Source organism: Camellia sinensis, chromosome 3 (genome assembly GCF_055761805.1).
Source record: "Camellia sinensis isolate YWXY chromosome 3, ASM5576180v1, whole genome shotgun sequence".
NCBI lineage: Eukaryota > Viridiplantae > Streptophyta > Magnoliopsida > Ericales > Theaceae > Camellia > Camellia sinensis.
In genome coordinates this window covers 26,016,868-26,088,956 of record NC_138963.1, presented here as the reverse complement: position 1 = coordinate 26,088,956, position 72,089 = coordinate 26,016,868, and the positions used below count along the sequence as shown (strand labels likewise).

At 36.4% G+C, this 72,089-nt stretch overlaps 3 protein-coding genes across 8 annotated transcripts; 2 read left to right on the top strand and 1 right to left on the bottom strand.

Annotated features, from left to right (window-relative positions):
• Nucleotides 1-6,475: 6,475 nt before the first annotated feature.
• LOC114287409 (putative E3 ubiquitin-protein ligase LUL2) lies at nucleotides 6,476-12,122 on the top strand. Its single transcript, XM_028230743.2, has 4 exons — nucleotides 6,476-6,873; nucleotides 7,138-7,610; nucleotides 10,280-10,778; nucleotides 11,679-12,122. The coding sequence occupies exons 2-4, from the start codon at nucleotides 7,159-7,161 to the stop codon at nucleotides 11,793-11,795; spliced, it is 1,068 nt and encodes a 355-aa protein (XP_028086544.1). The 5' UTR covers nucleotides 6,476-6,873; nucleotides 7,138-7,158; the 3' UTR covers nucleotides 11,796-12,122.
• Nucleotides 12,123-45,131: 33,009 nt separating this feature from the next.
• Nucleotides 45,132-50,359, top strand: LOC114287411 (uncharacterized). Of its 6 annotated transcripts, none has more exons than XM_028230747.2 (9): nucleotides 45,132-45,303; nucleotides 45,431-45,520; nucleotides 46,069-46,557; nucleotides 47,064-47,238; nucleotides 47,830-48,127; nucleotides 48,745-48,817; nucleotides 48,891-48,981; nucleotides 49,084-49,163; nucleotides 49,745-50,359. In XM_028230747.2, the coding sequence occupies exons 2-9, from the start codon at nucleotides 45,440-45,442 to the stop codon at nucleotides 49,982-49,984; spliced, it is 1,527 nt and encodes a 508-aa protein (XP_028086548.2). In that variant the 5' UTR covers nucleotides 45,132-45,303; nucleotides 45,431-45,439; the 3' UTR covers nucleotides 49,985-50,359. The 6 variants fall into 6 exon arrangements, with proteins under 6 accessions (XP_028086548.2, XP_028086547.2, XP_082775468.1 ...); XM_028230746.2 differs by having other exon boundaries at nucleotides 45,134-45,307; XM_082919342.1 differs by lacking the exon at nucleotides 49,084-49,163 and having other exon boundaries at nucleotides 45,136-45,307.
• Nucleotides 50,360-50,950: 591 nt separating this feature from the next.
• On the bottom strand, nucleotides 50,951-59,134 carry LOC114287410 (putative catabolite repression protein creC). Its single transcript, XM_082919341.1, has 11 exons — nucleotides 58,483-59,134; nucleotides 57,667-57,978; nucleotides 57,465-57,573; nucleotides 57,278-57,371; nucleotides 55,605-55,692; nucleotides 55,388-55,471; nucleotides 53,854-53,947; nucleotides 53,645-53,732; nucleotides 53,370-53,475; nucleotides 53,190-53,282; nucleotides 50,951-51,827 (listed from the first exon to the last, which is right to left on the bottom strand). Exons 1-11 carry the CDS (start codon nucleotides 58,660-58,662, stop codon nucleotides 51,432-51,434), a joined length of 1,644 nt encoding a protein of 547 aa, XP_082775467.1. The 5' UTR covers nucleotides 58,663-59,134; the 3' UTR covers nucleotides 50,951-51,431.
• Nucleotides 59,135-72,089: the final 12,955 nt, after the last annotated feature.

The window sequence follows — 72,089 nt, the reverse complement described above, 5'->3', positions numbered from 1 at the left end:
CGGACTTGGAACCTTGAAGTAAGGCACAATGGTTGGCTTGACAAAACAAGAGGTCAACTTGACGCTCCTAGCTCCGGTCCGGTGCCTGGACACCTACATACATATATAAACAATGAGCTAAAACCCAGTGAATAACGAATGCGTAAAGGGGTTAAGAATGAATGTCCTTTCATTAATTAAAACAGTCATTTGCATCAGTAAATTAGTTATTCAATCAGCGGCTCACATTTCATGCCATATCAGTCATTTAGAATTCATAACAGTCGTACGTAGTACGTTCAATAGCAAAACAGTACAGTAGATTTAATAGACCGAACAATCGGTTGATAGCCATCAAAACAGTAAGCAGTAGTAGTTCCAAACATTGGAACTGACAGAGATCTTTGTAACAGTAGCAGTAACAGTAACAGTAACAGTAAGTTGCTATGGATGCCACGAGTACAGTTTACAAATAGGACAAACATTCATTCCGTAAACAATATCATTTCAGAAAGCAGTACAGTCAATTGTTCAAAAATAATTATAATTGAACGTATCTTTACAACATTGTTACTCATAGAGTACTGGGCTACAGACATGCTAGTCAGCATCCTCGGGTGCCAACCCTACACAGTTGCAGAACGAACACACTAAGTTACACACTTGGGATTAACGACTTAGCCCCTAATTGGCTTCGTGTGGTTCTACAATAATATCCTCATTAAGATGCCTTAAACATAGCTTAGAAATACCTAGGATGGAATAAGGATGCAAATATGCACTTTAAAACACTTTTCAAATTTTGCTGAAAATAGGGGTCTCGCTCGAGCGTGGCTTTCTACGCTCGAGCGGACATGCAGACAAAGAAGCTCCGCTCGAGCGTGACTTCCCTCGCTTGAGCGGACTGCAAACTAATGAAAAGTACTGGTTGCACATTTTTCACGCTCAATGGACGCTCGACCTACGATCGAGCGTGAGACTCAGACCCTCGCTCGAGCGCAGATTACCTCACTCGAGCGGACTGCAAATCACATGAACTTCTGGGCATATGTATTTCACGCACGAGCGTGACTATCTACGCTCGAGCGGAAGTGCATGTACTCAGAGTGTACGTTCGAGCATAAAGTCCTCCGCTCGAGCGTGGATCAAAAATCTGGAATTTCCAGATTGATCTACAAGCACAAAACTCAACCTTTAAAGCTTCAAACTCGATTCTTTTGGGCTAATTTTCTGGAAAACACTTAGAAACCCATAATACAACATGTTTCAAAGATCATTTTATAAAGTCAAGCCCAAAGGTTTGCCAATTGAACACTAATTTCAAAAAAACTTTCATGAACTATGTAAGAACATAACATGCATGAGTTCTTATGAATTCCAATGCTCCAAAACATGGTCAAATACAAGATTGAGCTCAAAATCATGGTGGATTCATGAACCACAACTAAAATGTGAACATGCATGTGAGGATTTCATGAAAACAACCTCAAAATTCTATGATATGGACATGCATGCATGAAATCACTCTCAAAACAACACTTTAAATTAATTCTTGACTCAAATCACTAATTTACCATGAATCATGCATGTGACAACTCAAATTCATAATTAAGAGGGTGAATTTCCTACCTTAGGTCTTGAATTCCAAGTATGTTGGCTCAATTTTGCAAATCCTCTTCAATTCCTCTAATTCTCCAAGTTAATCTCTAGATGAAACAATTTTCTCCTACTCTCTCTCTCTCTCTCTCTCTCTCTCTCTCTCTCTCTCGGTTTGGCCTAGAAAGTGGTTGAAGAATGGTGTATCAAAATGTATTAATTAAGCCGCAAAGATGCTATTGAAAGTGGCCCACTAATGGCAATCATGTAAATAACCCTAGTTAAAGTAATTTAACATTATTTATTCTAATTCAATCGTTCCAAATCAAATTTAATTAAACCTATCATAAAATCATATAAATCCTAATTAGCATATAACACTAATCAATTTCTGGTTCGATCGCCGATAAGGCCTTCAATTTGCAATTCGAAGTCAAAACATGAACAGATCATTAAATGACAAACAGGTAGAAATGCAATTAAAGCAACACACTCATACAAATAGATTAGGATCTCATTCTAATCAATTACTTATCATGCTCAATCACAGTTTAACACTAATCAGAGGTGAGGGTTGTCACAGTAGGGGCCCACGATTTATGTTGGGAATGAAAGAACAACATGGGGCTAAGTAACTGGTGATTGACTTAGAGTACGGCCACGTGGTGTTTTGGGATTGTTGAATAATTTCTTTTTCTTGAGACGTCCCTTTTTGGGAATTAGGGATGCTGCTGTGCGGGCTGTGTAGCAGCAACTGCAGTGCAGCAAAATAGGCCTATTTTGGGATTCATTTCGATAATCCGAACCGTTCATATTTTAGAATACATCAAGTAGAACATACTTGCAAAAAATCAAGTTAATCAAATATCGTTTACCAATTCATCCACTCACATTTGTATCTACAAAAATAAAAAAATTAATTATGATTTAAAATATTAAAATGAATATAAATGTGAGTGAATGAATTGGTAAATGATATCCGATTAATTTGATTTTTTTTCAAGCATGTTCTAATTGATGTATTCTAAAATATAAACGGTTCAGATTATCAAAATAGACCCCGAAATAGGCCTATTTCGCTACACAACAGTTACTGCTGTGCAGCAGCAGCCCCAATTTCCCTTTTTTTTGCTATGAGTAATTGTTGTCATACCCAATTGATGAACCAATCAAGTGAGGTGTATTTATTAGGATACCTAGGAGTGTAAAAATGGTCTGCGGCTCGGGGTGTGCCCAGCTCGTTTGGGCTCAGGCCCAAGCCCAACCCAAGCCCCTAGGCTTGGGCTTGGGCCGTCATTTTGAAGCCCAACCTGGTCCGTCCGCTCGTGACCTAGTCCATCGACCTGCTTAAGGCCTACTCAAGGCCCATGCTGAGGCACGGCCCGCGCCAAAACCTAGTGTTTTTTTTAGTGGAAAATAATAAAAGTTTGGTAAAAAAAATTTAAAAAATTAAAAAAAAATAGTCAGGCTAGCCTAAGCCCAAGGCCCTGCCCAAAGCCCGAATACCCTTGGGCTTGGGCCTAGGCCGAATTTTTTGGTTTGTGGGCTGAGCCGGGCCAGATTTACAGCCCTGTGGATACTCTACTCAATTGGGAAATAGTAATGATATGTAAATAAATAAATATATATATATATATATATAATTTATTTACAGAATAATACGATCTTTTATAATCTTTTCATTTCATTTCAAATTAAAATATTTATTATTTTTACTCATAAATTTTAAAATATTATTGTTACATCATTCGAAATGAGTTGTTTTGTATAAAAATTTTATTTGTAAATTATTTTATATTGGGAAATAAGTGCTCCAACATTTAAAGTATTTATCTCCAAAGGGCTTCAAATAATAATGCTTCCCATACATGAGAGAGATGCCACATTTTAATTCTCAATCATTTGGTGGTTTAGAATAATTAGTCACCATATTTAATTGTAATTAAGTTGATAGACATATTTCATTAGTTAGTGAAAGGAAAAAGACTGAAAATTTTAAAAAGTTTTTTTTCTTCTTAATTGTATTTACAATGATATGATAAGTTAAGTATTAATTTTTAATTTATTATATATTCAATCATATAAGACTCAACTCCATTATCATATTATCTATACTATATATTAAGTAAAATGGGATTTTTAACTCCAAACTTTGTGGGAGCTCCAATCTCCTAATCTAAATTTCTTGATTTTTTGATTTAAAAAAAAAAATCTTAGCATTTATTAACTTCTCCCAACTCCCAAGTCTTACCATCATAATAATACTTTAATGCATTAAGAACAAGCATAAAAAAAAATTCTTTGAAATCCAACACATATGAATTCCTTGAAAAGTCCCAACACATATGATTATTATCCCTCATAATAACACTTTAATGCATTAAGAACAAGTATCAAAAAAATTTCTTGAAAAGTCCAACACATGATTATTATCAAAATATTAAACTTTAATATAATATAATAAAAAAAAAGACATTTAATTTCTTGAAAAGTCCAACACATATGATTATTATCAAAATATTAAACTTTAATATAATATAAAAAAGGGAAAAAAGAAAACATTTAAAAAAAAAAGCATTTAAAAATCACAATTCACATATATAGATAATTATAAATACAATCCGTGCATAGCACGGGTGATATGCTAGTTCTGAATGAATTTAAAGATTTTAAATTAAGAATTTCTAACATTCATGTGAAAGAAAAATCACTTTATTTTTTAAGTTAATAGTAAAAAAAAAATGAGTTCATTAGCAACTTGGAAGGTGCACAAACATGGAAGCTAATTGGATCCACTAATTTGTTGATTTGAATTATTTGATCACATAAGGGGCCCATTTTGATGCTTGATAGTAACCTTACTTTATTAAACTTCACTTCTAAAGGACATAGATTCGTCATAGGCTACATTTGTTTAAGATTAGGACTAAGGAAATAAGTAATACTTGGACCCATACAATCGAATTATATATATTATAAGATAATTGATGAGATTAGTTAAGGAATGATTGTGAGGCAAGTAGTTCATTAAAAATAGTTGTGCTATACGTACTAATTGGTATATCAATTAGTATATTAACATATGTTATAATATTAATATTTTAAAATTATGACTCCATTCGTTATATAAATTAGAAAGACTTAAAACCTCTAAAATTATACCACATCATCTTTTAGTACACTAATTAGTATATCAATTGGTGCATATAACATTATTCTCATAAAAACGGTGTTACACGCATCAATTGGTATACCAATTAGTGTATCAACTTATATTATGATATTGTCATTTCAAAATTATGACCTCATCTATTATACAAATTACAGAAATCTAAAGCCTCTAAAATTATACAATATCATCTGTTAATACACTAATTAGTATATCAATTAATGCATATATCATTATTCTAACGGTGGTGCTTTATTATCATGGCTTTGTGAATTATAAGTTAATTTTCATAGATTATTTGTTTAAATAAATTATAAACCTATAACTTTTGATAATTTGTAAAATGTTAAACCTTTTTAATTAAATAAACTGTCATATAATTTATTTTATTGTGTAAATATAAAGGATCTCCTCAAAATAATTTTTACACCAGTAATTAAGACCCCCAAAAAAATAGAGTTCTTCTGTCCATATGTATTTGTAGGTTTCAAATAAATTTTAAAACTATAAATTATGACTGAATAAAATCTAACTTTTTAATCAAATAAGCTGGAAAAAAATATTATAATTTAAAATTATAATCAAACACCATTGGTTAACTTTAAAAAATAATAGCAATAAAAGTTAAATAAGTTGATTAGACAATTTACCCCTATTTCCCATTTGGGTTCCAACTAGTACTCAAAGAATGCCCCCTAGAAGTGTTTTTTTTTTTTTTTTTATAACAAATATCACTAAAAACGAGCAATTCAAATTTGAGTCTATCTGAATCGTTTGAATTTGTGCATGTTGGTTGACCACTCAAACAATCCCCATATGACTAGTGAAATACTTGTTTACCGCACTTGTCATCATTGTCAATTATGATTGTTACTTTATTGTTGGATGACGGGCTGGACTATCGATTGGACAATCAACAAGTCAAAATTCGAATGATTCGAATAATTCGAAAAATTCAAAATTCGAACGATGTAGCATTGCTCTAATATCATAAAAGAGTAGAAAGTGCATGAGTTTCCAGATTTCCAATTTCAAATGAATAGAAGAATGTAAGAGTACGTACCAAAAAAAAAAGAACAAAATACAAAAATTGATTGTAGAGATAGAAAGAATGGCAAGAAAACGCATTTGATGAAAGTAATTTCAAAAACATTTTTTTGATATCCTAAAGAAATAAAAATTGCATTTGTTTTGAGGTTTTCCATTTCAAATGAATAAAAATTGTTTGCAAAATAAGTAGTACAAAAGTAATATACAGACTATTTGATTATAAATTTATTTATTCTTACCGTGAGGTAAGTTATAAAACAAAGTGACACTTAACTTTTATTTTGTTAAAAATTCATTAAAACTCGACTTATAACATAAATTAGATTAAAAATCTTATTAGAGCTTCTTGATATTTTAACTCTATTCCAACTCGATTCAATAAGCTAATAAAAGCTTAATTTTAAAAAAAAAATTATTCAAACTCAACTTGTTATTGATTAATCAAAAACTCAACTTGATAAATTAACTAAAATTGTTTGATATAAAGAAAAAAAAAGAAGATAAATTACATTGATTTACAATAGAATATATAGCATATTTTTTTTTTCTAAATATAAAACATATAAATTTATTTTTTTTTCTTCTAAATCTTAAGAGATATAGCATATTTTATTTTATTTTTAAAAAAAAATTAGAGGGCACTAACCTTATTAAACCATAATAATATGCTCTCCCAACTTTATCATGTATTTTAAAAAATTAAAAAGAAAAAATCACTTTGGAATAATCTTTTTCTCTCTCTCTCCCTCTCTCTGAACTTGTTCTCTCTCTAAACCAATTGACGAATGATGGGGGAAGGAATGGTGTAGCGGGTGGAGCTTTACGCCAATCCCATTTACGCTTCCACCCAACCCCCTATCATTTTCTTCTTCTTCCCACTTCTCTCCCTTTTCACCTCTCTCTCTCTCTCTCTCTCTCTCTCTCTCTCTTCACATTGCAGTTACTCTTTACGTCTGTTTCTCTTTCTTCATCTACATTTTGTGTGATACATATCTACACAACTCGGTCGCTGTTGCTCCTGAGAACATCCAGAACAAAACCCTGAAACTCCTGCCAATTGATTTCACTCCAAAGATCAGGTTTTTACGTTTTCTTTCCCTTTCTCTGTTTGTTTTCTTTCTGGCTTGAATTGATTCCAAATCTGTGTTTTCTTCTCAAACTGCAAGAAAACGAGAAGGGAAGGGAAAGAAAATTTAAAAAGAATAAAATAAAATTTATAGTCAGTGCTTTGTATAAGATATATGTATATTGATATCTGTGTGTGCATTTGTTTTCTATTTGGGTGTGTGAATTTGATTTTGGTAATGAGAGTTAGGGTGATTGAAATTTGTATTTTTTCTTAGGATTTCAAGAGGTAAACTGAAATGGGTAATATCGGAAGTAGTAGTGTAAACGGTCGCCGGAGGCATGGAAGCCGGCGGAGCCACCCTCCACCACCGCCACCACAACAGCCTCAACCCGAAATTTCGGCAAATCGATATGTATTCGCTGCGGCAACACCTTATCCTGCTCAATACCCAAATCCTAACTCTCATCCTTACTACCATTACCCTGGTTACTACCCACATCCACCGCCTGCGATGCCGGTGCCACTGCCACTGCCTGCTCCATATGATCACCACCACCGTCCTCCACCCCACATGTACCCTTGTCGCCCCTTGATGCCTCCCCCACCACCCTATGTTGAGCATCAGAAGGCAGTGACCATTCGAAATGATGTTAATCTCAAGAAGGAAACTTTGAGGATCGAGCTGGATGAGCAAAACCCGGGACAGTTTCTTGTTGCTTTCACATTTGACGCCACCCTCGCTGGAAGGTATATTGCTTTATGCGAACTTTTTATGGTGTCTTATTTGGAAACTCATTATATGCTTCAATTAATATTTGATTTATAGAATCAATTTCTTCATGATGATGAATAAATAATTTTGACTGATTGGAATTTTTATTGGGTTATTTCTTTCCCTTTTTGTTGGTTTGTTTGTCTCCTTCTTCATTATTTGTTTCAAATTGTTGGATATTATCTGAGGATTTTTTGACTTGTTTAACTCAACTTTAGCCTTTGCTTATATGGGTTAAGAGTCGAGTTATTTTTGGGGAGTTTCTATTTCATTATGTATGGCATGTTTCGAAGATTGTGAGGAACTTTTCTAACATTTTTCTATTTTCAAGTGTTTTGAAATGTTCCATGGTAGGTGCTTTGATGGGTTTTGGGCAGAGGCAGCTGCTGAAGAAATATCCTATATATTTCATTAGTTACCTTTGTGTTAGGAAATTGAGATTTTTATAAGGAAGAAATATCCTATATATTCATCTGTTACTTTAAGTCAAGACCACATAGTTTAAGTATCATGGACACTTAGAGGGAAGTTGTGCCCACATTCGACACCGACACTTCTGAATACTCCTAGAAATGTGATCTGCACTTATTGAACTTGTCATAATTCAAAATAAATTTCATAATTTTGGATCCTTCAATGATATACTTATTGAACATTTTAATGACACTTCTTTGACTCTCATCAACTGCAACTTAGATGGTGAGTGTCTTACTTGGAATAAGGTCCACCATTCTTGGGAATATAGCTCACACACCCCAAATGTGATTTATAATGTTTGTAAAGCGAATATATCATATGCATGAGCAATGTAAAATAAACTATTTAACAAACAACTTCTAATATGAAGAGAACATAGTAATAAAAGTAAAAAGAGAAAAAATTTGTAGTCAGAAAGCTAGCAGGAATATGCATTATATTATGATATCTAGGGAGCTTTATCTTCTACATTTTGTAATTGTTCAAGTGGATACATAATAAATTAAATTACATATTTTACTTGGACAATATATATAAAAGTCATTCCTATTAATATGTAAAGCTTGGAAGAGCTGTTAAGAACTTAAGAATGTTCAAAGCATTTAAGAAAATGTTTTGTAATGGTCAGGATGGCCACTTGGGCAGTAGGGGAAAGGAAGTGGTTTTTAGGTCCCATTTCTGATTGCACTCTTGTATATGGGCTTGAGAAGTGACTAGTGAGGGATAGTTTGAATTTCAGTGTCACTAATTACCAGGCACTATTGAATTGGCAATTGAAATCTACTTGTGTATGTTATTCACAGATTCACTTTTATATTATTATCTGATTCAGTAGCCAGACCTCTTCTTCTCTTATTGTGAAATTTTAAGATGACCAGATAAAACTAAATGTAGCATCCAAGAGTTAATCAACAAAATTTCTGTAAACATCATGTTAAGATGCATGTTTATGCAGGTGCCCTGAATCCAGTAAGCTATCTAATTGCATTTATTGTTAGGCATTCTGGATATATGTTCGACTATAACGAGTAATTAAAATTTCAGTATCTTCATATGAGCCTGTATGATGTTGAAGGCTTTGGTATATAAACTCATTGACTGTTTTTCGGAAATGCATGCCAAACCTGCTCCTAAACCAGTCATAAAGGAGGTTTGTACAGAGTGAAAATAGAGAAATGGTTCAGATCTAAGAAGCACATACACTTTTAATAAGGTGACGAATCCGTGTCGTATCCGTGTCGGACACCGACACTTTTTGGACACTCTTAGGACACATGTCCGACACTCTTTGACACTTGGAGGACGCACATGTCAATCGCTTAAACACACGTGGCTATCGATCAGACACATGTGAAACTAATTATAAGTTTGAATAAAACAATTTAAGATACAATAATAAAACAAAAACTATATAAATTTATAGGAATTAATGTCATATTACATTTTTTATTATCTTTGCATAATAGAGTCATATATATAACATATAATAAATATATAAAATTATATATTTCATGTGTATCCCCCATGTGTCATATCCTGCATTTTTTGAAAATTAACGTGTCGGCGTGTCTGTGTCGTATCCGTGTCGTGTCACATGTCCGTCTCCATGCTTCTTAGGTTCAGATGATTAAGATTGCCAATGAAAAACCCTATGGTTTATGTTATAGATGAAAAGTTTAAATAATTCAAACGGGGAAAAGAACATGAATGGACTTATTGGAGAAACATTTGGAAAGGTATATTTAATCGATGATATTGCTCCCAAGCAAAGTGAACTTGGAAAGGATTCATTTGAACAATTGGGCTAAGGTTTGGATAGAGTTGGTGAGTTGTTTGCTTTTATATAATCTCTTGGGTGCAATTTCAGCACTCATTTACTAAAATAAATGCTGGCAACAAAAAATAAAGTTATTTGCTGAAGTAGTTTCCACCTTTGAGATATATTGTTGCTGTTTTGTTGACTTCTTGTGTTGTTTACTAAGCATACAAGTTCATCTTGCATCCCCCCAAACCCCGCTTTAGCAGAATTCTCGGGCACTGGTTCACTTTATTGTTTTCTTTATTGTGCATACAATTTCATATTTACTCTGCTAACAACATCACCATATTTTCTTTGGTAAAGACAGTGAAGGTTTAGTTTTTAAATTTTATTTTTCTGGGCTCCCAGCATTACAGTTATTTTCTTTGCGAAAGAGGGTGACAATTGTAGCCTGACTCCGATGAAGGAAGATATGCTTGCACCAGTGACAGTGCATTTCGAACAAGGTTTAGGCCAGAAGTTCAGACAACCCTCTGGAACTGGGATAGACTTCTCAATGTTCGAGGAGACAGAGTTACTGAAAGAGGGTGACATGGAAGTTTTTCCTCTGGCAGTGAAGGCAGAGGCAACCCCAGTTAGTGAGAATGGATCAGCAGATGGAAACGCGGAGTCTGGAACCACAAACTCTCAAATAACTAAGGCAGTGTTTGAGATGGAGAAAGGCGAATACCAGGTGAGGGTGGTGAAGCAGATCTTATGGGTGAATGGGATGCGGTATGAGTTGCAGGAGATATATGGGATTGGGAATTCAGTAGATGATGACTTTGATGGGAATGATCCTGGCAAAGAATGCGTTATCTGCCTATCAGAACCTCGGGACACAACTGTCCTTCCTTGCCGACACATGGTATGCTCTCTATCTCTCTCCCTTGCATGCACGTGTTGATTTTGGCTAGATGGGGACGAGGAATCTGTCCTCAAGCCTAATCTTTTTATGTTTTATGCAAGTGGTGATGGTGAGATTATTCAATGATGCAATTTTCATTGTTGATATCATGACTTGGAAAGGGGCCTTTGCTTTCTTGATGAGCAATTTAGAGACCTTTTCATGATTACTTTTTTTTATAATTATTTCATTTTTTCCTCTAGTTATGGCTATACCTAATGCAATCTTGTTCTTTCATACACCTAAAGCCATGTCCTTCTCGGCCTTTCTCTATTTCTTTAGCGCCCTAAATGTGGATCAACCCACCTCCTCCAGCTGTGTCGGTTTAAGTTGCACATGGCCGTACTAATTTTAGCAAGTTCATTATTTGCCTAATATTATCATGAAGGTTAAGATTGATCCAATAGACACTCTTCACTTGCATTTCATCCTACTTGTAATCTCCATTTTACCATTTAACCCCATGTTACATGGAAAAATAAATCAAATACTCGTGTCAGACACCCGACTATTGGACAAGTGCGTGATGTGCCCGGTACTTTCCATTGGATCTTGTACAGTTGATTTAACACCATTATATATTGTTATATAATTGCAAGTGCATGTTATATGTTACACCATTTTATCTCAAACAATAGATTAAAAATATAAAAATATGATTATTTTCTGCAGAGTTCATTTACTCTTAAATTTGAGGTTTTATAGGTCCAACTTCTAGATTCGTACACACTTGACACTATCCGAGTCCATGTAATGTAGTAGTCACCAACCTGAGTTGAGATACCAGTCAATAACTTGTTACTGACATGTTGGCCTTTCTTTTCTTTTCTTTTCTTTTCTTTTTCTTTTTTTATGATGCAGTGTATGTGCAGTGAGTGTGCAAAGGTTTTGAGGTTTCAAACGAACCGGTGCCCTATTTGCCGACAACCAGTAGAGAGGCTTTTGGAGATCAGGGTCAGTAATGGACCTGACGATTGAAGAGAGAATAGATTTGTTGCTGCTGGCGCCCTGTAAAGATCTTTGTTATTTTCTTCTCTCTCCCTCCCTCTCATACATTTTTTCCTTCGCCCAAATTTTCGAGTTGGCAATAATCAGACAGGAAATCATAATTGGTATGCAGTTTGCCTTGAATATCAAATGCTAGGCCTTTTAAGGGAGTTCATTGGGCCATGGGCATGGCAAGCCAAAGCATTCTGTATGCTTTGTGCCCTTGCTCAGTGACAGTTCTTCCAAGTTATCGCTATTTGATGTAACATACATATATATATATATAACATGCTTGGTTTTGGTTTGATGATTAACAAAGCTGCAGTGTTTGTTTTCACTCTGTTTAGGTGGAAATCATTTTCTACAGAAATTTTGTTTCAGAAAATATTTTTCTGTATTTGGTGGTGGTGGTGGTGGTGGTGGGATGAAAGTGGAGGTGGAAGTGGAGGTGGTGGTGGAGGTGATGGTGGTCGTGGTAGTGTGGTGACATTGGTAAGGTTTTTAGTCCGGAAAATGTTTCTTGCTTTTTAAAAGCGAAAATATTTTCTATCTAAATAAGTTTGTTTTTCCTTTCCACTAGTGAAAAATATTTTTCATTTAATTTTTGTTTTTTATTATACTAAATGTTAGAAAATATTTTTCCCGTCAAAACGTCGTGTTTTTTCTTTTTTCGTAAGGTGTTTTTGAGTAAGGACATGCATCCTAACGTATCAAATTTTATTTTATATATATATATATATATATTTAAACCTTGTTATATTTTAGGTGACACACACCTATCGTTTTCACATACATTAAACACTGACAAATTTAAGGAAATAGATTGGGATTTTATGATAAGTAGAACGATATGGATTTTTTGAGAAACTTTTGCTCAGGTTTATATGTATTCATCTCTCGCTCACGTTTTATAAATTAGCTTTATATTGTAATTTTTTAAAATTATCATCTTTGCATGTAAATATTTATTAGGGAAAATTACACCGTTGTTTCTTATATTTTATTTTTTGTGTCATTTACACTTTCAATTGGTTTAATTTTAACTCTTAATTCTAAATTTTATTTCAATTTGGTCTAAGTAATAATATTGTTAATATTTTTTTGATGAAAATTATCACTAAATTGATTGAGGTTAATTAACTGAGTCGAGTAAGTTTATAATTTTATCTTTAAAGAGAGCAATGTTAATTAGAAATTGTTTCAGAAAAATAATGTGTGATGAAAACTAAATTAATATGAAGTAAAGTCTAAACATAGATAAATGTAAGCTATATTAATATGTGTGATATTAGTCCAACGAAATCACAAGACCATCTTTCCATTCATGAAGGTGCTTGAAAGGTTACCAAAGTGATAGATACCCACTTTGACCTAAGGGAATGGTTGTGGGGAAAAGTTCCTATGATAATAATCTAAGCCCAACAAACCCCTAGTCAAGAAAGAATATAATAGATTGCCTCTCAACTCTTTCAAAGAGACAATTGAGAGACGGTATAAATTAAATCAAATGGAAAATAGAGGTATGGAATATATAGTGATCTATCTTTTTTTGCTTTTTACTTATGAAGGTCAACAAAAAATAAAATAAAATAAAAATAGTCTTTCATTATTCCTACATGTTCTATTAGTAATATTCATATGAGTAGTGGCGGAGACAAAAAATTAAATTAAAATGGATATTTATTAATTACAACTTCAATATTTTTTTCATAACCAACAATAAAAAGATAATAATAATTTTTGAATTAATATAAAGTTCAAAGACTTAAATAAATTATTAAATAAGTATTTCACATAAAATTTTATAATTAACTTCGAGTAAAATCGAAAAGAAAGTATTGCGTATAACTAGTATATCATGGACAATGTAAAAAAGTCATATATCTAAGTCTTAAAATAAATTATATAATGGTAAGATACATAAAAATTTTACAAAATTTGAGTAAAAATTTCATATAATAATGATATCACGTCACCATTGACATATGATATCAACTAATAGTAAAACAACATATGAAGGGTGAACTCCATATGCAAATATAACTAACACTCTAATAACTTTTACATATATATAGTGAGATTAATTATATTTATATATCAATAATGATGGATAATACTCTTATATTGAGATTTTTTCACAAATTTTTTATACATAAAAATGTAATTTGTTGTAGTCCATTTTCAATAAAAAACAATCACTATTGTTTTCATAAATTTAGAAATGCCATTGACATTTTATTCTATATATTATTTTTGTTTAAAATTTTATTTATTAAAAAAAATTATAAATCCAAAACTCAAGGGGGGCACGTGACCCTTTGGCCTCCACGTAGCTCCGCCATTATCTTTAAGATGTCGCCTATTTTGTTTATTGTGTTTAATCTTTCCCCATTCAAAATCATGTAGGATTTTTTTACATTATAAATTGATTGGTTCATCAATAGTACTAGGTTAGAATCCCTTTTTGATTTTGAGCCATTGATTCCACTATTATTAGTGAGCAATAATGGAATACAAGTTAAAATCAAATAATATTCATAGTTTAATAATTTCAGTGTTTTAAGAGCTCAATTCTTTTACACCACTACACATTACCAACTTTGCTATAAACTAGAGTCTTATGTTTTTTTTTGTCCTTCCTCTTAACCAAATAATGACAATTATTTCCCACTATAATGCTCCCCCACCAAAGAAGTTCATTGAGGACTTCAATTGATACATCCCACTACCATTTCCTCTTATGATGGTGTACAAGGACTCACAATCACCACACATCTTTATCCTTTTGGGGAAAAAAAAAAAAAAAAAAAAAAATTTATTAAAAGTACTCATCATCAGTTCCACCACCACTATTATGTTTGTTAAACATGAAGTATTTTTATGCTATTTAAATATAATAAAATTGCATTTTATATAACTAGTTTTTTTGCGCCAACGCATTATATATAACTAGCTAAAGGTGTGTGAAATAGTATTGCGCTGCTACTTTTGTCAAATTTGGCACATAAATTAACATTGTATTATTTTATCTTGGAAAAGATGGTGTCTTATATGCACCTTATAATTACATAATAAAATTGTATAACTCTATACTTTCTAAGTCATTACTTGAAAAAAAATCAGAACCAAATATAAAAAAGTTATAACCAAATATCTCAATATAATGTCATAACTAAAAAAGAAAATTGATCATAACTAAAGAAAAAAATGACATAATTAAGGGTGAATATGATATATGATGTGTATAATAGAATTCTCCTATTTCTATCACAATCTATACTACACCGTTGAAATAAGTACTTTTTATTGTCTTGTGCTAGTATATTTTAGCACTGCTCACTTAAATATTACCATTGAAGATGTTCTTAAATTCTATGTAGACAATATACAAAATCAGAGTTCTGTTTAGGCATAATTATTCATATGTTCCCCCCCCCCCTCCCCCAAAAAAAAAAAAAACATTATTCTTCAAAAGCACACCTAGAAGACACTTGTTTGGTTTTGTTTTAATCATATTCTCTTCCCCGTGACCCTTCTAATTCATTGTTTTGATTTTTTTATTTTTATTTTATTTTTTTCCATCAAGCTTCATTAAAAAATACAAATAATCTAGGAGCTCCATAGAATTTGTATAATATATTTTTCATATTTTCTATAAACTATAATCTCTCCCTAATGTATATAACATCCAATCCTTACAGATAAACATGAGCAAGCCACAGTTGAAAACTTTATGTATATAATATATATTATTGATGTGAAATTTAAGCTATGCCCATTTCCAAGTCAACTTTAATCTGCAGGAACTGTATGAACTGATTTCATTCTTGGCACATCCTAGTGGATGGGAACTCATTTAGAACATACAGCCACAACTACAGGATATATATATATTTATCATAAGGTGAGTGGGTCACAATATTTAACGGGGTGTTTGATTGGACGGACTGAATAAAGGAGGATTAGGATCTATCAGACTTGAGTCCTAAGACTATGAATCTCCCAAACTATTTGGTTGGATTGGATATCTATCATGTGTTTGTTTTTTCATGGGATTAGATGTCTGGAAATGACTATTTTTAATGAATCTAACGTTTGGTTAGACGGACTACATAGGATAAATGAACAAAAGACTATTTTACTCTTTTTCAATTATTTACTAAGTAATAGCAATATTAAACATATCTTTAATATTTTAATTATTTTTAGCTAGATTAAATAAAAATTTATTTTATTTTATTTTTTACACAATTAAATAATTTTATTTTTTTTAATTAAATAAATAAAATATCAATAAAAATATAAGTTATTTTTTTAATTAAAATTTTAAATAAATTTGTTTTTAAAAATAATAATAATTATACAATGAAATTAAATAAAACATCTATTAACATTTAAATAATGAAATTAAATAAAATATAAACAAAATTTTAAAATAAAATATCAATAAAATATCTATAAAAAATTATTTTAAAAAAATTAAATAAATAAAACATTAATAAAAAGTTAAATAAATTTATTTTATTTTTAAATTGAGACATTTAAATTTTATTGAATTTTACTAAATATAATACATAATTAAATAGTAGAGAGTCAAAATAGTCATTTTACCACCTAATTCCAATAGTAAATTGTCCCTTCAAAACTGTCTCACACCCCCTCTGGGATAGTATAATCCCCCATATGAGGGATAAATAGTCCGACCGGATTCTATGTCCGACGGACTAAAAAAAAAAACGATAAACTACTCATTATTTTAGATAAACAATCCGAATAATAAATAGTCCCCTGATCCCCCAATCAAACCCACCGTTATTTGCTACCTTTGAGGCAACGCTGCACAAGACATCCACATCATTCATTGATATGCAACATTGCAACATGGGTTATGGAATAATTTTCGCAATTATTAATATTTTTCAGTGTACTAGATCCAACATTGTCTTCCATCCATAATAGACTAAAGGTTCCAGTTAAGGCAATTGTATGCTCACCTCGGACCTCATTCAATAATTCCAGCTATTCAAATTATAAGATTTATTAAGTAGATTGTTTATATAAAAAAATAAGTTGATCGGATTTAGATCATATTTGTCTTTAAAAAATAGATGATCAGTGTGATTTTAAAAGTAAATGGTTTGTGTTTTTTAACAAATAAATATGATTCAATCATATGGCCAATAATTCCCAATCAACAATATAAATAATCTGCACAATAAAATCAACAATATAAACAATTTGAATAACTGAAATAAGTCCAGAGTGAACCTACAATCACCTCAACTGGACTCTCTAATAGAAGGAAGCCTAGTCCTAAGGTGATAGGTATGGCACTATTGTTTGAGAACTAATTTACATATATGCTTTATACATAGCCATTTCCATGAATAGTTTGATAAGGTTCTCCATTCACATAAATGGTTGCCTCAATAGTGGTATGAAAGATTATTATGGGTCTCTGTCAAACCAGATGGGCAAAGCTAAGCATCTTCTTTAACAAAACAAAAAGAAGGAATATTTTTTATTTATTTTATTTTTTATTTGCTGACATTCTCTGGTCCCCTTGTGAACAGCATTGACTATTAAAAATGTATTAAGACAGCATCTAGATATTTTATGTAAACAAATTAGGGAAAAAAAAAATTTTAAATATTGTAGCCATTAAATAATCATTTTTTGTGCCCCTTGACTTTCTTTTGTGCAGTTGAATAGGTACATCTAATCCTAACACATACTGTTTCCTTTTGCAACACATTGTTGGTGCTTTAAATAGATTATTATGATGAGGTCAATGAGGAAGAAAGGCTAAATAGCATGATATGTACACTGCATTGTATGATTTAGCACAAACTATAGCATAAATTGTAAATTTTTATTATGACAAAACACTTCTAGTTCTAGTGCACGAGATTTCTGTCATTATTATTATGGAGAGTCAGATGCATGAGTCTTTTTGTAATCTAAACATGTGCCTAAATTATAATGGAACAACTTTACCGTTGCGTCAAAGTTCGCTTTCCATGAACTGTATTGTGACATGAATAAAAATGCAACAAATATATAAGTATACTATGCTTTTAGAAGTTTATTATCATAAGTCATTTTAATCACTCATGAAAACATTAGCTATTAGAAATAAATGAAATGCGTGTATATATATGCATCTATACATCTGTTTTTTGGCATATGATATATGTTAGGCCAGCTACCATTTCTTTGTAAGGTGGCCTTGTGGAGCACAAGGCTATGTTTGGTTACCATGTCTTTTTCTCCCTATCACATATATATATATATATATATATATTTTACTTGTATTTGTTGGTGCCAACCAAGAACGAAACTTATTCAAGATAGCGTCTTCTAGATCCGTTCTCTAGAGTAAATCTTGAATGCGTGCAATCAGTCTTAAATTACTAGTATTGGTTACGTCTAAGAGACACTAATGAGAATTGAACACAAGAGATTAGAGTTTATGGCTTGCTCCAAAATTTGCCCCCTTCAATTGTCATGAAATTTTTATTGGATCAAATCAAGTACTTGTTTGGAATCCGTAATACGTAATAAGGAAAGTAAGACAAAAACAAACTAAAACAAAAGGATAAGAATTGTAAATCCCATATATAGTAACACATAAAATTTATATGGTTCCCCCAAAAACTAGAGTTACATTCACTATTATTGCGATTTCATTATAATCATAAAAATTACAAGATATATAGAAATAGCTGCCTTCCTCGACTACATATACATAAAATTATAACACGTCACAAGTACAAAAATATCAAAAAATACCCTTATTCCAAAATTCGAGTTGAATATGTAATCAAGTAGTTAGTATTTTGCACTTATCATAATTTACGCTACATCAACAGTAAAGTGATCAGCTAAATCAGAAGAACAGTCAGCACAATGTGGTTTTATGATTTGGACCACTAACACAATCGAAAATGCTATGAGGAAAGCAAATTATAATGAATAATAAGATGATAAGGAAATATGAAGAATTATAAACCACAAGGGATGAACAAGGTTGGATGTGATTTTGGGATTATAATTAATTAATCCTAATCATTGTCTATAGAGTAATACTATAAACCTATCCTTATTTATTCCGAATTTATTCAAAATTATTATCTTGTGGTTGAGATTCATTCTACATATGAATCCTACACCACACAAATTCAATAACAATCATACAATCTCATTCCAGATAAATTCAAAATAAATAAGGGTGGGTATCTAGAATTATTCTTGTCAATCCTCCTATGCCACGCTCGGTTGGCAGCCTAATTAGTTTTTAACATTTAAGGGAAATGAAAATGACATCCTCTAAATGGACACTCACATTTGATATATATATTGGAGATCAATTACATTGTTCTTTTTTGAAATTTAAAAAATATATATATATAATGAATATTACAATTTTTATCTAATTATATTGATATTTTTTTTAATAAGGTTAAATAGATTGAAATTAATGTAAACGATGTGAACATACATGAATATATAAAGTGTAATTTATATTTCAATATAAAAGATATAATAATATTGTTTTTACATTCATATGATTAATTAAAGGAAAATTCTATTTATATATGAAATTTATGCAAAAAAAACATTACAAGAGTGATGTGGCAGTAGAATTGTTATAAATATAATTCATTTTTATGAGTATTTTGTTTTTAAGTGAAAGTCATCATTAAGTCACATCATTATGTATGAAAACTTTATATCAATTTTTTGTTGAGTTATGTTAGGGATTCTAAATAATTTATCAAATTTTTTACCAAATCTCTCACATGGGTGTGAGACCCACACATGAGGATTTTGTTAATCCCACATCCGTGTGAGAGGTTTGGTAGATTATTTGGGGTTCATAGTATTTTTCTTTTTTGTTTGTATATTATCACTCTTAAGGCCTCGTTTGGGAAGTAATAGTTTTAGCCTAAAAGTCAAAAAAATTACTAAAAAAATTAAAAAGCTTATAACTTATACAAAAAGTCAAAAATTCCATTTTCTCTCTATTTTTTGCACATATTTTGGTAAAAAATCAAAAAATCATTCCAAATATATAAAAAAATTTACCTCATATTTTAGCCAAAAATTCAAAAAGTTACTAAAATAGCTTGTTCCCAAATGACGCCTTAAAATGAAAATGAAGCTAAATATTATGTAAATTAAAATTTCAAGGAAATTATGCCAAGCTAATGGGTTTATTGTAGTTTTTTCTAATTTTTGAGGGTGTTAGTGTCATTTTCACATTTTTTTTTTTTTTTAGTATCCTTATATTCTAAGTCAAATTATCAACACGGACAAAACTCAAATTCTATACAAATTTTCATTATTTACTTCTTTTTGCATTGGTTACGGTAGCCAACTTTTTAGTGTTGGGATTTTTTTAGCCTCGTTTGATTTTTTTTGGGGCTTTTTTTACTTTTATGAGATAAAAAATATAATAATTATGATTTAGATGTGACATTTGTATAACATATTGTATGTTTTTATACTTTTTTAGACCTAAAATATTTACCAAACAAGGACTTAGCCACTACCTTCCTTCCTTTCAAAAGGCGCGGCCACCATGACCTTTGGCAATCACTCTAACTCTCCCACCCTCCAACTATCATAAAAAAATAAAGTTTTAGAAATTAAAATTTAAAAATAAAATTATTTTTTAGAAACTATATTTTTGTTATAAAAAGTGTCGTCAATATAATTTTAATAACGAAAATTAGACATTAATAATGAATTATTATCTTTTTGGGATTAAATTTTTTGTCTAAAAAATAAACCCTTTTGAGACCAAATTATTTTACCCCTAAAAGTGTATTTATTAGTAACATTTTTAAAATTATCACTAAAAGTTGTATTTTTGACTTTTTGGGACGACCTTTTAGCAACTATCTTCACGACGTTAGAAATTAGTCTATAAATGTCTTTTACAACAAAATTTTCACTTTTAAAGATCAAAAAATTTGATTTTTAAAACTCTTACATATTGTAGTGAACCCTCCAATGTCCTTCTACATCCTCCCTTGTCCTTCTTTACAAACTCCTAACCCTTTCACACCTCTCTCACCAACCGTCATCCCTTTCCCTCCCCAGGTCCCTTCAATTCCTCTCTACCATCGGCCACCACACCACAATCTCTTTCTATCCTTTTCCTTTCTCGCTCTACCTTCACAACTTTGTGTGTGTGTGTGTGTGTGTGTGTGTGTGTGTGTGTGTTTGGGAGGGGGAGAGGTGGTGAAAGTAGGATTAAGGTTTGAAAATGAGGAAAATGGTGGGTGTGGGAGACGTAGGAAGGGAGCAATGGAGAGAGAAGAAGGATGACAAGCAATGAGGAGAGAAAGGTAGAAGTAGAAGGCAGTGGTGGCAGTAAAGGTAGCAAAGAGTGGTTGGGGTAGATAGTTGGGAGAAATGGGTAGGATTGGAATTAATTGAATTGTTCAACAAGAAAAAAGAAATTTAATTTAAAAAAGGACTATCTTAAGAAATTGAGCGTCGAACAATTATTTTAAAGGGCATTTAGAGGCTCTACAAAGTAAGTAAAATTGTCCGCTCTCGTCCCAAAACTAGCCTTGAAATGGTCCAAAAAAACCTTGTCTTGAAGAAGTTACAACTAAATTTTTTATTTTTATGTTTTAGAAAAAGGGTGACAACTAAATTGATAGTCAAAACTCACAATCAAAAGAAAGCCGTATAATCCAGAAAATGAAATGGGTAGAAAAATCTAAAACGAGTGGAACTTGCACACAGACTAATAATCACTACGCTTGTTTTCAATTTTTTGAAAATACTTTTCAAAAAAAATATTTTTTTTATTTTCTGAGAGGGTAATTTTTGAGAAAGAATTGGGCCGAGCTGTGAGTTGGGCCCTGCGGCCCAAAGTGTGAAGGAATCGGTAAGAAGCCGTAATGTTATTTCGGCCCAGTAGAGGTATAGGTACTCCGGCCCAGGAGAAGTGAAGTTATTCCGGCCCAGGAGGGGTGTGGTTACTCCGGTTCAAGATGGTGTAAAGCTACTCCGGTCTGAAGGTAACTTGATGTTAGTCCGGTCTCACAGTTAGTCCGGTTGCGGTGTATTATTGTTAGATCGGTCGGAGCTTGCTACTCAGAAGCTTGGTCTCAACATACCATGGTTGAACGGGAGAAAACCGAACTAAGGATAGTTCGGCCTACTCTGTGGCTCAGCCAGTGTTATTTCAAGTCACATAGAAGTTCGGCCGTGGTAAAAACCATCCCACTTGGTTTAAGCAGTGGGGGAGGGTGTAAAAGGATAAGCATTATCCTTAGGAATATGAATCCTAGGAGGACTCTGCATGGAGAAATAAAAGTCCTACTAGGATTATGCCACTCGAAACCTATAAAAGCTCACAAGCACCACCTTGGAGGAGGTAATTGAACACAATTCTTTCTGAGAGCATAAAACTTTGTCTATTTGTCAAGCTTACTGACTTAGGCATCGGAGAGGTTTCCGGCACACACCCGCCGGCTAGCTCACGTTTGTGTTTTCAGGTGATAAAGCAACGTCGTACGGAGGAGCGTGGACTTGGTCAACAAGATTATACGAGGAGAATTATTTCCTCCCCGTACAATTGGCGCCGTCTGTGGGAACAAACAGACAAGAACAAAAACCTCTTGACTAAGCTCCTCCTTTTCTCAATCAATGGCACACATTGAAGAACTACCACAGTCCGCCGTCGACGGGCTAACTCCAGACGGGGGCGCAAGGCGAGAAGGATTACCCTCTGTCCCTCCTATGGCAGATCTGGAGCCCCAACAACATAACTCCAGGAGGAGTGGCAGGGGAAGGCGGAATAGCAGCCCTCGTCACTCTCAAAGTCCTGACAGGCAAAGGAGGAGGGTTGATCCTCAAGCCCTGGAAGATCGCGTGAAGGAGCAAGATGAACTAATTCGAAAGATGGCGGCGGACATGGAGGCTTTGAAACGCCAGATGAAGACTAAAGATGTGGCGACAGGAGAGGGACGCAAGCACAAGACGCCCCCTCGCCACTCAGAGAATCGTAGTAGGAATACTACACCCTCCCAAGGAAGGAGCAGAAGCCTCAGGACAGGCGACACTCATTCTTTATCTTCCAGAACTCGTCACTCCAGATCTGAGAGGACGAGATCCGAAAGATCATACACTGAAGGAAGCATGTATTGGCCTTCACATTTACACCAAACCAGATCTAGACAAACAGAGCTGCCCAGGTCATCCGACTTACGAACCGTGCTCGAAGAAAAAGCACGATGCAAGGAGGATGCCAGGGCAAGGGATCCACATCGAGTTTCGGCCTTACAACGGTTGGCTCCTCGGACGCATGGAAGCGTCGAGGTTGGAATGCCAATACCGCGACCGGCCTACGAACCAACGGACAAGGCATTGGCAAGACTACAGACTTCACCGTTTGTCCCGGCGATCGAAAACGCGCCCCTACCATCAGGCTTCCTTCAGCCGAAATTCAATACATATGAAGGGAAGACGGACCCGTATTCACACCTGAGCCACTTTCGCCAAGTCATGGCTGTGTACAGGCGAAACGAGGCCTTAATGTACATACTCTTCCCGTCAAGTCTTGGCGACCTAGGCTTGACTTGGTTCGAAAAGCTCCCAGAGGGCAGCATAGCCTCCTAGGCCCAATTGGCAGAAGCGTTCGTAACGAGGTTTCGGACAAATACTAAGACACCGGTGGAGATAGACCAGTTACTCTCCATCGACATGGGTGAGAAAGAGACCCTCAGATCTTACAACAGTCGCTACTGGGAGACATTCAACCAGATTGGAGACTGCCCCACCAATATAGCCATCGCGCAATATAAAAGAGGCCTACCAGTAGGGAACAGACTGAGGGATTCGATTACCATGACGCCACCCCTCACCATGGAGGCCCTGATGGAAAGAGTGCATCAGCACATCAGGGTAGAAGAGGATGGCGCACGTGCAAAAGCAAAATCTAGTACAACCACAGTACCAGAAAAGAAGACCTCAGCAAAGGTCAATACAGTAGATCGGCAGAATAGAAACGGGCGTGGCAGACGAGATAACGGAGAAGACCCAGACAAAAGATGGTTGAGAATCCGCACTGCCATAACAACGGTGTTCAAAAAGCCAATATATCGGATTCTGAGCGAAATAAAAGATGAGCCTTTCGTTAAGTGGCCAGCCAAGCTAGGGGAAGCTCAGAAAGATTACGACGACAGATCACGGTGCACCTTCCACAAAGAAAAGGGGCACCGAACTGAGAATTGCACGCCACTGAGACAGCACTTAGAAGAATTGGTGGCAGCAGGCCACTTAGACAAATACATTGAAGGAGGAGCGCAACCGGCCCCCCAAGATCATAATGACCATCCCAACAGAATACCAATCAATGCACCACCTCAAGGCATTATCAATGTAATTCATGGAGTTTTTGAACCTGAGCGCGTATGCGAGCTCAGAGGTTCAATTAAGAAGGCTGAGCACTTTAGGGAAGTATTAAGTACCCAACCTGCTATCAAGAAGGGGAAAACAGAGGCAACAAACGTCATGTCTTTTTCAGATAAGGACCTGGATCGAATATACTGTCCTCACAATGATGCTCTGGTTGTCACTCTCCGAGTCAAAGATTTTGACGTCGAGCGGATTCTGATTGACCAGGGCAGTTCATGTGAGATCATGTACTACGACACATTTAAACAACTGAAGCTGCAAGATAAAGACTTGGCGCCTGCAGTTTCTCCCCTGATTGGATTCAACTCCATGCCAGAATGGCCTGTCGGCAAAATAATTCTTCCAGTCAGAGCAGGGAGTGTAACAAAACAAGTGGAGTTCTGGGTATTGAAGGTCCCCTCCACATACAACATCATCTTGGGCAGAACATGGCTGCATGCCATGCGTTCGGTAGCATCATCATACCATCAGGTAATGCGGTTCCCCAATGACACCGGTATAATTGAAGAAGTCTATGGCGATCAGATCATGTCAAAACAATGCTTCGCCACAGCGAATGGAAGCCGAGCTGCCAAAGGATACGTTCATTCGGTGGAAGAACCAGAGAGTAATGAACTATTCGCGGACGTCAGCAAAGAGGCTGATCAGAAAGCGGTGGAAGACTTGGTGGAGGTAAAAATAGATGAGAAGAACCCGGATAAGTTCTTCTTGCTTGGCTCATCGTTGTCCAGCACTGAGAGATTAGAGGTCTTGGAATTCTTGACCTCTAATATCGAAGTGTTTGCCTGGACACCTTACGACATGCCAGGCATTGATCCAAACTTCATCAGTCACCAACTCAATGTCCACCCATCCGCCAGACCTGTCATTCAACGCACACGCAGATCGGCACTCCACCACGCCGAAATAGTGGCAGAAGAGGTAGGCAACCTGCTGGAGGCAGGAGCAATAAGGGAAGTGCACTACCCAAGATGGATCTCCAACACAGTCGTAGTGCCAAAAAAGAATGGTAAATGGCGTGTCTGCGTCGACTACAAAACAGTCAACAAGGCGTGCCCAAAAGATAGCTTTCCTCTACCAAGGATAGATCAACTGGTGGACCTAACGGCAGGGCATAACCGACTTAGCTTTCTGGATGCATACAGAGGCTACCACCAGATCGCCATGCATGAACCAAACCAGGAGGTCACATCCTTCACAACACCAAGGGGGTTATATTGCTACAAGGTCATGCCCTTTGGCCTAAAGAATGCAGGGGCAACATTCCAAAGGATGGTCACCAAGATGTTCGAACCATTGTTAAGCAGAACAATGGAGGCTTACATCGACGACATGGTGGTCAAAAGCAAGGATGAGAATGACCATCTTAAAGACCTAGACGAGATGTTCCAGATCCTGAAGAAACACAAGTTGCGCCTCAATGCGTCCAAATGCGCATTCGGAGTTGGATCTGGCAAATTCTTAGGCTTCCTGGTGACCAACCGAGGTATAGAAGCAGACCCCTCTCAGATCAAAGCAATCCAGGAGTTGGAGAGACCAAACTCAGTCAAAGAAGTGCAGCATCTCACTGGTATGGCGGCTGCACTCAACCGGTTCATAAGCAGGTCATCAGACAGACTACGACCATTCTTCCAAGCGTTAAAGGCCAAGTTTGAGTGGGATGAAGAATGCGACCGAGCTCTGGAAAGCTTGAAGGAGTACATGTCTTCCCCACCACTACTTGTTACTCCAGTACCTGGTGAAGAACTCTTTTTGTACCTGGCAGTCTCTCAGCACGCAGTCAGCGCAGTGTTGGTTCGTGCAGAAGGAATACAACACTTGCCCATCTTTTATGTCAGCAAGACATTATTGGGAGCCGAAACAAGGTACTTGCCCCTGGAGAAACTGGCATTAGCATTAATGATGGCATCCAGAAAGTTGGCGCACTACTTTCACGCCCACACCATAGTCGTCCTCATAGCCTTTCCACTAAAAGCTCTGTTTGAAAGGGCGAACTTTAGTGGGCGAATTTTGAAGTGGGCAATAGAGTTGGGACAATTCGACATCAAGTTCCAACCCAAGACCGCAATAAAAGCCCAATCTTTGGCAGACTTCGTCGCAGAGTTTACTCCTGGAAGTCATCATATTTGCCCAGTCGACCTAACTGACACAACCGAACTAGGGACGGAAGTTGACGCCGGAATAGCGCAACCCCTAGTGGAAGGAAGTCAATCAAGCACCAAGGGAGACCATACTAAGGACAACAAGGAAAAGACAAACAAAGGCTCGCCAGCAGTTCAAACAGAGGACAAAGGACACACAGCCAACACGGACCTTGAAGAAAACACCATTCTTGACCTCACGACATCATCTGATCCTTCCACTTGCTGGAAGTTATTCGTTGGAGAGATGTGGAAGCTCTTTGTGAATGGAGCATCCAACCGGCATGGTGCAGGGCTTGGCATAGTCCTCATCTCTCCAGATGGCCTGGTTATAGAGCAAGCAATCAACCTTGGCTTCCCAGCATCCAACAATGAAGCAGAGTATGAGGCGCTTCTCGCAGGACTCAAGTCAGCACACTTCATGAAAGCAACCGAACTAATGGTATACAGTGACTCTCTGCTGGTGGTAAACCAAATTTCTGGCGAATACGAAGCAAAGGACGACAGAATGGCCAAGTACCAAGAGTTAGTCAGAACAGAGATCAAGAAGTTTGATGTGGTAAGGATAGAACAAATTGGCAGGGAGGAAAACAGCCGAGCGGACGAGCTAGCAGGCCTTGCCTCAATGGCAGATACATCAATCCCTCATCCATTACTCATCGACTTCTTACCAAGACCAAGCATAGAAGACCCCGAAGCAGAAGAAGTATGCTGCACAGAATTAGGCCCTTCTTGGATGGATCCCATCATCCTATTCCTAAAAGACGGCATCCTACCAGAAAAGAAAAAAGAAGCCAACAGAATAAGGGCAAAGTCGTAGCGATTTTGGCTATCTCCATCTTTGGCATTATACAAGAAGTCATTCTCTGGGCCTTACCTCAAGTGCGTTCATCCCAGCAAAGTAGAAGCATTCTTGTTCGAAATACACGAAGGGGTGTGTGGAAGTCATCAAGGGGGAAGGTCACTCGCTTACAGGGCTATTTCGCAAGGATATTGGTGGCCATATATGCAAGCAGACTCAGAGAAATATGTGAAGAAGTGTGAGAAATGCCAAAAATTCGCGCACCAAATACACCAACCGGCAAGAGAACTCCTACCATTGGCAAGCCCATGGCCTTTCGCAATGTGGGGCTTGGATATAGTAGGACCACTTCCAACAGCACCCGGCGGCAGGAAGTTCTTTCTCGCAGCAACAGACTACTTCACAAAGTGGGTGGAAGCAGAAGCATTGGCGTCAATCAAAGAAAAAGATGTGAAGAAGTTTGTTTGGCAGAATATCATCACTCGGTTTGGCATACCAAAAGCACTAATCTCAGACAATGGTACTCAATTCGACGGCAGAATCTTCAGAAGCTTTTGTGAAGAGTACAAGATAGAGTTCTACAATTCCACACCGGCATATCCTTAAGCAAATGGGCAAGCTGAAGCATCAAATAAAGTCGTCTTGGATGGACTAAAGAAAAGGCTAGAGAAAGCAAAAGGCAAGTGGGCAGATGAACTTCCTCACGTCTTATGGGCTTACCGCACCACGCCCCGGCGATCAACTGGAGAAACACCATTCTCCTTAGCTTATGGAATGGAAGCGGTGATCCCACTAGAAGTTGGCCTCCCCACAATTCGAAGCGAAAATTTTGATCCAAACTTAAATGGAGAAGCCATAGCCTTAGAACTCGACCTTGCAGAAGAAAGAAGAGAAAGAGCACTAGTCCACATCGCCTCATACCAACGAGAGTTAATCCGAAAATACAGCAAAAAGGTTCATCCAAGACAATTCAAGATTGGGGATTGGGTACTACGCAAAGTAATGGGAAACACCTTGATCCCAAGAGACGGCAAGTTAGGCCCAAATTGGGAAGGTCCTTATAAGGTGGTTGGGTTAGCAGGCAAAGGGGCATACCACCTAGAAGACAAGGATGGCAAGGCAATCCCTAGGCCATGGAATACGGCCAATCTCAAGTTATTTTACTTTTAGCTTTTCTTTTTCAAACATATGTAATTTTCTCTTCCTTCAATAAAATGAGAAATTCTTTTTAGCACAAGTTGTTCCTTGTAAAAGTTAGCTTTAATAAAGATTAGGCGCATTGCAAGCACTTTCATTCTAAGTTAGCCGGAAAAACTAACTTAGAGGTTGGTTAGAATAAACCAACACCCTTCCTAAACCCAGGATAAGGATCCAGGCTGCAGGACATTTGGTCAGAATAACCAAATACTATAAGTTAGCTGGAAAAACTAACTTCGATGGTTGGCTGGAATAAACCAACACTTGTTACTCTTCAGCCAAAGTAAGTGTATGGCTGAAGAGTGGTTGGCTGGAATAAACCAACACTTGTTACTCTTCAGCCGAAGTAAGTGCAAGGCTGAAGAGTGGTTGGCTGGAATAAACCAACACTTGTTACTCTTCAGCCGAAGTAAGTGTATGGCTGAAGAGTGGTTGGCTGGAATAAACCAACTCTTGTTACTCTTCAGCCGAAGTAAGGGTAAGGCTGAAGAGTGGTTGGCTGGAATAAACCAACTCTTGTTACTCTTCAGCCGAAGTAAGTGCAAGGCTGAAGAGTGGTTGGCTGGAATAAACCAACTCTTGTTACTCTTCAGCCGAAGTAAGGGTATTGTCACGACCCCAACCCGCCCCCGTGGGTTAAGGACGTAACCGGCCAGTAATCGTGAGATTACCTACGGCCTCAAACTGTCGGAAACGTATTTTAACAGAGTTAATGGGGGCCAAACGGAAGCAAAATTAAAAACTTTGTCCATAGAGCCGTGCTTATATGCACATCAAACAAACCATACTCAGATACGTTAATAACTCACATCAAAAGTACGGTTTCACAAAATTCATTACAGACAGGATCGTCCAAAACGAGTCAACCTATAACAGACTATGTACAGACATGCACTAGGTCCTTGCCAACAAGACAAAACATAGGTACATAGTGAAAGGGCAAGGATGGTCTCATGCGCGAGGCACAAGGCTGACTCTCCCAAAACTCCTGTTGTTTCTAGCAGACTTCACTGGGGCTGGGTTTGGACTTCCCTTGGCTCACCTACAAATACATGAATGAGCGTGAGCGATAGCCCAGTGAATAATATCAAATATAACAGTTACATAACAATATGTAGAACAACATGCTCCAAACGGCCTTGGGCCCAATTCATACTTCTGTTTAACAACAAAATATATATATATAACTATACGAAATGTAAGTCAAGTAACTGTAGTTCCAAACATTCTGGCCTTTGGCCCATTCAGATTTCCATTCATGTCAAAACGGCCTTCGGCCCATTCATTCATGTCGAAACGGCCTTCGGCCCATTCATTCTTATCAAAACGGCCTTCGGCCCATTCATTCTTATCAAACAGCCTTCGGCCCATTCATTCTTATCAAAACGGCCTTCGGCCCATTCATTCATGTCAAAACGGCCTTTGGCCCATTCATTCATGTCAAAACGGCCTTTGGCCCATTCATTCATGTCAAAACGGCCTTTGGCCCATTCATTCTTATCAAAACGGCCTTCGGCCCACTCTTTCATGTCAAAACGGCCTTTGGCCCATTCATTCATGTCAAAACGGCCTTTGGCCCATTCATTCTTATCAAAACGGCCTTCGGCCCACTCTTTCATGTCAAAACGGCCTTTGGCCCATTCATTCATGTCAAAACGGCCTTTGGCCCATTCATTCTTATCAAAACGGCCTTCGGCCCACTCTTTCATGTCAAAACGGCCTTTGGCCCACTCATTCATTTATTCTTGTCAGACTTTTGTCCACAATCCCGATTAGCAACTCATAATATTTATAGGGGAATAACAATTGGACATTGACAAGTTTTCAAATATTGATATTACTCACAGTGATCGGCTTGTGGATGCGCCCTGGAGCTTGACCCTACACATTTCATGAACACAAAAGGGTCACTAACAGTTCAATCCGTTCTTTAATTCACATATACCTCTTTAGGCTTTGTTCTTATCTCATTAACTCATTTACAATGCTTAACATATGCCTAAGAGTGCTTACAAGTGAAAGGGAACGGAAAACGAATCACAGAATGCATGAACAAAATTCCAGGAAACAGGGTCCCCGCTCGAGCGTAAACTTCTCCGCTCGAGCGGACCCTTAAGGCCTGCAGAAGTACTGGTTGCACGAAAGATGAGCTCGAGCGTGGGATAGAGCGCTCAAGCTGAAGGCCTGTCTACGAAAATCCACGCTCGAGCGTGGAGTGTCCCGCTCGAGCGGACATCCAACTCTGCAAAAATGCTGGGAGCACGATTTTCCCGCTCGAGCGGCCATTACCCCGCTCGAGCGGACCTCAAAAATCTGGGTTTCCCAGATCGTGTTCTTGAGCTCCAAATCGGTTTTCCATCCACATTTCTTGCATGCAATGGTTCAAATTACACATTTACACATGCTAACATGCTACTAATGCAAGATTACAACATTAGGAAAGCTCAATTACATGGATTACATGCATGTCCCAAAATATCTCAAACCCATCATCAACATGCTCAAATTCAAACATTCAAGACTTATACTCCCATGATTTGTACATGCATGTGGGAGATGCTCATCATTCTCAACTTAGATGGTACAAATGGTGATTACAACATGAGCTTTAACCAAAACTCTACATGAATCATGTGTTTCAAGCTCAAATATGCAAATTCAAAGTAATTTCTTACATGCATGAGTTCCAAGACTTCAAACTCAACAAAAATCAACTCATTACATGTTCCTGATCACAACAACCTTTGAACTTACAAATTACAAGTAAGAGTCCATGAATTCACTTACCTAAGAGCTTCAAATTCCCACAAGCTCTAGCCAAATCTTGAGCTAGATCTTCAAATTCCCAAGTCTTGAGCCCAAATTACACAAATCTCTCCCTTTTTCTCTCCATGGCCGGCCTCTCTCTCACTCTCAATTGTCTAACTCAGATTTTGAGTTTTAAGAGGGCTAAAGGAGAGTGCAACACAAATATACAACAAGCCCCACTAACAAATATTTTAATATAAAATAATGGGGTACTTAATTTATCAATTTAATCAGTTTAAATTGACCAGAATCAAATTCCAATTAAATTTCACCGTAGGCTCTAAAAATTATGCCAACCACAATGGCGTAATCAATTTCGGTTTCCGTGGCCGATAAGGCCCTCAATTAATTTTCCAAAGCTGATTATTCAAACAGATATTCCTACGGTGAACAGATAGAACTTCAAACCACATATTTTCATATAGTGGAACACAAAATCATATCAAAATACATAATCAGATCATGTTAAGGACCAATTAACATATTACGGAACAGGGGTATTACAGGTATGGCTGAAGAGTGGTTGGCTGGAATAAACCAACTCTGGTACTCTTCAGCCGAAGTAAGGATATGGCTGAAGAGTGGTTGGCTGGAATAAACCAACACTTGCTACTCTTCAGCCGAAGTAAGTGTATGGCTGAAGAATGGTTGGCTGGAATAAACCAACTCTTGTTACTCTTCAGCCGAAGTAAGTGCGAGGCTGAAGAGTGGTTGGCTGAAATAAACCAACTCTTGTTACTCTTCAGCCGAAGTAAGGGTATGGCTAAAGAGTGGTTGGCTGGAATAAACCAACGCTGGTACTCTTCAGCCGAAGTAAGGATATGGCTGAAGAGTGGTTGGCTGGAATAAACCAACTCTTGTTACTCTTCAGCCGAAGTAAGGGTATGGCTGAAGCGTGGTTGGCTGGAATAAACCAACTCTGGTTACTCCTCAGCCGAAGTAAGGGTATGGCTGAAGAGTGGTTGACTGGAAAAAACCAAACTATGTGTACTCCTCAGCCGAAGTAATTATGTCGGCTAAGGAGTGGTTGGCTGGTAAACATAGTCTAACAAGAAAAAACCGAAATAGCAGTTGGAGTAATAGAAAGCATTACAAAGGCAAGCATACAAACTAAAACCGGAATAAGAGTTCTAGCAAAATTTTTCATTCATTGCAAAACCATTACAAGGGAAGGGGCATAATCCGGTTACAAAGAAAAGATAACAAACAAAGAGAAAAAATCAAGAAAAAAGATCTTTGATCTCGGCGTCAAAGGCAGCATCGGCAGCAACCTAAAGATCGGTTTCGGGCGCAAGGACGTTTTCAGTCGGAAGAGTGGTTTCGGCCGGAACCACGGTTTCACTTGGTTGATCAATAGTTAGATCTTCCACCATGGGCTCCGACCAAACTACCTGATCTACATTCACGACCAGAGTATCCTCAGGGGCAGAGTCTTCATCTGAGTCTGAGTCCTCGAGAAATTGCTGTTGCATGGCATTAGCGTATTCCATCAGGGAGTTTGGTATAAAGTAGGCTGAAGGGTTGAAAACCTCGGTCTGAGGGTCATGACCGAGCTTCTCAACGGCTCCCCTCCAGCCGCACTTAAAGAACAGCTCCTTGGCAGCATTGCATTGTTGGGCATAAGCATCCTCTGCCCTCTTGAAGCCTTGTTTGTCAGCTTCCTTTGCCCTCTCCTTCATTTCGGCATCTTTCTTTCTTTCAAGCTTCACCAGCTCGCGCAGGTATTTATCCTTCAGAGCAATGGCAGTCTTTTGCTTTTCGGCTTCCGCCGAATTAACCAGTCCGGTCAGCCTGCCAACCTCCCCGCGTAGCCCGGCCATCTGCTTTCGGGCCTCCTCTAGCTCGGTCGTTTTTGCTTCGGCCTCCGCCGCCGCTTGCCTTGTTATTTTCCTAAGCTCAAGCACTTTCTTGTGAGTAATTTGGTTTTTTTGAAGGGCCTGACAAAGCAAAGATTTCCCTTTAAAACCGAAGTAGAAATTGAAAAAAGAAAGTAGACAGCAAAACGACCGAAGTTGCCTACCAAAATCATGGATTTTGTCGTTGACCGGATGGCCTTTAGCTCGGTATTCAGTTGTTTCTGGTGATGCTCCATGTCTTTAGGGAGGCACACACCCTTGGCCAGATTGAGGGCCAATAAATGGTCTTTTTCAGCAACGACTGAATCTGTATTTCGGATGTCTCGGTCGTTAAAGGTAAGTTTTGGGGCCCAGCGGTCGGTAGTTCGGTCAGAAGGAACCAGTTGGGGGCTCGGTGGCAAGCTCGGCGGAAGTACGGGTTCTGTTTCATTAACCAATACTTGTTCGGTCTCAGCAGTCCGGGCGCGCTTGCTTCGGCGAGAAGAGGATGGCTGTTGAGAAGGGAGGGCTACAACAGCAGGTTACGATTGGCTGGGTGGTGTTACCTCGGGCCTAGTTGTTTCGGTCAGAAGGGCCCTAACTCTGCTTTTCTTTGCCATCTCTTCTTCTGCAGTCAGTGGAACAAGTCGTATCTCGGGCAGGGTTGGGTCCGGTTCAGGTGCGTCTTCAAGGAGGAAATCGGTCACTCGGGCTTTTCGGCGACCGCTATATCGGTAGGTCGGCTCGAATTGCAGCAACTTGGTCCCACTACGTTCAGGATACCGTAGTGCGGCTCGCAACACAACAAGATTTGGATAACTGTACACGGAATGAAGGTGAGCAGAATCTGCGAAAATAAAGACAACTGTTAGTTCTGTTGATGGACTAGCAAAACCGAAATAAAAAATCGCAAAAAACAAGGCCGAAGTTAAATTACCGGGCTCCCCTTTTTTCCAATTTATAGGTCGGCCAGGAATTTGGGCTTGAAAATCCTCAAAGTTCCCAGAGACCCAGAAAAAGTCGTCGTCATTTACATCTTTGTCTGGTGTGTGTTTAATTATCTTCTCTCGGCGGCGGCGTATCCTAAGGTAATATACCCACCCATCTTCTTTTGAGCCGATGGAGTATTGATGGAATATTTCGGCCAAGCCAAGATTTAGTCCGGTTTGGTGGTTCAGTGCGGCTATTCCCATGATGATGCGGTACGTATTGGTGGACAGTTGGGTAGGGCATAATCTAGTCTGCCTAAGAAATTCACAGATCAACGGTTGAACCGGAAACCGCAGGACGGTTTCGATGATAGATAAAAGGGTGAAGGGGACGAAGCCTTCATTATCCCAGGGTGTGATGTCTTTTTCGGCCAAAACCAGCTGGACGTCGTCAGGTATTTGGTAGTCTTTCCTGAATTCGGCTAGGCCGCCCGGGGTATTTACTAGGTATCTATACTTGCCCATCTATCGTATAATTTAAGAATAAATTAGATCGGTTCAAGGGTTGTACTCAGTAGCTCGGACGAGTGTGCAAAGGAGTGCTTGGGCCACCTAAGTCTGCAAGGTGGAAAACATAGGGGTTAAGCACAGATCATCTGACCGTGCTACAAATAAAAGCAAGACAAAGTCCTACTTCGGCTACGTGGGATGCTACAATTTTCATCTCGGTTCGGGCTTCGGGTCCGGTTGATTATTTCGGTTTGAACTGTGGGTTTGTTACTTCGGTTGAGCCTCTAGGGGCAGCTTTCTGAGTCTGGTTTAGAGACTAAGAAAGCTGGCTTGGCCCCAAAGGCTTAGCTCGGTTATAGTCCGAAGTAACTAGTTCAATATGTGCAAACTTGGTTCGGTGATCTTGTCTCGGCTAAAGTGGTTCAGAAGAAACTACTGATATTCCTACAAGTTCTAGTTCGGTTATTGTCTGAATCTATCTACATATATGGGACAAACAGTATCCTAGTTCAGTTGCTACATGATTTTGGATCCAAGACTAGTTTTTTACAGGATAATTCATACACACATAAGTTCTACTAAAAGTACAGAAGCGTAGCAAAAATGGAAGAAATGTTTTGCAAAGACACATTAAACATAATGCACTGAACAGATACGAAGGAAAAACATGGAAGGGAGATGGATTTGCTTACCAGATGGAATAAAAGAGGACTGGAGTCGGCAACAGTATCAGCAAATGAAGAACGCGAGCTTGATAATGGAAGAAACAAAGGCACAGAGAGAGAAGACGAAAGAATAATGAAGAATGAGAGGTGAATAATCCAAGAAAAAGAAGGGTTGTTTTGTGAAAGAGGAGAGAGAAAAACGCGGCAAAAAGGGGCGGGACTGTTCAAAAAGTTCGAAGTACGAAGGCGGCGTGATGACAGCTCACGGCCTATCAGAGCCCGCCACGTGGCAAGGGAAAGGGAAGCGTTACAGTCGCGATTGAAGAGACGTTTTGACCGGATAAAGCAGAGTTCGGAGTAAAACTAGCTCGGCTGGAAAGGCTTGTAGAACTTCAGCTCGGTTGAAGGATTTGTAATCTCAATCATGCTATGCAGATGAAATTAAGGGGCAATTGAGAGGGTAATTTTTGAGAAAGAATTGGGCCGAGCTGTGAGTTGGGCCCTGCGGCCCAAATTGTGAAGGAATCGGTAAGAAGCCGTAATGTTATTTCGGCCCAGTAGAGGTATAGGTACTCCGGCCCAGGAGAAGTGAAGTTATTCCGGCCCAGGAGGGGTGTGGTTACTCCGGTTCAAGATGGTGTAAAGCTACTCCGGTCTGAAGGTAACTTGATGTTAGTCTGGTCTCACAGTTAGTCCGGTTGCGGTGTATTATTGTTAGATCGGTCGGAGCTTGCTACTCAGAAGCTTGGTCTCAACATACCATGGTTGAACGGGAGAAAACCGAACTAAGGATAGTTCGGCCTACTCTGTGGCTCAGCCAGTGTTATTTCGGTCACATAGAAGTTCGGCCGTGGTAAAAACCATCCCACTTGGTTTAAGCAGTGGGGGAGGGTGTAAAATGATAAGCATTATCCTTAGGAATATGAATCCTAGGAGGACTCTGCATGGAGAAATAAAAGTCCTACTAGGATTATGCCACTCGAAACCTATAAAAGCTCACAAGCACCACCTTGGAGGAGGTAATTGAACACAATTCTTTCTGAGAGCATAAAACTTTGTCTATTTGTCAAGCTTACTGACTTAGGCATCGGAGAGGTTTCCGGCACACACCCGCCGGCTAGCTCACGTTTGTGTTTTCAGGTGATAAAGCAACGTCGTACGGAGGAGCGTGGACTTGGTCAACAGGATTATACGAGGAGAATTATTTCCTCCCCGTACATTTTCCTTATTTTTTTATTTTTACTGATTTTTTTAATATTTTAAACAATTTTTTTAAATTTTTAGACGCACCTAACATAAATACACTTAAAAAATACACTTAAAAAATATAATTTTCATGAAAAAATCTTTAAACAATTCACTAAACACTAAAAATATTTTTTAAAAAAAGAAAATTTAGTATATTTTTTTGTATTTTTAATTTTTTAAATATTTTTTCATAAATATTTTATTTTTTTAAATACATCTAAGTAAAATGTATCTAAAAAGTAAAAAATGCTTAAAAATTTAAAAATATTCATTAAAAATACAAAAAATTAAAAATTAAATTCAAAAAAATAAAACCAAATACACTGAACGTGACTTTTTTCCTTGTAATTAAGCCCAAGTGATTGTCAATCGCTTTCAACTGTGATATCCTGTAATTAAGCCCAAGCGATTGTCAATCGCTTTCAACTATGAGTTAGCTGACATTGAAGGTCTCAATTCATCACATGGTTAAGATTATCTAGCCATTATTAGCCTTCTTTTGTACAGGTTTTTTTCAGCTGCTTTCAGTTTTCAGTTTAATTTAAATTATTTTGATGTGTTTAATTTAGTTTAATAATATAACTTATAGCTTTTTATAAGTCAGAAATCAACTTATTTTTTAAGTGGAGCAAGAAAAACTTAATTTATAAGTCAAAAATCAACTTATGTTCATAATTATAAACTATTAAGATATAAGGTATAAGCATTTTTCCACAATTCTACCAAACAAGCCATTCTTGTTTTGGTCTACAATTGATAAGTGACGTGTACAATGTGCAATAGAACATTTTATCAACAAAGCATCATTAGCTCATCTTTTATTATTTTCATAATAGCCCTGCTTTTTTTTTAAGGAAAAGTTATTTATAAATTTCACTTTGAGAAATAGTGATCTATTTAATCTTAATTTTTTTTTATAAATTAATTAGTTCTATTAATTTTAGAAAAGTAAATTTAATATATTATATAAAAAATAAATTTTACAGTTATATCCTTATTTCTATTATGTTCATTCTCTCTCTTTTTTTTCTTTTTTCTTTTTTATTTGGTACTAGAAAGGTAAGATACATAATATATGATAATTAAATTTGGAATGAATTTTTATATAAAAATCTTTTTTATTTAGAAAACATTTCAAAAGGAATATAAAAATGACTTAAAATATGAGATTCTTCAAACATTTAAAAGGATGCGAGATTTTTCAAACATTTCAAAAAGAGTACAAAAGCCACTTGGTAAGTTTTGGTCAAATGTATAATTTCAAACTATAATACTCCAATGTAACACTCAAACGTAACACTCTAATGTAACACTAAAAAAAAAAAATCCTAGTGCAATACCCTTATGTAATACATAAAAAAATTCCTTACTGTATTTTTTTCCAAACGTAATATTCTAATATAACACTCAAAAAAAATTTATTAGTTTAACACTCTAATATAACACACAAAAAAAATTCATTAATGTAACACTCCAATGTAACAAAAAAAAAAAAAAACTCCGTGTATTTTTTCCAAACATAACACTATAATATAATACTCCAAAAAATTCTTTAGTGTAACACTATAATGTAATGCACAAAAACTGCTTAGTGTAACACTCTAATGTAACACAAAAAATAAAAATTTATTAGTGTACTTTTTTTCAAATGTAACACTCTAATATAATACTCTAAAAAAACTCCTTAGTGTAAAATTCTAATGTAATACACAAAAAAAACTCCTTAATGTACTTTTTCCAAACTTAACTCTTTAATATAACACTCTAAAACAATTTCTTAGTGTAACACTTTAATGTAACGCACTATGCGAGGAGCAAATATTCCGCAGAGCCCGTACTCCTTTCGTCCAAGCTCCTTGTCTATCCGATCGACCTGCGAGCACAACGGCGGTGAGCCACCTGGCGATGTGTGGCCGGAAAATCCCTCCGACGGTCAAGTTAGCACATACGCTTAGGGAGAGAGAGGAAGAGAGAGATAAATCACAATGAGTGTTTCTCACCAAATGATGTTCCATGCCTCGCATGGGAGGTGCAGCCATGCTTATTTACTTTCTGCGCTCAAATCTACTCCCATTAGTCTCTTGACACGTGGAGCTGCTTTCCCATCTGTCAGCACAAATCCAGCGGACACCACCTAACCAAACCACCAGACTATATTAGCGGGAGCTCGGCAGCTCGGTGGCATAACCTCGGCTTCTCACGACCATGCTGCGTAATGAGCCTGAGTGCTTCACTTGTTGAGCCCCATAGCAACTGAGCTTAGTAACATTCTGTCAAAGCCAAGTTCAAGACAAGCCGAGCGGGCATTCAGAAGACTCTTCACACCGAGCTAAACGTGCTCCCCTAAAGCCCGGGCTAGCAGATGATCATCTCGGCCAAATTAGCTTGGTCTAAACACGGGACCTGGACCTCGGATCTGGGCCTCGACCGAGCAAGACCAACTCTGGAGAAGCCCAAGTTAGCTTGGCCTAAACAAGGGCCCGAGCCTCATCCGGGCAAAACCCACTTTGGATAGGCCCAAATTAGCTCGGCCCAACATGCTCGGTCCTAATCTGTCCAACTTCTACCATGGCCTAAAGCCAGATTATAAATCTCCTTCTCACACACAAAAAAAAATCTTTGGTGTACATTTTTCCCAAACTTAATGCTCCAATGTAACCAAAAAAAAAATCTTTGTGTGTTTTTTTTAAACGTAGCACTTCAATATGATATTAAAATCGAAAGAATGTGAGAATCTTCAAACCATTTCAAAAGGAGTACAAACATTCCTTAATAAGTTTTGGACAAATGTATAATTTCAAACTATGAGTATTACGTTTAGAAAAAGTACACTAAACAATTTTTTTAGTATTTTTGTGTGTTACATTAGAGTATATTACATTGAAGTGTTACGTTTAAGATTACACTGATTGGAGTTTTATGTTTGAAAAAAGTTTACTAAGGATTTTTTATTATTATTATTTACATTAGAGTATTACGTTTGAAAAAAGTACAACAAAGAGTTTTTTTTTAATGTTACGTTGTTATGTTTGAGAAAAGTATACCGAAGAGTTTTTTAGTGTGTTATATTAAAGTATTACGTTATTGGAGTGGTACACTAGAGTGTTAGGTTTTCGTTCGTAATGTGGGATTTATTCTAAAATAAGGGAAAATTCAAAACTTCTATAATGCAAATTGTCAAAATGTGTAATTTTACATTTTGAGAAACTCACTTTTATTCCTAAAAAATTAAACCTAAATATGTAAGTGACTATCATTTTATGTAATTTCCACTTTAATAGTACTTTTGAATTCAAAAGAAAAAAAGAAAAACTAAATAGTTCACAAAATTATAATTTAAAATTCATTGGTGCTTCACCCTTTTTTTTAAAGAAGTCATTTCACCTTTTCCCAAATAGTTGGGTCAAAAATACAAAAACTAAATACATAATGAAATAATAATGAATACAAAAAAAACAAAAACAAAAATAAAAACAAAAACAAAAAAAATTACAAAATTTATTAATAGGATTCAATTTTAAATTTTATTTATTTATATACATTTTGTATCTAATTTTATAATTGATTTTTATATTTTTAAACTGATTCTTTCATGAATCAGCATGAAGCACGAGTATCAGTACTGATACTAGTACGATACGAGACGAGTAAGTGTAATAAAATATTTATTTTTAATGTAGAATAATGTAAAAATTGATTAAATAGTTTAATTTGTTAAAATTTAACCCACGATTAATATTTAATACTAAAAGTAAAAATATAAATCAAAATTAAATGTTAATATATGAAATAACTTACAAACTATAGCTTAAGTCTAGTGAAATAAATTTTATTTTTGTAGTAGAAGAAAATATTCTTTTAACTGAGGTATGGTATAGTTTTGGTATATACTAGGTACATTTGGGTACACAAAAAAAAGAAAAAAAATTGAATACATGTTTCATGTACCCGATGCGTATGAAAAAATATCAAACAAAATATTAGGGGTTCTCGCGGTTCGGTTGACGGTTTGATTTGCGGTTTGAACCCGCCTGCATATGTGCTGTTTAGGAAAAATTGAACCCGCAGCCGCTCGCAATATGTGTTGCGGTTTGTGCGGATAGGGTTCGCGAATGTGCGGACGGTTACGAGTAGTTTATAGATTGGACTTTTTTTTTTAATAATTTATTTTTGGGCCTTTTTTCCCGTTTTGTAAGTATTTATTTTGGACCCTTCCCCCCCCCTCCCCAAATTTTTTTTATAAAATGCTTTAACATTAATAATTAATGAATTAAAACTTATAAAATTGAAAACACAACAAAATCAATTTTTAACACAAGCAAATAATTCAAAATCATAAACTTTTAAATAAAATCATAAACTAACACAAGCATATCTTTCAAAATATAAAACTAAATCATCAAAATCATTCACTACCCAACAATACAATTAAAGTAAAATCATTCAAAATCTTAAAATTATCTAAAAGTAATTCTTCATTAATTTTTACATTCATCCAAAATACAATAATAAAATAACAATAAATTGTTGTCAAATTTCATCCAATTCAAACCCATTAAATAAAATAAAAATATTTACAAACTCACAAACTCCATCTAGGATAGGATCAATGAAGTCAACGGTTCAGGTTTTAAAAAAAAATGTCTGTGCGGACGGGTTCTTCCGAGTACATCTTTCAAAATCCAAAACTAAATCATCAAAAATTATTCACTACCCAACAATATAATTAAAATAAATCATTTAAAATCCTAAACTTATCTAAAAGTAATTCTTCATTACCTTTTATGTTCACCCAAAATGCAATAACAAAATAATAATAAATTATTGTCAAATTTCATCCAATTCAAACTCGTTAAATAAAATAAAAATATTTGCAAACTCGCAAACTCCATCTAGGATAGGATGAAAGAAATCAACGGTCTAGGTTTAAAAATAAAAAACAAAAAGTCTAAGTGCGGACGGGTTCTTGCGGGTGCGGATAAAACCCGCAACCCACCCGCAATTCACAATAATGTCATATTCCAAATCGCATCCTCCCACATTGTGTCTGTAAAACCGTCTATTTATATGCGAATCGATTCGAATTGGACGGGTTGTACAGTTTGAATAATCTTATATCCAACCCTACAAAATATCATATGCCAACAAATATTCAATATGAAAACGACATATTTCTCAAAATATTCATATTTCATAGACCCAAGGGTGCAATAGATTGAGGCCACCGTCCACCCGCTCAAAGTTTCAAAAATTCTTCCTATTATAGAATTAATTAAAAATATTTTCAAAATATATTCACTCCATCTGTTTTCAGTTTTCGAAATTTACTTTTTAGAAAATTATACCTTTTCGTTTTTCATATTTTTATTTATTTTCACTGAATTTTTTTAATATTTTAAGTAATTTTTTTTTAATTTTTAGACACACCTACCATAAATACACTAAGTATAATATTTGTAAATTTTTTTTAAAAAATACTAAATTTCAAAAATACAAAAATTCAGTATATTTTCGTATTTTTGTGTATTTATTAATTTTTTAAAATATTTTTTCACAAATAATTTACTATTTAGATACATCTAAGTAAGGTACATCTAAAAAAGTAAAAAAAAAAAAATTGTTTAAAACTTAAAAAATATTCACTAAAAACAAAAAAACACAAAAAATAAAAAAAAATCAATTTTTAGAAAACTAAATTCAAAAAAGAGGAAATATCATTTTGCCTTCCAAACTTTCACTCGTTTTTCAATTTGACCCTTAGACTTAAATTAATATCAATTTTACACACAAACTTTTGAAATTTTGATCAATTTAGCCTCTACCGTCACATTCCGTTTACAATTAGACGGAATGTGCTGACGTGGTGCCAAAATTCATTAGAAATTTCATTCTATCCTCCAAACTATACCTTAAAAATCAATTTGCCCTCCCAAACTATATCTTAAAAATCAATTTACCCTACATGTCAGCACATTTCATCCAATTATAGACGGAATGTGACGGTAGGGGCCAAATTGATTAAAATTTTGAAAGTTTAGGTGTAAAATTGATATTAATCGAAGTTTTGGGATCAAATTGAAAAACAAGTGAAAGTTTGGGAGTGAAATGATATTTTTTTTTCAGAAAACTGAAACCAAACACATTAATTAGTTTTATCCTAAGAATATTTTGAAAAATTTAATAACCATCCCATAAATTATTATTTTTTTAAATATTAGTCATCACGTTTGGTTTCAGTTTTTTAAATTATTTTTAAAAAAGTGATTTGAAAATGAATACATATTTAGCTTTTTAAAATTTTCATTATTGCAAATTCAAATTTTCTCACAAGTGGAGAGAGAGCCGGCCTAAAAGATGTATTAAACCATTAAAATATATATATATATTGTCACATTAAAAGTATCATCATATTTGTTTCATGTATATATGTACATATTATATATGTATCAAAATGTTAAAAAAGAATCAAACAGAGATTTTGAAAAAAGAATCCCAAAGAGATTTTGAATTTTTTTTCAGATTTTCTAACTAACCAAACAAAAACTCTACAATTTCCAAAAAATTAAATCCAAAAAAGAGGAATCAAAGAGTGAGTAGTATTAATGTACAAATTTTTTAGTGGCATATAGACTCTGTTCATAAATTATAATCTTAGTATATGCTTCCAATAATGATGATGTCAATTTATGATAACCTCACTTTCTTAATATTTTTTTAAATAATAAATAAATCTTAAATGAGAAGATTTTTTTTTTTTAAACAGAAAATGATGAAGTTGATTGTCATGTTATGTCAACTTACGCCAACCGTCAACTTACTCCTTTTTTTTTTTATTTTAAATTTTATTTTCAAAAATCATTTAAATGACGATGATGATGATTTAAATAACCCATAGCATAACGCTTGACAAAGATGATAGAGACCCCTTACTTCCCCCCACACACATGAGAATTAATGATTAGAAAAAAAAAAAAAAAAAAAAAATTCTAACCAATCACAGACCACTGGTCCTCGGAGTCACCCTCCATGGGTCCAAAACATTTTTCCCCATGGACTTCCCAAAGGGAGTTTTTGTAGAACAGTGACCAATGATAGAGAAATGTAAAAAACAATTAAGTGAGAAGTGTATATACCAATTTGGGCTAAAAAATATACATTTATTATTTTTTGGGGGAAAAGGCCAACAAATATACATAAAAGAATAATGCTATATGCGCTAATCAGTATACTAACTAGTGTATCAATTGATGGTATGACATAATTTAATAGGTTTTTTGAATTTGTAATGTAATTAATGAGCGAGGTCAATAATAATATCATAACTAGTATTGATATATAAATTAATACACTAATTGATGCATGTAGTATAATTCCACCATACATAAAATGTAGCAAATGATCACAAACTTGGTACAATGAAATTAGTGGTTAGATGCACCTCAAAGAAGGAAAATCATTCTGCATTTGTTGTTGCCTGCCATGCCTTGTTTATAACAATAATGAATTGTGCAGTGAATTTAGGTGGTGTTTAGGATCAAATAAAAAAAATCAAAAATAAACTTTTTTTTTCTCTATTTTCTTTACACGATTTTTTTTTTAAAATTTTTTTTTGTAAAAAATTACTAAAATAAATCATGTCTCAAACATCACCCTCTATCAGTAGATTACCTTTTGTGTCTATTTATGTAATTTTAATTAAATAATTTTATCTTTTAATTTTTAATTTTGTTCTAAATTGATTTAATTAAAAATGATTGTTAGGATATTTGACAAAAAAATAGTCACGGGCTTCTCATGTGCTTATTCTATATAGGTACTGCCATAAAATTCAAACATTATCCTCTCACAAGAAGTGAAACCTGCCACCTCAAATAAAAATGTTGTGTCTGATTATAGGATCAAATTATGTATATTTTAGAATTAATTTATAAACTGTTGTAATTTGTCAAAAAATAAATAATTATAGATTAATTATATCGTTGTTTTTTCATCTATAAATCCTTATACTTTGACTCTGTTAGCAATAAAAATCGTAGAAATATCTCTTTTTGGATATGGACAATAAGGGATAAAATTGATATTTCTCTCCATTTTAAAATATTAGTCTCTTATTTTATTTTTTATAAATTAATGGCTAAAAAATAACATGAATTTCCTATTTTACTCTTATTTTAAATCCATTAACATTAATATTTTTGAAGTGTAATAATTATATTACCAAAAGTTAGTTTTGGAAAGTTAATATTTTTAAAGTGTAATAATTATACTACTAAAAAAGTTAATTTTTTCAAAAGAGACTAATATTTTTGGATGGATGGATTATATTTTTATAATGAGAAACAGCCCATGCATTTTATAACTAAAAAAAATTGACATAACTTTAATTTTTTGAGTCAAAACTAAAAAAAAAAAAAATGTTATAACTAACCACAATATGAGGTATAACTAAAGAATTTATGAATTACAACTAAAATAATGTCATAGCTAAAGAAAAAAATAATCATAAATAAAGAAAAATAACATAATTAGAATGTATATCTTTTTTTAAATGGGGTATATTACAATTTGAAAAATATTATAGATTCCAAATTTTCTACTAAATAAATGACCAAATGTCTTGTGGACCCTTCACTTTTGTAGATTTTACATTCATATAAGACATTTAATCATTTATTTAGTAAAAAATTTAATACCTCGCTAGCATTACCTTAGGAATTTCCCTTTTATAATTAGAGAGAGAAAATGATAATCACAAATAGTTAAAGGGGTAGTGTGTAATTAACCCAATAAAAGTTGAAGGGACTCTGTAGTCCGTACTGTGTACCGGCCATGGTGGAACTAGCTGTAGTTGGCCACGCCTCCCATTAAAAACCAGCTCTCTCTCTCTCTCTCTCTAATTCGGTGGCACTTTCACGCAAAATCTGTCTGTGGGTTCTCTGCTCTTCTTCTCTTCTTCTCTGTTTGCTCTGTTTTCATATTAAACCCCACCTCATTGAAATTCTTTCTTGATTTTACCTACTTTGATTGGAGATCCTCTGATACGTATACAGAAAATACATATGGGTGGTGATGAGCAGGAGTCTGTGGCCAAGGAGGGTGATGAAGGGTCTTTCAACAACCACTCAGTTGATCCTCTGAAGGTATTTTGCTCTCTCTCTCTCTCTATCAATTTTATTGTTTTTTCTTCTTATTTTATACTGGATTTGTAGCTTTTGTTACCATATATGTGAATGAATTCTGTGTTTTTTGTCTAAATTCTTTGATGGGTACCTTCCAATTTTCTCAAATTTTAATCAATTTTTTGAGCTTTCTCTCGATTTTACTTTGTTCTGTATTTCACAATATTCTTTTATAGCATAACTTTTATTAGGTATCTCACTTTTGATCTTACAGAATCTGGGTTCTGAAATGACTAGTAGTTTAAGAACCCAGTTTTCTTCAGGACTTGATTCCTTCTAATTAGAATTCTAATATTAGTTATATGTATTAGCATTGCAATCACACCAAAACCCTTAAATAAATATTAGTTTTAGAGATCCCAAAAGCTACCAATGCTATGCTATACATTTTAATTTATTAATGAAGAATTATTGGAATCTATGCTTTGAAAATGCACTTCACATTGATAACAATTATAATTTTTATTCTAATTCATACTTTTACATATTTCATGGCATGTATACTGTAGGTTGGAGATTCTAGTGAAATTATTGAAGAACAACCAATCTGTCAACAGCAGAGGCAAAATATTGCCTTAGAGATACCCTCAAGAACAAATGAGGGCTCTACTGAGGATTTTGTCCGAATAAACATACCCCTGACACCAAATCGAACTCCCAAAAGAGTGAATTTTTCGCCAATCCCTAGCCCTAGTTACTACAGATTCAATGATTCCCCAAGTCCCTTGTCAACTAGGGCTAAATCATCCATGAAAAGCCTCTTTCCAAAACTAAGCTTCAAATTCCGTAATACTACTTCAGAGATTGAGAGGGCTGCAATCCTAGCTTTGGGAGATTCACCAGCAGACACATGGGAGAAGCCTTTAATTCGGAGGACATTGTCTCTTTCAAAACTTTTCACGCCCAAAATGAAGAGAACTTCATCTTTACCTGTTACCCCAATTGCACACTCAAATCCGGAGTCTATGCATGGAGGGAACACAATTGATGATTATGTTGTAAGTATTTACCCCATTTTAGCTTTGTCGGATGTTGATAATGCCTGTTGACATGTATTGTAATCATCATGATCAGAAAATTCACAGATCTTTTGAAGTCAGAAATGACAATATCTGCTCTCTTTTTATTACATTTTTTTTTCTGTTTCCCCAATTCAGTTTCTTTCTTGATTTTATAATTTTTGTTTCAAATCATTCTAAACTCTTCACAATTATCATCGTTACCTCCAGTTTGCCAACCTTTCATGATTTTTCTTGATCAGTCATAAAATTCTTAATTACGTCAAAATCCAAAGTTTCCCGCCCTCAAATTCATTGTTTCAGAGCACACTTAAGTGGAGTCCTATAGTTCCATGGTAACACTTAGAGGTGGCATTTAAAGTTCCACCACATTGGTGTCCTATTGCTCTTTTGTCATCAACGTGGTCCACTTATTTTGGGCTTCCCTTCCAATATCATTTTATCCAAATTGCTAGTCGATTTTTACAAAATTCTTTGCTCTACAGAAAAGTGGGACTCAGCTTCCTATTCATCGTTCACGCTCAGTCCCTGTATTAAACAAAGATGGAAGTATTAGGCAGAGTGATTCATTAAATGGTGTATTTCGTGTCGTTCCCACTACCCCAAGGGTGGCAGGAGGAACTCTTGCAACAATGACCTCAACTCCAACAAAAGATGCTGGTAATTGTTTCCTAATTTTCTTCTTCTTCTCCTTCTTCTCCTTTTTTTTTTTTTTTTATTTTTTATTTTTTTATTTTTATAAATACAACTTAGTGTCAATTAACTTCACAATTTACATCCCGAAGTCGCATAAGAGCCTGAAGAATTGACTCAATGTGTCACGTGGACTGGGCTCCATTACAAGGTTCTGAGAATCCCATTTGTGGCAGTGATGTATCTAGAAAACTATGGTTCATTCACGGCCCAAAGACATCAATGTTTTGACTGCAACAAATGCTTATTACCTTATTTTGGATTTGCTGGGCCAGTGACAACCAATTTTATAATTACAACTGCTAGAACTCTGCAAATAAGCCAACAGGTATAAACGCTGATGATTTTTGTGAGAAATTTCTCATCATATCTAAGGAGTTTCCTGCTACCAAGTTATTAACATCGATATTAGTTGGCAAATCCTCTTAAACTACATTCAGAAACCAAGTTTCTTCGATTTTAAATGCTGGGATTCTACTAGTTTACAGTTTGCGCTTGTGATATAACTTTTTTGAGCTTGCGATAACCAACCTATGCCTTAAAGGTCTTGTGGTTCAGATGAAAATGATGAGCATGCTGAAGATATTCCTGAAGAAGAAGCTGTTTGTAGGATCTGTTTAGTTGAACTTGGAGAAGGTGCTGACACCCTTAAGATGGAATGTAGCTGCAAAGGTGAGCTTGCATTGGCCCACCAAGAATGTGCTGTAAAATGGTTTAGCATCAAAGGTAACAAGACATGTGATGTGTGCAAGCAAGAGGTTCAGAACCTTCCTGTCACCCTTTTACGAATTCAAAATGCTCAGGCCCATAACTTGCGCGGTAATAGAGCTCAGCAAGCTGAAATTGCTCAATACAGGCAAGTTAATGATATTTTCTCTCGCAATCACTGGGAAAAGGAACCCATTCTTATTTTGTTTTTTTCCAGTTTACATTTCTTCACTTATGTATTATTCGTTAAGGGTGGTGGTATATTACCTAGTCCATTTCATGATTTGAGGAGCTAAAAAAATGAGTTCAAAAGCTGGGTGGAGCCCCTTTCCAGGGCTGTTTGGTGCAACTTATGGAGCTGCTTATAGTTTTTTTTTTTTATAATTTGTGGCAGATTATTTGGCACAGCTTCTTATAGCGTAGCATATGAGACAAAAATAGTTTCAATAAGCTGAAAAAAAAAGAAAAAAAAAACTAATTATTAGGAAGCAGGAGAGGGGGTTTTAGCTTATGCTTTCTTGATTATTAGCTTTCAACTTGCAAGAAGCTGTACCAAACAGGCTTTTAACTTAATTGAAATCATTTTCAATCAATTGGGATTTGAGAACAATGCCATCAGTAAAATGCTGATTACTAGATGTTGGTCTTTAGCTTGTTGTCAACCTTAATTTTATCTCGATATCATTTTAATTTGAGAATTTCTGTTAATTTTAATATGAGTTGATGTTCAAATCTGTATAATTAAAGCAATGTGACTTTTATCAGAGTTTGGCAGGATGTTCCTGTTCTCGTCATTGTCAGCATGCTAGCTTATTTCTGTTTTCTAGAGCAGCTTTTGGTAAGTTTCGTGACTTCTAGTTACAACACTTTCAAGCCTACCAATGTTCCTAATATGTGCTTTCTGTCTGCAGGTTACGAAAATGGGATCGGGTGCAATTGCCATATCCCTGCCATTTTCCTGCATGTTGGGTCTCCTTGCATCCATGACATCAACAACTATGGGTAGCTAAAGTTTTTAAGTTTTATGTTTTGGTCGACCCTTTTGCCAGCATGAGTTTTGCATCTTTGATACTCCACTAATATATCTTTGCAATTTATGCTTAGTGAGGAGAAAATATGCCTGGCTGTATGCAACTATTCAGTTTGCACTTGTCGTTCTCTTTGGTCACCTTTTCTATTCACTGGTAAGAGTCACTTAAGTGAAGATAGAAATAAACGATTTATTCGGACAATGGAACTGACCTAGTTGAAGTTGGTGTCAAAATGTTTTTATATTGTAAGAGCTTTATATTGATCGTCCTGAACTTTTCTGTCATCCTAATTGACGTATTTAAATCCATCTCATGAATGGGGTAAACAATATTTGAACATAGTTGGCTAATATTGTAAAAGGCAAACAAAGTGGTTCCCTCTAATGTTAAGGTTGCGTTTGGATTTATGGGTTTGAAATGAATTGATTTGGGTGGTTATAATTCAAAGAGAATAGGCAAATTTAGTCATGATGGTTCAGATCTGGATTTCAAGATTGAATTGAAAGCTTTACCATGATAGATTATGATGGATTTGAAATAGAAATGTGAAAAGTAGTTATGTTGAAATCCTGTGCTAAAAGATTACAGTCGTACAAAGATCATAATAATATATTTCTCATCTTGCTCTACCATTATAGTTTCTTAATCTATCTATAATAGTCAATCCGTTCATTTGAAATTCATTTATCCAAGTGGAACCTAAATGTTTCTATATGTTTGTGTGGGAGCTACAGCTTCATGTGCAGGCTGCTCTTTCAGTTCTTCTTGCGACGCTTGCTGGATTTGGAGGCGCAATGAGTGGGACTGCTATTCTTCTTGAGACTTTAAAATTGAGAAGACGATGGCAAGCTTGGTTAAATCAACAACCAAGTTCTCAAGAGGTAACACAGCCACATCAGTTGCCTGAAACGGCATATATACCACAAACAAATCCTCCCACCGAAACTGAAACCGTGGACTCCAGAATTGAGTGAGGCAGCTGATTCGATGTTATGTTACAGCTCCAAGCTGTATGTAAATTTTGGATGAAAATATCAAGTTTGGTTTCTCTCAGTGCAACTGTACAGTCCAGTTTTTTCTCAATCTCTTCAATCAATAGTTCAAGACTGTTTTGAATTATAGTTTCTGGAGAAGACTTGGACTCCAAACCTTGTGTGCATTTGTAGCCCCAATAGGATATTTGAACCGAGCTCTCATGTGTTCAAGAAATCAATGACATTGTACAGGCATGGGACTATATAAGCTTTTGTTTCTTTTCTTTCCCAGTTGAGTGAATTGTGAAGTTTGTCATACCATACAGCTAAGCATTTGATTGAATGATATATCATATTCTGTTGCGTTATTATCAATGTTGGATACTCCATATAACTCCATCAATTAGTTTCGGATCATCGAGGTGACAACCCGTCTATATTTTATTCTTTTTAGATCCCGCTTTAATAGAAATCTTGTACGCTGAATCATCTTTTATTTGAATTTGGCTTGGATATAATTTCATACTGCAGTTAGCATAAGGTTGTTTGAATCTTGAATTGTGATAGGAATAGAGCATGAAACTGAAAGTACAAGTGTTCCAACACCACCAACCCCCCCAGAAAAAAAAAAAAAAAAAAAAATTTGTTTGTTGGTTTAGTCATCTGTAAATATAAATAAGTTAAATTTCATTTTTCTATGAACAACCAATTATTAATGAAAAATAAACTATGTAAATTAAAACTTTAAAACCAGTGTAATGCCAACTTGTCAGACTTAAATGTATTTTTTTCAAATCTTATGCACGGTTGGTGTAATTTACCCAAATGAGTATGCAAAGTAACTATATTTTCCAATTTCTTTTTTTTTTTGTTCCATCTAAATCCACAATGCAAACACAGCCTTAACTACTCCTGCTTCATACAATCTACCTATTTCATGTGACCAATTGCATGATATATTCACTGTTGACCACCAGAATTTGAGCAATTGGATATAAACTGAAAGTGTACAACTATCCAATTCCAATCCCTCAAGAAAGTAGAGAAAAATAAATTTTCGACAAAAAGAAAAGAAAAGAAACTGTGCAATTTCAAAAGAAAAATCGGGGTCAAAGCGCACCCCCCGCACCCACCCCCCACCAAAAAAAAAAAAAAAACCTGCAGATTATATATTTGAAAGAAGCAACGTCCATTATTCTGCTCAGCCATTCCAAGCTTACAAGGTAGGTTGGGCAGTGTCTTCTCAATCTCATACGATGATATCAACTGCATTTTCATCCCTCGATATACAATGGAAGCCATTTTTAGTCTCCATGCACGCATGCTATGCAGGCTTTGCCATTTCCGAGCAAAACAACCAGATGAAAAGGAAGGAACAACCAAAACATCATGTAGAAACGGGACTTCTTGAAAGATCGCTTATGTCTCACTTCTAATCACTGTTTCATCACGGTTTGTAACTAGAACTACCAACTTTTCCCGACAGCAATGACTTCTCCTTCAAACTCGTGCTCAACGCAGAATCAGAGCTGTTCGATTGGTTTTCAGAAAATCCAGGTCTCATCCAAATCTTGATGTGTCCCTCTCGGCAGACAGTAAGTACAGATTCCTGAGTAAATACCAAACCAGAGAGGGGTTCGGAGTGAACACGGTGTGCAACCAGTGGGGAGAGTTTTGGAACATCTCGTGTGCTTGGCGCGGTTTGCAGAGTACCCACTGGGCAAGCGCTGTCCCAGTGAGCAGACTGATTTCCAGTGCTGTAAGTGGGGGACCCACCAGGAGCTCGGCGTAGTGGCACAACAATTTCATCCATCTCTATGTCCCACAAAAGCAATTGCGTGTCCTGCATAATGACAACATTAAATTGTGAAATGAAAAAAGACATTAACGTAAGCATACAATGACGATAGAAATACTTTTAAAAAACAGAATCAAACTGTTGAACAATGACAGAAGCAATGATAAGCCCAAATTTAGAGACGTCACAAGATGGCAGTGAAACATAATTTTTTTCTTAGGCATCATAAAATGGCAATATATTATGAAATAAAATAAATAATTGAATCAACTCACAATAATAGAAGAAAGAATTTTGAGGATAGAACATAAATAGAAAATGATAAACAATCAATAGTCTCAGCTTATCCTAAATGTCACTGCTTATCCTAAATTTATATGAATCATAATCATGACTTTCTACTAGGTCTCCTAATGATTTCTGGCGATCATTTATCATTTTCTATGTGCTACCTATCCTCAAAATTCTAGTCTCTGCTTATCCTAAATTTCACTGTCATGCTTGAGATTCATAGTAGAAAGTCAAATGAAACTCCTCACAATTTTTAAGCCATACCACTGTCATTGTTTAGCATCAAAAATCATTATGACCTATGAAGCACCCTACACTTCAAAATAGGTGCCATGTCTGTATTGGATAACTTAATGGACACCGACATGCTGGGGACACAAGTGTTCACATGTCGGACACACCATGTGACATGTCAATTTTTTTAATTATTATTTTTTTGCAAGACACTTCACAGACATGCGACTGTGTTTGGATATGTCTCAAGACACCTTAGTCCTTTTTCTTTTCTTTTTTATAATTAAGAAAGATGATTTGGGATCAAAGCAAAATATATGAAAATACAGGAGGAAAGTGAAGGGACAAAAAAAAGAAAAGAAAAGATACACCCACATATACAATGATGCTTCTTATATATGTTCCCTAAATTTATATGCATATACATATCAAATAAGAATATATATAATAAAATAAATTTCACATTTTCACCGTGTCCATATCCTAATTTCTCAAAATTTTCGTGTTCCATGTCTCTATTTGTGTTTGCATCCGTGTTCATGCTTCTTACATTATGACATTCAGCCTAATGTGTATTGTTGACCAGGAATTGCAACTAATTACCTCTAACAACCAGCCAGATTAATTATAAAGATAAAAGATATCACAAGTGCCAAGACCACTGAGAACTGTCAAATCTGATATGGAGTTCTAGGTCTCAGTTGCAAAGACTTTCACAAACACTAGATGACAAGGAACCATTTAATCAATAATATTTAACAGTATGAAAAAAGAAATTATGCGAGTATACATCCACGAAATATGATATTCATTATGTGAGTATGCATCCACGAAATATGATATTCAACTATCACTGACAATAATGAAAGACTAATAAGATACCTGGCCAACAGAACCAAATCGGTACATAACATTTTCTTCTGAGCCATTCGAATTTGGTGACGACCAATATGAATCGAAAGCAACTCCACTGACCTGTCACCCTCCAATCAAAGTGAATGTGGAAGTCATGGCGCTTGAGAGGAAACTATGAACTAATACCATTTATTGAAAGAAACTTACCCATGAGTTGTGTCCCTCACCCCATGCTACAACCTTACGATCTTCCATACTCCAAACTTGAACTAGATCATCTTCACCTCCAGTCAAAACGTATTTTCCATCCATGCTGTTGAGTAACAGTGGTTGTCAATAATACTATTCTCTTTAAATGGGTTTAATAGCTAGTCTAAAAACAACACCTAGGAAAAACAGTATCATTTTACAAAAAGAAAGAAAAGCTACAACAATAAAAAGGCGTAAACTATTATGAAAGGAAAACCACAAAAGCTTCTCACCTCCAAGCACAACATAATACAGCACCATAATAGCTTTTGCCACCACATATCAGTTGTTCATTTTTGTAGTCAAATACACGAAGATAACCTACATTCATTGATTAGTTAAAGCCCATATATACCACTAATAAATACAAATGGAAAAGAAGGTAAATTTAGAAAGAGAGAAAAAAAAAATCTGTGAGACACACAAGGAATCAAGACAGTACCATCTCTTCCAACAGTCGCAATATACGTCCCGTCAGTTGAAAAGGCAATGCTGTTAATTGAACCTTGGCAAATATGCCATCGAGCAACTGGGTTCTGCACAAAACCATCAATGAACTTACAGAAGGTAGAAGCACTGACATAGTTCTTCACTTAATACCATCTATATGGTCATGGGAGAAAAGCATTAAAATTTCACCATCTCCCCTCATTAGCATTATGTAACCATCAGTCAAAATACCCAATAGTTGAAAAATAACGATGTCACAATGTACATTATGAAAATGAAAGAAACAACTAACCGCATACGAACTTAATTAGAAAAGGCACTTGCACCTTTAAATCTTTTGTTAAGTCAGTGCAAAAATGCCACAATGTCATTGAAACCTTTAAACAATCATTGAAGAATAAGATAGTAGACAAATTCCCATGCTTACTACTAGTGAATATTGTTATATAGGGTGAAGGGCATTGAAACCCAAAAACTTTAGGTTAGGTTCAACTTGTACCCTAAAATCTAAAAGCATCAAGCTGGCACCTAAGATTTATTGAGTTCATTTTGACCTAAGACACTTCTGTGGAGGAATTGTGGTGTTGGACACCGACACTCTTAAAAGTGCCTGAAACTTCTTCAACATGTCTTAATTAAAAAATCAAATCCATAATATCAGATACTTTACCGATACTTTGCGGACACTTTGGCGATACTGCTTCAACCCTCTAAACACATCTTATGTAATAACAACGTTCTGTATTATGAAATACATAACTTTTAATGTATTAAGTGTTATGTTACATATTTTTCATTTTCTTTGAATAACTATTCACATATATGACATATAATAAATTTGTAAAAATATAAACTTTTAACATGTCACAAGCGTGTTGTGTTTTGCATTTTTTCAAAATCGATGTGTCAACATATCCATGTTGTGTCGTGTGTTTGTGCTTTTTCCTGATGGAGGTGGCTTTGCAACATCTGTAACGCACTAGGCTCAACTTCACTCAACAAAACCTTCATCCCAACTACTTGTGATCAGCCAGGTATTCTTCTTATTTAGCCAACTATAAACTCTAATCCATATCGTCATTTGAAGCAAATGGTGTCCTCTCTCAAACCAACACCCCATGTTTTCCTTGGCTCACTCTTGTCCTTTTGGCACCTTCAACTTGGATTAAGCCACTCCTACAAATCAATGCATTATTAAGTCTATGATGCACCCATAGAAAAGGGAGTTTGGCCAGCCTGCAATAGGCAACAAAACACATGCAGTTGAAACAGACTGAAACTTCTAGAATCTCCTGTCACGGTGCTACATGTCGCGTGTAATGTTGTATCTTCAATTTATAAAGATGTTTTGCTTCTTGATTATGCTAGCATGTTTAGCATACCAAGCACATGTCAAAACTTTCTTATGGAAAAATCCTAGATACCAGATGCAAAGAAAGAAAATCAAAATAGGAAGAATGATTTGCATAACAAAAACATATCCCAAATAGTTTGGGAAACACATATAAGCGTGCATCAACCAGTACCTTACTGTAACGTGCATGTGAAACAGAAAATTGAGTTTGATCCTTGATAATGGGGAATAAAGGATCACCAGAACCATCTTTGTTCTGAAAAGAAAAAAGAAAAAGAAAAAGAAAAAAAGCATTATAATAAAGCACAAAATCAGTTCACTGCACTTTAAAGAATAAGAGTTAAGGAAACCCTGAAAACTGTTTCCTAATAGTAATATTTAAAACTTGCCTTTTCATACACGAACAAATTTCCATCTGCATGGGCCACAACGAAAGCGCCATCCCCATTAGGCACCCAAGCAATACTTGTACAACGACTGTTGAAAGCAAGCAGATCATTCAATCGGAGCGGAAAAATTCATGTATAGACTTTCTACCACAGTTCTTGATACACAGTAGCTCATATGAATTTATTGCACACATTTCTCACTATTTCTGTATTGGATAAACAAACTCATACAAAGTATACAGGCTATCACTTACAGATATACATAATAATTTTTTATTTTTTATTTTTAAATAACCAAGAACATCATCAAAAGTTAAGGATCCTAGATTACCAAGAACAAGATGGTAAAAGGTAAAAGCTTCCTAAAAATTATACTAAACTTTCAAGGCGATATCCAATCCAATAACATTAAAAAATCATAAGCATATAATTTGCCAGTGCGGAATGCTGCAGCTCCACACACACACACACACACACACACACACACACAAAAAAAAAAAAAAAACTTATTGATAATTCTAAACTGAAAAACTTCTGCACCATTTAAGAATTAATTTGCATATGAACACACACACACACACACAAACAAACAAACAAAAACAACAAAAAAAAAGATTTAGTAAACCACATGAAGGTATAATCTACACCCCTTTTTTTCCTTCCTATTGCATGTGAAATCTACACTAACCTCTCCCAATCTTCCAACAACCACAGCTACATAATGCAGAAGGGCAATACTTTTACTTGTCTTCAATTTAAACAACCATCCAAAATTTGACATGAATTCTTAATCAAGATCATAGCTTTTCATTTGTCTATAGCATTAAAGTTAAAAGGTGAAATCTACTCTTCTTTACCTTTCTGCCGAGTTTTCTATTTTCAACTTCAACACACAATACTATCTTTGAGAAACGAAGACACCTGGCAGAGGGTATCTATGTCCTAAACAGGGTCACTACACAGTCAGTCATGTTGCTTTTCTGTTTCTATTTGCTTGCTTCTCGACGAGGATAATAGCCATTTGCTACTCAAAAGTTTGAATCATGACACTAGGCAATCTGATAGTCTACCAAAGGTACATGGCTGACAACATCAACAGCTTTTAGGTGGGCAATCACCCGTGCTGTTTGACATAGGACAAGTGTGAGGTACACTCTCCTAAAGGCAGCAGCGGAGAGCTCCAGATTTAGGACTGAAATTAATAGTTTTGCGGCTGAAAGGGTGGTAAGAATATAGAATGATTTAGGATTTATATGGGATAACTGAAGGGTTGATTAGCAAATAGGGATAAACAGCTTGTTCTGCTACACTTTTAAACACAGGCAGGTGCAGCCCTTGGGACTGTGAACTTTCAATTTCATGTTTCCACATTAATGGTAGCAATACCAAACACGAGAACAAAGTCAAAATAGGATACAAAGAACCTTCAAAAAACCATAAACGTGAAAATATCACTCATTGATCAAGCCATTATCTTCCCTAAAATGACCTTACATACGAATATGTGATCATTTTTTCATCAATAAACAACATTCATCATGAAAAAGTGCTGAAATAAGACAATCTTTACATAGACAGAGTACGTCTATATCTGAAAATTTAGCAATCATCATAGTGAAGTGTGACTAGAAATCATGCATTCATTCATAGGGTCAGGATAGTTAAGGTCTTGCCTGTTATTAACACAACCATCTTTGTTATAATGCTGGGCTCCAACAAGCTTCTTCCCAACATCTTGTAATTGCTGTCTTAGTGACACTGAATAAACTACAAAAAAACACAAACGAAATTATAACTCAAGAAAGTACAAAGCTGCTCATCAAAATTTCAATCTTTTAAGAACCAAGAAAAAAAAATTACCATCTCCAGATATCAATCCAATAAGCAAATCATGCCCATCCTTAGCATCCGGGTCAAATGCATGGCAAACAGGATTCGAATTACTAAAATTTATAGACTTTATAGGATCCTGCATTGAACAACGAAGTTCACAAAATTGTATCCACAATGGAAAGACTGCCAGTTCAGGAAAAAAAAAACATGCAAATGAACACCAAACTACCTTATCTTGAGAATTCAAATCGCTAATGAAAATTGCATCACCGACATTGAACACCAAGTAAGTTCCTTTGCCATCAAAATTTGAAGTACCCATCAAACTATAAGAACTTGAAGCCCCCAGTGATCCCACTCTACTAGTCCCAGTTACAGACTTAGTCCCGCCATTGCCTCCAACAAAACTAAGTGCCCGACTCCCATTCCCACCACCTAAGAACCTCGCCGCTGCTGATCTCACACCACTGCTAACGCCCGTACTTGATGACGTTGATGGTGCGGCCTGAGCTGGCTTATCTTTGAGAGGAGCTAGAGTCACCTGACAAACAAAATTAACCAGGAACAGTTCACAACAGAGCCCAAATTTTGATTTTGGAGAAGGGTTGGACAAAAAATTAGAGGAAAAAAATAGTAACTACCAGATGTCAAAATAATCAAAGTGAACAAAAAAAAATTGCTTGAATATTGCTCCAAAATGGAAAAACATGAGTGTAAACAATGCCTAGAATTCTAATACTGATTTGAAAAATTGGATACAAATGAAAATAAAAATAAAAATAAAAACAAAACTAACTTCCTCTCACAAAATCATCCAAATTACTCAAAACATTTCAAATTGACACGAAAAACAAAACAATTTCATATCAAATATTCGATTTTGAGAATGCCTATTAAGAAAAGCACATGGAAACTATAAAACAAAACAAAACAAAACAAAAAAAAATCGAATTCTACCAAGTGGGTTGATTCCCAAAATCAATTTCCAACGTGGGTTAAAATTTCAAAACACGAATTTGAAGAATGGGTATGGAGATTGATTAACCTGAGTGACGGTCTTGCCATGAGTGTAGTGAAGGAGACCAGCAGGGTGTGTCTTCTCGTACTGTAACTTGTAACGGCCTTCTGGGGTTTTGAAATAGGTCTTCAGACCCGGTGATTGCGCGTTGTTCGCCGCCGATGATGATGAAGAGGACATCATAGTTGTAGTGTTTGCGTTGATCATGGTTTATCGAAATGATGATGATGATGAAAATGAAGATGATGATGATGCTACTTCATATGTATATGTATACATACATATATGAACATGTATTTTAGGGTTTTTGAGAGAGAGCTCACAAAAAATAGTCTTGTGGTTGTGTAGATATGGATCAATGGTTTGGATTTTTGAGGGTTTTGTTATATCGTTGTGAAGAAAAAGGGTTGTTCTTGTTCTTCTTCTTCTTCTTCAACAAGTGATGATTGACTTTTGCAAAGTCGAAGGGATCAACGGTGGGGACAACTCTATCTCTCTCTCTTGCCGCGTTGAGATTCATAGAGCTCTGAAGAAAGCTTTGTTTATGTTGATTGTTCTCGTTTGGATCCGAATTGGAGAAGGCCAGTTCTCGAATTGGAGCATAAAAATAGCCTCTGGTGGAGCTATTTATAATTTGGGACCAGTCCAGCCTGCAAACAAGCTGAGTCGAATTGAATTTTAATATATTTAGGGGACGTTTGTTTGGACGGATTGAATTTTAATATATTTAGGGTGCATTTGTTTGGACGGACGGGATAAGAATGGATTGTAATTTATTGAATTATTAGTCTTGGTATATATTGTTTTGGGATTATTTAGTTGGATTAAATTTGTATTTTATATTTGTTTAGTTATGTGATTAGATGTCTGGACTATTTTTAGTTATTTAATGTTTGTTTGGGATATTATGGAGAAGGATAAATGCTCAAATGACTATTTTATCATTTTTAATTATTTACTAAATAATAGCAATATTAAACATAGTTTTAATATTTTAATTATTTTTAGCTAGATTAAATAAAAATTTGTTTTATTTTATTTTTGCACAATATTTTAATTATTTTAATTTATTATTTTCAATTAAATTAAATTTATAATTTATAATTTATATTTTTTATTTAATATATAATTTTAAATTAAAGACAATAAAAAATAATTTTATTTAATATATAAATTAAATTTTCAACAGCACTAAAAAAATTTAATTTATAAGGCCATAATTTATAATTTATTATTTTTAAATAAATTTAATTTATAATTTATATTTTTTATTTAATATATAATTTTAAATTAACAACACTAATAAAATAATTTAATTTAATATGCAAATTTAATTTTTTAACAACACTAAAAAAATAATTTATAAATATTCAAAAGACTATTTTATCATTTTCTAATTGTTTGCTAAGTAATAACATGGAGGGTAAAATGGACATTTCACAAAATAATCTCATGGGATACCAATTTTATGGTTTCTATCCTACCTTCCCCCGTGGGATAGGATAGTCCCATATTTGTGGGACTAATAGTTCGGGGGACTATTAGTCCGGAGTAAAAAAATGAAACAAACAATGGACTATTAGTCCGGGGAGACTAATAGTCCAATCTCACCCCCTAATCCTTCAAAACAAACACACCCTTAGATTTATTTACTAAGATTTTAAAAAATTTAAATTTCATAAAAATTTAACGAATCAATTTTGAGTCTAATTGACTTAGACTTAACTCGACTTTGAGTCTATTCACGAATCTTAATGAACTAACAAATTTATAAATTCATATTTACGCATGAGACTAAAATTACAATTAAAATTTTAATTATACAATTATATATACAATATATATAAATATACTAAAAAAAAGTCATTTTTTTGTCAAAATAATAATATCTACTATCACTATTATATAAATGTACTATCTGTAGTTAATTATTATTTACATTTATATTTTTAAAAATATAAATAGTATATTTATCTTATATATATATATATATATTTTTTTTACATTATTTAATATATAAATAATAACTATTAAATGACCAGTTAACAAGCGAACCTTACTAGCCGAGTTTTAGAATGTTTGGCCTTATTTATTAAAAATTTAACGATCGGGTTCGAACGCAAAAAAAAAATCTAACAGGCCAAATTTGAACGAGCTTTTACCGAGTCGAGTTCGAGCCTGTTTACGAACGGTTCTGTTCATTTGCAATCTTAGGTGCAACTTGGATAGATTTAAACTGATTACAAGGTTGCTTTTTTTAAATAAAGGTTTAGAGGTTGTCTAAATTTAGCATGAATTATGTTGGGAGTAGCTCAGGCTCATCTAAACTCGAACTATAATTCAAAATTATCTTTTCAAACCTAATTTGTGTTGGGTCAGAATTGTACATAAATTTGAGAGTTTTTTTCTCTTTTTTTTTTTTCAGTGTAAGCTAAATTAATTAATTTGTTAAAATTAGACTATATTTACATATTCTTATAAAATTATTAATAATATCAAAATAAATAATTTATATAATATAAAAAGAGATAAAAATTGAATAATCTAAGTGCCGCTACAACGTCCTTTATAATTTTTGAGTGAAAAAACCAAAAAACCAAAAAAAAAAAAAAAAATTGTTGCATGTGCATAGAATATCTATGGTCTAACTATGTAAATTATTTTAACATTATCCAATAATACATTTAATATTTTTATATATAAACAATTTGGATTTTGGATTGCTTGGATTGTTTGGTATCTTTGCCCTCAGGTGGCTCACGGTTGAGCCCTACCCATATGTACCACGGACTAGGGCTGAGAAAAAACTAAAAAAAAAAAATCACAAACTAATCTGTTCCAAATTAAATTACATTATTTAGTTCTGATTTTCTCAATGCATGGTTCAAATCTAATTCTTAGAATAAGTGAACCATATTTCACGATTTTGTCCATAATTTTGTGGTTATGATATTGATTTAGAATTAAAATGGACTGTTTAGATATATAATTTGATATTTTCGGTTACATTTGTATTTTATTAATGTCTTAGATATATTCATAAGTTGTTAACACTTCGCTATCAAATGTATTATTGTACAATAGTATAATTAATTCTAAACTATCATTTAAAGAAAACAAATTTGTTTGTGTGGGGGTATACTTTTGTAAATGACAACACGTGGCCATGGTGGCATCGAAGTGCCAGCCGAGGTGCCACGTTTCTTGGTCATGGCGCCAAGGTGATCTCGGCTAGGCTGAGGATATGGTGCGATAATATCGGAATCCAAGATAAACAGATAAGGGACAAGAGTCCTAGAATGAGGAAGGACCCTAGCCTGGATAATGATAAAACTCTTAGGGAGTTTATTTTTATCTATTGGGGAGTCCAGGATGAGCATTAGGCCAGAGTCTAACGGAAGCTAGGCTTCTACAGGGGTCAGGTTAGTGCTGACTATAAAAGTAAGGCACCCTCGTGGGTCTAAGGTACGCTTTTGTATTCTGGCTTGTGAGTTAAGCACAATTAGTTATCTTTGAGAGATATTGATTATTGACTTGATCGTCGGAGTGCCCTCGGGTAGAAAAATCATGGCCGGAGTCTTTTCTTTCTGTGACAAGTCGTTCGGGCGTAATCTATTCTACCGGTATTCTCCAGCTGAGTACCTGTTTGGCAGTGTGGTCGAAAATCAACACCCACAATTTGGCGCCGTCTATGGGAAAGAAAGGAGAATAGATGGCCAACGACGGACAGAAAGAGAAGATCGGGGACGACATCCCTACTGGAAGTGGTAAACACTTTGAACCTAACGTAGAGGAGGATAACTACAATGAAGAAACTCGGGATCAGAATCCCGGAGAGAAAGACGTCGGCTAGGAGGGCGACGTACCAAAGAAGTCAGACCGAGGCTAGTATTATAACGAGGACGTCCCCCAAGTATGGAAAGATAGATGCCAGTAGAGGGACGGCGAGATGAAGGGAATGGCGAACAAATTGGCAGACCTGCAATCGATCGTCAATTTCATGATGCAGAACAACGTCATGCAGCCACCATTTCTGTTACAAGATACACCAATTCCAGCGACCAAAAAAGATGCCCGAAAAAGGGGGCAGAAAACAGTTCCTCTAGTTCCCCAGCATACCAGGACCAAGGAACACTCTCACTAGCCTTCAAGGGAGGTCGGTCGATGAGAGTCAATGAAGGGAGATTCTCGGAGGACACACCGTACCAAAGAAGCTAAGCCCAAAGAACATCGGCATGTTCAAGGAAAGGAACTTTGTTTCGACACGACCAATGAAGGGAGGTCTAAGAGGATCCATAACGATACTAGGAGTAGCGCACCGAAAAGACTGAAATCCGTTGATAGCCGAGCTTCTGGACGAACCAATGAGGATTTGAGGGATTACCTCCAGAGGAAGCGACAAGATGTCGAGGTAACCTCACCAGTCAAGTTGAGAACACCGCTCTCGGTAGAATTGGACAAGTTTGAGGCTCCGAAGAGGTTCCACATGCCAAGATTGCAGATATACGATGGTAAGTCTGACCCTAACTTTCATGTCGGCTTGTACCTGAACTCAATGGCATTATACATCGGGAACGAGCCGTTGCTCTGCAAAGTGTTCTCTTCATCCTTTAGGGAAATCACATCAGACTGGTTTCACAAGTCGTCGAAATGAACTGTGAAAAGCTGGGAGGGCCTAGCCGAGATGTTCGTGGCTAGATTCGTAACAAACAAACTACAGCCATTGAGGGTGGACTTCCTGATGGCTCTGAGAATTGGCAAGGATGAAAGCCTTAGAGCCTATGCCAAAATGTATTATGAGGTGTTTAACCAAATACCAGGATGCAACCAAGAGGTGACGGTTGTGTCTTTTAAGAACGGCCTGAAAGATGATTGTCCGCTTCGAAAGTCACTGGCAAAGACACTACCAAAAAGGATGGAGGAACTTATGGCCAGGATAAAAAAGTATGTCAGGGCCGAGGAGGACATGCCAGAGACAAAGGCGTTAAAACAAGAGAAGAGAAACAGCTCGTCGAAACGAGGCCGAGATAATGGTGGATACAATAAACAAGAGACAGGATTGAGGGCCACACAGGCAGTCACAACCGTATTCCGAATTCCGATCTACAAAGTCTTGGAAAGAATCCGAAATCAGCCCTATTATAGAGCACCAAAGAGGATTCTTGGTGAATTTATAGGAAGTAATCTGGGGAAACGCTGTGCCTACCACAATGAGAATGGACATCTAACTCAAGGGTGCAGAGCCCTAAAGGCGCATCTGGAAGACCTGGTAAGACAAGGTCATCTAAGAGACTTGGTAGATGAGACTAGGACAAGGGAAGAGCAAGCGAGACTGCCTCAAGCACTGGCAGCACCACCTCTTCCAGTACCACAGCCGCAAGCAGGCGGACCTCGAGTGATCAATGTGATCCATTCAAAGGTCAATGAGAACGAGATATGTGGGAAAACTTAGAAGGTAAAACACTTGCAACATGTGTATCAGGTCCGGCAGAAAAGACCTAGGGCAGACGAGTGCTAGGGACCAGTGGTGTCCTTTACTGAAGACAACCTAGAGATGGTGCAGCATCCACATAACGATGCCTTGGTAATATCCCTCCAGATTGGAGAGTGTCAGGTAAAGCGAATTATGATCGACCAGGGTAGCTCTTGTGACATCATGTATATTAGGTGTTACAAGGAGCTTGGCCTTCATCAAAACGATCTGGAACAATCCAATGGTCCAATGGTTGGGTTCAATGGAATGCCGACGTGGCCCCTGGGAGCAGTAAGTTTGGAGGTGCAGGCTGGCACCAAGAAGGTAAAAACTGAGTTCACCATAATTGACACCCCCTCCCCTTACAATGCTATCCTGGGAAGGCCATGACTGCATGCAATGGGGGTTGTTCCTTCAACTTTGCACTAGCTGTTGCGGTTCCAAGCAGAACATGGGATTGAGGAGATCAGGTGCAGGCAAAGAATTGCTCCATGACAACAATAAAATCCACCTGCAACATACGAAAAGCAGAAGCAGTGGAGATTGAGGATAAGGACATGGAAGTCCTTGAGGACGTCAGCAAAGAACTAGCCGAGAAAATTGAGGAAGCCCTGAAGAAGATCTTAGTCCAACAAATGGATGAAGAACGCTTCTTCCTTTTCGGCTCAGGATTGGCCGAGGAAGAGGAAAAGGAATTAGAAGCATTCTTGAGAGCAAACCTTGAGGTGTTTGCTTAGACACTGTACGAGATGCCTGGCATTGACCCCGATTTCACTTGCCATAAACTGAATGTGGACAGGTCGGCAAAACCTGTCATCTAGCGAGCAAGGAGGCCGACGTTGATACATGTTAAGGCAGTAGAAGAAGAAGTGGATAAATTTCTGGAGGCCAGAGCCATCCGAGAGTTAAACTACTAGACATGGTTATCAAACACGGTTGTTGTGAAGAAAAAAATGGGAAGCGGGGGGTTTGCGTGGATTTCACCAGCTTAAACAAGGCTTATCCCAAAGATAATTTCCCATTATCCAAGATTGACCAATTGGTGGATGCCACTTCAGAGCATGAAAGGATGAGCTTCTTGGACGCTTACAGGGGGTACCATCAAATAGCCATGTACCCCCCCCCCGATGAGGAGAAGAATGCATTTATCACCCCAAAAGGGTTGTACTGTTACAGAGTGATGCCTTTTGGGTTGAAAAATGCATGAGCAACCTACCAGAGATTAGTGACAAAGATGTTTAGACATCTAATAGGCAAAATAGTGGAGGTCTACATTGATGACATGGTCGTAAAGACCAAGGAACCTGAGGATCATTTGGCCGACCTAAAGACAGTCTTTGATATTCTAAGGACATTTCAGCTCCGACTCAATGCATCGAATTGTGCATTTGGAGTTGGGTTAGGGAAATTCCTGGGATACTTGGTCACTAGAAAGGGCATTGAGGCAAGCCCGGATCAAATCAAGGCCATCTTGGAGTTAAAGAGCCCAACGTCAGCAAAGCAAGTGCAGATGTTGACTGGAAGGGCTGCAGCCCTAAATAGATTTATAAGCAGAAGTTCTGACAAATGCAAACCTTTCTTCAGTTTAGTGAAAAAATCACAGACTTCTTATGGACAGAAGAGTGCGAAGCCGCCTTGGCCGACTTGAAGAAACACTTGACCACAGCTCCAGTTCTCTCAAATCCAGTACCTGGAGAGGAGTTGTTCCTATACTTAGCGGTTTTAGAACATGTAGTAAGTGCAGTAGTAATCAGAGAAGAAAAAGGAGAACAGAGGGCAATTTACTACGTGAGTAAAACCCTAGCAGATATAGAGACCAGATACCTATCCTTGGAGAAGTTGACACTGGCTTTAGTAATGGCCTCCAAGAAGCTAAATCATTACTTTCAAGCCCACAAGATTGTGGTGTTAACTGAGCATCCTTTGAAGTCCTTGTTGTAGTAAAGAGATCTAACAGGTAGGATAACCAGATGGGCAGTGGTATTGGGCCAATATGACCTGGAATTCAGACCCAGAATAGCAATCAAAGGCCAAGTTTTGGCCGACTTCATGGCCGAGTTCACACCAGGCATCGTCATACATCGGACTCCATTGAGCCGAGGTATACGATGTCCAGGTAAACAAGGAGAAACCCAATTAGGGATAACCGAACAGAGGAAAGAAAAGATACTCAGGCCCTACAGTATTTACGTCGGTGTCTCCTTCCGCCTGTTTGTTGACGAAAGTTCAAACCGACAAGGAGCGGGGGCAGGAGTAATGCTAGTATCACCGGATGAACAGATGCTGGAACAATCCATTCATTTGGGGTTTAAGGCCTCAAACAGCGAAGCAGAGTATGAAGCACTGATAGCAGGATTACAGTTGGCAGCAGCAATGGAAGTCGACGAGGTGATGGTCTTCTGTGACTCCCAACTTATCGTCAACCAGGCAACATGCGAATACGCTGCCCGAGATGAAAGGATGGTAGCCTATGTAAAGGAGATGGGTAGACTGATAGCATTGTTCCAAAATTGCCGACTACAGTAAGTTAGCCGAGATGACAACAATCATGCTGATACGTTGGCCAACCTGGCTAGTGCAATGAAACCAAGAGAGGCAAGGACAATAATGGTTGACTACTTATCAAGTCCAAGTATAGAACCACTGAACACAGAGCATGAAGTAATGTGTGTGGAGATGGGACCAAACTGGATAGATGTGATAATAATATTCCTTAGAGATGGAAAACTACCAGATGATCATAAAGAAGCACACAAGATTAGACTGAAGTCGGCAAGATTCAATCTAACAGCAGAAGGGCATCTCTATAAAAGATCTTTTACTGGTCCCCTTTTGAAGTGTGTGTATCCTTCACAAGTTGAAGATTTCTTGTATGAAATACATGAAGGAGTATATGGAAGCCACACTGGGGGCATGTCACTTGCTTATAAGGCCATCACTCAGGGGTACTGGTGGCCTTATATGCAGAAAGATGCTGAAACTTATGTCAGAAAATGCGAGAAGTGTCAGAGGTTTGCACCTTTGATACACCAACCAACAATGGATCTGAACCCAATGTCCAGCCCTTGGCCATTTGCCTAATGGGGCATGGACCTTGTTGAACAACTGCCTCAAGCAAGTGGACAAAGGAAGTTCCTACTAGTGGCAACAGATTACTTTACCAAGTGGGTTGAAGTTGAACCCCTCGCAAAAATTCGGGACATTGATGTAAAGAACTTCATATGGAAGAACATCATCACCAGGTTTGGGATCTCAATGGCAATAATAGTAGACAATGGTACGCAATTTGATAATAAGCTAATCAAGAGCTTCTGTGCAAAGTACAAGATCAAGAATTATTACTCTACTCCAAGCTTCCCTCAAAGCAATGGTTAAGTAGAAGCATCCAATAAGGTTATCCTGGATGGGATTAAGAAGAGGCTGGAAGCAGCAAAGGAAAAGTGGGTGGATGAGTTGCCTAATGTACTTTGGGTACATCGGACTACGCCGAGAAGATCAATTGGGGAGTCCCTGTTTGCCATGGCTTATGGCACCGAAACAGTTATTCCTCTGGAGGTCGGCATTCCAGGGGTTAAAACACAAGGAGTAGAAAATGGGACCAATGATGCATTCTTGGCCCGAGATCTGGATTTATTAGAAGAAAGAAGGGAGAAGGCAGCAATTCAGCTGAGGGCATACCAGCAGCAGCTTGCCAAGGCTTACAATAAAAAGGTCAACCCACGAAAGTTTTAAGTTGGGGACCTCATCCTGAGAAAGGTCGTCGGCAACAAGAAGGATCCAAAAGAGGGCAAGCTTGGCCCAAATTAGGAGAGACCTTATAGAATCATCTCTGTCTTGGGCAATGGGGCATATCGGCTTAAAGATAATGAAGACAAAGAGTTACCAAGACCTTGGAATACTTGCAACCTGAAGTTTTTCTATCATTAGATTTCCTTTTGTTTTTTTTAAGTTTTCTGTTATTAGCTGAAGTAATTAATAAAATACTAGCTCAATTTTTGATTTCAAACTTGTGTAAAACGATTAACCAGTCACTTGGAGATGTTTCTGATTGAAACATGACGAATAACTTAGACTTATTATATGACAGAGTTGAATTATACTTGTATATAACAGAGTTGAACTAAGTTGGCAATGTTTCTAATTGAAACATGACGACTAACTTAGACTTATTATATGGTAGAGTTGAATTATACTTGCATATAATAGGGTTGAACTAAGTTGGCGATATTTCTGATTGAAACATGATGAATAACTTAGACTCATCATATGGCAGAGTTGAATTATACTCGCATATAATGGAGTTGAACTAAACTGGACTTGTCATATCGGTAGAGTCAAACACAAATTGAACCTAAGTGCATCTAGGTAAGATTAACATAGGAACCAAGGTTGAGAACCTCGGCTAGTCTCTGTTTAAACTTCAGCGACGAGGTCATAAGCCGCATGCTTAATGAAAACCCAAGTGGAACTTAAGCTCACATTAGGGGGCAGATAGCTGAAGAATAATGCTTGGGAGTTGGAATTTACAAGCTAAAGTTGGTTTAACACTTGTTGAAATTTTAAGAAAAATTTACGAGCTGAAGTTAAGCCGATGTTATGTTGAAAGAAAATTGGTCTAACACTTGTTGAATTTTTTAAGAAAAATTTACAAGTTGAAGTTAAGCCAAGGTTATGCTAAAAGAAGCATCTACGTACTTGCCGAGATTACCATGTTGCCGAGACTTGGAAAATAATGGAGGACAGAAGTCTTGACAACTGAAAGTGAAGTGGCAAGTTTTAGATAAACACTTGTGAAAACTTTCTTACAATGTTTTTTAAGTGTTAAGCCATGGCCGAGATAAACAGTCAACAGTTATACTCGAAGTATTTTACCCCGAGGAAATTGCACAGCTAAGGTGTACCTTGAAGACATGAAAATTACTCTAAGTATGGAATCATACAAGACAGTAAAAAGAAGACAAACATACAAACACTTGAAAAAAGAAATTGTACTTGCATTTAAAGAAGCAAAAGGGCACTTCGGCCTACAAAGAGACTACTTGTTCAGATTACAAAAGTGGCACGTCGGCCAAATATGAAAACTGAAAACATTGTTCAGAAAATTACTAAGTACAGAGAAAAAGATTATAGCAAGACTAATTGGCATTGGTAGCGGGCCGTGTCTCGGCCCTAAAAGACCGATGGGGAATCTTCTCGGCAGCCTTCTCAACCTCGAGCTCGGCGTCGATCTCTCGTACAGTCTGATCAATGCTCTTCTCGGCGATTGGCATCTCAGATGTTGTCTTTTGGGGGGAGGCACCTTTTGAGACCTTGCCCTCCTCATCCTGAGACAAGTCTAGGGCTTACTCATTCAGAGTTGGGGACTTGGCCCCAACAGGATCTTCAGGAACAGCCACCTCGGCCTCTTCGTCTTCGGCTTCCCTTCCTTCTTCCTCTTATTCTTCTTCTTCTTCTTCTCCCTCCCCAGTCTTAGCCTCAGACGAGCTTGAAGTGGATGGGAATGGCAACACAAGTCGGCCTATGTCCCTTAGAGGAGAGTCCTCGGGGACAGCCAACTCCTTCAGAGCGGCCATCCAACCAAGGGTGAAACTCTTGTTGCATGCCTCTTTGACTTGTTTTTTGTAGTCCTCGCAGACTTCGGTTGCTACCTCGGCGTAGGCCTTCTCGTCTGCTGCTTTGATCTCTGCGGCTTTGGTGGCCAAGGCATCTCGAAGTTCGGCTTGGGCTTCGGTCATTTTGACCTCGGCATCTTTTTTCTCGGCCTTAAGGACCTCAGCAACAGCCTCAATAGCTCCCGCCCTTTCATCGGCCTCGTCTTGGGCCTGTTTGGCTGCCTTGGCCTAATCGATCAATGTCTTTATCTTGGCCTCGGCCTTATTGATGGTCTTAAGCAAGCCAGCGGCCTCCTTGGTCTTGCGGGTTAACTCCTTCTTAAAGTCGAAGGCCTGCATCGCGAAGGAGTGGGCATGTTGGATCGCCTAGAAGAAATGAAAAAAATAAAAGTTAATAAAATTGTCTAATTATGGAAAAAATAGAGAGTACCAAGTATTAGGGGCTTACTTGTACGGAGTGCTGCAACGGCAGAACGAAATTTTCGTATTCGCTGACCTTGGCATTGTGTTCGAGGTCTTTGGGAAGGAGCAAAGTAGTAGAGAGGGCAACACCGACTTCAATGTCAGTCGCGCTGTCGCCGACTCTAGCTGGCTTGTCCTCGATGGTGATTGGAAGGGCCCAAGGGGCATCAGATTTCAGGGACCCCGAGGTTATAGCAAACTCTAACCTCGGCTTCTTTGACCGGGTGGATTCGGAGGGAGCAGTTTCTACGGGCCTCTTTTCGGCGGCAGAAGCACTCTTTTCTACCTCAGCCATTTTTGAGATTGGCAAGGTGTCCTCAGAGTCGATCTGAGTCACCGTTGCCTTGGCTTGGGCTTTCTTCAGCATCTTTGGCTTTGGTTTAGGTTAAGACTGGGAAGGAGAAGATTGAATTGTGACGACATTAGGGATGTCGGCAAGAAGGTCCTCAACAACAGCCTTTTGTCGCCCTATTTCGTTGGCTGAGATGGCAATAGTAACTTTAGTGCCAAGGCGGATCGCTGGAAGTGTGGTTGCTGGGTTGGCTGGATCGTAAGAGGAAGCCTCGACACTTCGGCGTGTTCGACTACGAGTCTTGCCTGCTGGTTTAAAAAGTGGAGCTCGACGTTGGCGTTGGCGCTAAGAGGGTGGAATCAGTTGTGGAGCTGAAGTAGATGGCTATTCTACAGGGGCAGAGGTTGATCCCTGATTTAGCCAAGGTGACGAAATTGTGGCAGGAGTTGTAGTAGAATGAGGGGACTTGCTTTTCTTCAGGACGTCGGGCAAAATGGACTTGTAGGTTGGGATATAGTTGAGCAGCAGAGGGGCTTTCCGCTGGTCAACGGGCAAACCCAACAACTTCTTGAAATCCTTGTTGGGATAGAAGGATTTGCGGAAGTCCTTGGGTGGTTGATGAAGAACTGCAAAGTAAAACAAACAGACGTTAGAGCATACAAAAATATCAAAGTAAAAAAGACTTGAAAACAAGTAAAGGTGACACTTGGCTCTTACCATCTCCCTCTCTGAAAACTGTTTGGCTTAGGGGATAGAGGTGAAGGTCATCATCTGGTGGGAACTCCCAGTTGCCCGAGACGATGAAATAATCGTCTCCAACACCCTTGTTGGAGTCTAGGAGGTCGGCGACAAGTTTGTATTCCGTGGATCTCGGATTAAGGTAATAAATATAGCCATTTTCTGACTTCAGGCCGCACATGGTGTAACAGTACTGAATGTCGGCAAGAGTAATCCTAGCGTTTTCTTTTTTGGCTAAGGCAATTATACCATTGATAACTCAGTAAGAGTTAATGGCAAGCTGCATTGGGTTCAGTTTGTAATAGTGAAAGACTTCTCGAAAGAGGATGTCAAGAGGGAACCTAAGTCCACACTCTATGAAGGCTATTACGGGGAAGGGCATGGAGTCGTCTTTGGGTATGATGGAGTCCTCCTCTCCAGCCAACCTAAGATGAACGTCGGCAGGGATGGCAAACTCCTGCCTAAAGTATTCTAACTTAGTTGGGGTGTTTACCCTCCACCTGAATATACCCATAACGTCGGCTAAGTGGGGAAGGTGTTGGATTTCAGAAGGAAGTGGTTTGTTAAGGTTTAAAGGACCTCGACAAAACCTAAACGTATGTTGGGGCAAGAGTTTTTTAAGATCTAAGGGGAATTTGTTTCAATTTTTCCTAAAATTTGTGAGTTTTACAACAAATCTCAAAACCTAAGACTATGCAAACAAGAATTGAAGGCAAAAATCTGGAGAACACAACAAGAAAATAAAGAATAATAGTGATTCAGACTTAAAAAAACTAGAAGGGGTTCAAGAACATTGCATAAAATGTAAATGCGCACAAATTGAAGATAATGGCAATTTATAAAGAATATCAAGTGTATGAACAATGTGTGTGTGTGTGTGTGTATTCCAGCAACAGATTGTACAAAAGCAGAATCGTGAAACAGATGACAAATGGTGGAATTCAGCACACAAATGACTATTTAAGAGCACGAACAAAATCACAGTAGCAGTATACAAGCATAACAAATGTTGAAGTAAGTCAAGAATTGAAACAATGGGAGATACTGACTTACCAAA

Excerpts from the sequence above, each read along its gene's own strand:
- LOC114287410 (XM_082919341.1), bottom strand. The coding sequence starts at position 58,662 with ATGATCAACGCAAACACTACAACTATGATGTCCTCTTCATCATCATCG. Across the intron at positions 57,574-57,666 it reads ATTTGAATTCTCAAGATAAG|GATCCTATAAAGTCTATAAA; the intron begins GTAGTTTGGTGT and ends TGTTCAATGCAG. Across the intron at positions 53,733-53,853 it reads TGCGACTGTTGGAAGAGATG|GTTATCTTCGTGTATTTGAC; the intron begins GTACTGTCTTGA and ends CAATGAATGTAG.
- LOC114287409 (XM_028230743.2), top strand. The coding sequence starts at position 7,159 with ATGGGTAATATCGGAAGTAGTAGTGTAAACGGTCGCCGGAGGCATGGA. Across the intron at positions 7,611-10,279 it reads GACGCCACCCTCGCTGGAAG|CATTACAGTTATTTTCTTTG; the intron begins GTATATTGCTTT and ends CTGGGCTCCCAG. Across the intron at positions 10,779-11,678 it reads TCCTTCCTTGCCGACACATG|TGTATGTGCAGTGAGTGTGC; the intron begins GTATGCTCTCTA and ends TTTATGATGCAG.
- LOC114287411 (XM_028230747.2), top strand. The coding sequence starts at position 45,440 with ATGGGTGGTGATGAGCAGGAGTCTGTGGCCAAGGAGGGTGATGAAGGG. Across the intron at positions 48,818-48,890 it reads GTTTTCTAGAGCAGCTTTTG|GTTACGAAAATGGGATCGGG; the intron begins GTAAGTTTCGTG and ends TTCTGTCTGCAG. Across the intron at positions 48,982-49,083 it reads CATGACATCAACAACTATGG|TGAGGAGAAAATATGCCTGG; the intron begins GTAGCTAAAGTT and ends ATTTATGCTTAG.